At 34.5% G+C, this 54,083-nt stretch overlaps 9 protein-coding genes, 2 long non-coding RNA genes, 1 other non-coding gene and 3 pseudogenes across 39 annotated transcripts; 4 read left to right on the top strand and 11 right to left on the bottom strand.

Moving 5' to 3' along the window:
* Positions 1–1,736: 1,736 nt before the first annotated feature.
* On the bottom strand, positions 1,737–8,791 carry LOC104772868 (regulator of nonsense transcripts 1 homolog; annotated as a pseudogene). Its single transcript, XR_015592696.1, has 18 exons — positions 7,994–8,791; positions 7,743–7,792; positions 5,066–5,267; positions 4,817–4,987; positions 4,628–4,678; positions 4,439–4,531; positions 4,274–4,369; positions 4,113–4,163; positions 3,919–4,029; positions 3,708–3,816; positions 3,422–3,544; positions 3,271–3,342; positions 3,118–3,189; positions 2,954–3,020; positions 2,682–2,824; positions 2,539–2,610; positions 2,212–2,465; positions 1,737–2,157 (listed from the first exon to the last, which is right to left on the bottom strand). The product of XR_015592696.1 is annotated as a regulator of nonsense transcripts 1 homolog (transcript).
* Positions 8,792–13,235: 4,444 nt separating this feature from the next.
* Positions 13,236–15,001, bottom strand: LOC104771811 (receptor-like protein 55). The gene has a single exon (XM_010496400.3). The coding sequence runs from the start codon at positions 14,676–14,678 to the stop codon at positions 13,440–13,442; it is 1,239 nt and encodes a 412-aa protein (XP_010494702.1). The 5' UTR covers positions 14,679–15,001; the 3' UTR covers positions 13,236–13,439.
* Positions 15,002–16,141: 1,140 nt separating this feature from the next.
* On the bottom strand, positions 16,142–18,116 carry LOC104772867 (COP9 signalosome complex subunit 6b-like; annotated as a pseudogene).
* A 558-nt stretch (positions 18,117–18,674) lies between these two features.
* LOC104771810 (uncharacterized) lies at positions 18,675–22,652 on the bottom strand. Of its 2 annotated transcripts, none has more exons than XM_087505397.1 (11): positions 21,768–22,652; positions 20,650–21,533; positions 20,468–20,564; positions 20,312–20,373; positions 20,159–20,221; positions 20,002–20,061; positions 19,873–19,929; positions 19,733–19,775; positions 19,576–19,653; positions 19,057–19,484; positions 18,675–18,965 (listed from the first exon to the last, which is right to left on the bottom strand). In XM_087505397.1, exons 2-11 carry the CDS (start codon positions 20,749–20,751, stop codon positions 18,876–18,878), a joined length of 1,080 nt encoding a protein of 359 aa, XP_087361523.1. In that variant the 5' UTR covers positions 20,752–21,533; positions 21,768–22,652; the 3' UTR covers positions 18,675–18,875. The 2 variants fall into 2 exon arrangements, with proteins under 2 accessions (XP_087361523.1, XP_087361522.1); XM_087505396.1 differs by having other exon boundaries at positions 20,650–21,636; positions 21,768–22,521.
* Positions 22,523–24,236, bottom strand: LOC104771809 (ras-related protein RABA1c). The gene is made up of 2 exons (XM_010496398.3): positions 23,783–24,236; positions 22,523–23,114 (listed from the first exon to the last, which is right to left on the bottom strand). Exons 1-2 carry the CDS (start codon positions 24,001–24,003, stop codon positions 22,685–22,687), a joined length of 651 nt encoding a protein of 216 aa, XP_010494700.1. The 5' UTR covers positions 24,004–24,236; the 3' UTR covers positions 22,523–22,684.
* Positions 24,237–24,400: 164 nt separating this feature from the next.
* Positions 24,401–25,959, top strand: LOC104771808 (uncharacterized). The gene is made up of 4 exons (XM_010496397.3): positions 24,401–24,574; positions 25,193–25,315; positions 25,400–25,519; positions 25,612–25,959. The coding sequence occupies exons 1-4, from the start codon at positions 24,532–24,534 to the stop codon at positions 25,680–25,682; spliced, it is 357 nt and encodes a 118-aa protein (XP_010494699.1). The 5' UTR covers positions 24,401–24,531; the 3' UTR covers positions 25,683–25,959.
* Positions 25,960–26,822: 863 nt separating this feature from the next.
* LOC147919780 (uncharacterized) lies at positions 26,823–39,953 on the top strand. 24 transcript variants are annotated; one of them, XR_015593156.1, is made up of 11 exons: positions 26,823–27,094; positions 27,477–27,537; positions 27,927–28,137; positions 33,862–33,909; positions 34,538–34,617; positions 34,708–34,772; positions 34,855–34,906; positions 35,405–35,455; positions 36,492–36,570; positions 39,500–39,762; positions 39,886–39,953. It is a non-coding gene; the product is annotated as an uncharacterized LOC147919780 (long non-coding RNA). The 24 variants fall into 24 exon arrangements; XR_015593151.1 differs by having other exon boundaries at positions 26,850–27,094; positions 27,473–27,537; positions 36,475–36,570; XR_015593158.1 differs by having other exon boundaries at positions 26,857–27,094; positions 27,473–27,537; positions 34,855–34,915.
* LOC147919783 (uncharacterized) lies at positions 28,454–30,115 on the bottom strand. Its single transcript, XM_087505473.1, has 2 exons — positions 29,122–30,115; positions 28,454–29,034 (listed from the first exon to the last, which is right to left on the bottom strand). Exons 1-2 carry the CDS (start codon positions 30,098–30,100, stop codon positions 28,454–28,456), a joined length of 1,560 nt encoding a protein of 519 aa, XP_087361599.1. The 5' UTR covers positions 30,101–30,115.
* Positions 30,237–31,635, bottom strand: LOC147919782 (uncharacterized; annotated as a pseudogene).
* On the bottom strand, positions 31,703–33,615 carry LOC147919781 (uncharacterized). Its single transcript, XM_087505701.1, has 3 exons — positions 33,327–33,615; positions 32,795–33,245; positions 31,703–32,669 (listed from the first exon to the last, which is right to left on the bottom strand). The coding sequence occupies exons 1-3, from the start codon at positions 33,613–33,615 to the stop codon at positions 31,703–31,705; spliced, it is 1,707 nt and encodes a 568-aa protein (XP_087361827.1).
* Positions 37,542–39,366, bottom strand: LOC109131264 (replication protein A 70 kDa DNA-binding subunit B-like). The gene is made up of 8 exons (XM_087505700.1): positions 39,302–39,366; positions 39,088–39,212; positions 38,883–38,967; positions 38,647–38,779; positions 38,347–38,540; positions 38,138–38,261; positions 37,836–38,048; positions 37,542–37,748 (listed from the first exon to the last, which is right to left on the bottom strand). The coding sequence occupies exons 1-8, from the start codon at positions 39,364–39,366 to the stop codon at positions 37,542–37,544; spliced, it is 1,146 nt and encodes a 381-aa protein (XP_087361826.1).
* Positions 39,954–43,136: 3,183 nt separating the features above from the next.
* On the top strand, positions 43,137–47,620 carry LOC104771807 (protein STICHEL-like 4). 2 transcript variants are annotated; one of them, XM_010496396.3, is made up of 7 exons: positions 43,925–44,084; positions 44,222–45,787; positions 45,878–46,097; positions 46,179–46,562; positions 46,639–47,038; positions 47,122–47,185; positions 47,276–47,620. In XM_010496396.3, the coding sequence occupies exons 1-7, from the start codon at positions 44,073–44,075 to the stop codon at positions 47,375–47,377; spliced, it is 2,748 nt and encodes a 915-aa protein (XP_010494698.2). In that variant the 5' UTR covers positions 43,925–44,072; the 3' UTR covers positions 47,378–47,620. The 2 variants fall into 2 exon arrangements, with proteins under 2 accessions (XP_010494697.2, XP_010494698.2); XM_010496395.3 differs by having other exon boundaries at positions 43,137–45,787.
* A 2,150-nt stretch (positions 47,621–49,770) lies between these two features.
* TRNAE-UUC (transfer RNA glutamic acid (anticodon UUC)) lies at positions 49,771–49,842 on the top strand. Its single transcript has one exon. It is a non-coding gene; the product is annotated as a tRNA-Glu (tRNA).
* Positions 49,843–49,969: 127 nt separating this feature from the next.
* On the bottom strand, positions 49,970–51,974 carry LOC104771806 (heat stress transcription factor A-4c). Of its 2 annotated transcripts, none has more exons than XM_010496389.2 (3): positions 51,699–51,974; positions 51,011–51,276; positions 49,970–50,934 (listed from the first exon to the last, which is right to left on the bottom strand). In XM_010496389.2, the coding sequence occupies exons 2-3, from the start codon at positions 51,227–51,229 to the stop codon at positions 50,122–50,124; spliced, it is 1,032 nt and encodes a 343-aa protein (XP_010494691.1). In that variant the 5' UTR covers positions 51,230–51,276; positions 51,699–51,974; the 3' UTR covers positions 49,970–50,121. The 2 variants fall into 2 exon arrangements, with proteins under 2 accessions (XP_010494691.1, XP_010494690.1); XM_010496388.2 differs by having other exon boundaries at positions 51,011–51,273; positions 51,699–51,969.
* Positions 51,975–52,125: 151 nt separating this feature from the next.
* Positions 52,126–53,000, bottom strand: LOC147919779 (uncharacterized). The gene is made up of 2 exons (XR_015593700.1): positions 52,820–53,000; positions 52,126–52,465 (listed from the first exon to the last, which is right to left on the bottom strand). It is a non-coding gene; the product is annotated as an uncharacterized LOC147919779 (long non-coding RNA).
* Positions 53,001–54,083: the final 1,083 nt, after the last annotated feature.

The raw sequence follows: 54,083 nt of genomic DNA, 5'->3' as shown, positions 1-54,083 counted from the left end.
CATTGAATATATCTCCATCAATAAGCAGATCATTGAGAGTTTTTAAACTCAAAATTTTTCATAGCAGATCATTGAATATATCTCCATCAATAAGCAGATCATTGAATATAATCTCCATCATTAAGCTGATCATTGAAAGTATTATACTCAAAATTTTTCATAGCAGATCATTAAATATATCTCCATTAATAAGCAGATCATTGAATATATCTCCATCATTAAGCAGATTATTGAGAGTATTTAAACTCAAAAAATTTCAGAGCAGATCATTGAATATATCTCCATCAATAAGCAGATCACTGAGAGTTTTTAAACTCAAAAATTTTTATAGCAGATCAGTGAATATAATCTCCATCAATAAGCAGATCATTGAATATATCTCCATCAATAAGCAGATCATTGAGAGTTTTTAAACGCAAAATTTTTCATAGCAGATCATTGAATATATCTCCATCAATAAGCAAATCATTGAATATATCTCCATCAATAAGCAGATCATTGAGTATATCTCCATTAATAAGCAGATCATTAAATATATATCCATCAATAAGCAGATCATTAAAAGTTTTTAAACTTAAAATTTTTCATAGCAGATCATTGAATATATCTCCATCAATAAGCAGATCATTGAGAGTTTAAAACTCAAAATTTTTCATAGCAGATCATTGAATATATATCCATTAATATGCATATCATTAAATAGATCTCCATCAATAAGCAGATCATTGAGAGTTTTTAAACTCAAAATTTTTCATAGCAGATCATTGAATATATCTCCATTAATAAGCAGATCATTGAATGTATCTCCATCAATAAGCAGATCATTGAGAGTACTATACTCAAAAAATTTCATAGCAGATCATTGAATATATCTCAATTAATAAGCAAATCATTGAATATATCTCTATCAATAAGCAGATCATTGAGAGTTTTTAAACTCAAAATTTTTCATAGCAGATCATTGAATATATCTCCATCAATAAGCAGATCATTGAGAGTTTTTAAACTCAAATTTTTTCATAGCAGATCATTGAATATAATCTCCATCAATAAGCAGATCATTGAATATATCTCCATTAATAAGCAGATCATTGAGAGTTTTTAAACTCAAAATTTTTCATAGCACATCATTGAATATGTCTCCATTAATAAGCAGATCATTGAATATATCTCCATTAATAAGCAGATCATTGAGAGTTTTTAAACTCAAAATTTTTCATAGCAGATCACTGAATCCTTACTATCATGCTACCCAGCCAGCAATGAATAAAAGATAATCGCATAGAATGTGACAAGTCTTACTGTGTTAAACACATGCTGAAGGACATATATCTTTGTTTCATTCACATTCTTAGGCTGTTATATGACAAGTCTTACTGTATACTAGCCCTGGGCATTCGGGTACTCGGGTCGGGTTTGGATAGGAACCGTTCGGGTTCGGGTTTTTAGGTAGAGGAGTTTAAGACCCATTCAGGTAAATGTAAATTTTGGTTTGGTTTCGGTTCGGATCTTTTCAGGTTCGGGTCAGATCGGGTATGGATTTTCAGAACTGCAAAAAAACCGATTATTTTACCCGAATACCCGAAAATTTTTGGATAAATTCTTGGTTTTTTGGATAAATACCCGAATTTTCGGGTAAATACCTGGAATTTCGGGTAACAATTTAAAATTCCGGGTATAATTTCAGGTATTCTATTAAAAAATCAGGTATTTAGGTCCTAAATTATTAATATCTATTTTTATTTTGGGTATTTTCGGATTCGGTTTGGGTTTAGGTTCAGGTTTTCGAGTAGAGGAGTTTAAAACCCAATAGGGTAAATCCTAGATTCCGAATTCGGATTCGGGTCCATTTTTTTGGTTTGGTTTTTCAGTTCCGGTTTTTTGGCCCAGGGCTACTGTGTACACATGCTTGTATTACTTGGGGACAATTATATGACAAGTCTTACTGTGTTAAACACATGCTTGCCTTATTTGAGGACAATTATATGACAAGTCTTACTGTGTTAAACACATGCTTGCCTTATTTGGGGACAATTATATGACAAGCCTTACGGTGTTAAACACATGCTTGCCTTATTTGGGGACAATTATATGACAAGCCTTACGGTGTTAAACACATGCTTGCCTTATTTGGGGACAATTATATGACAAGTCTTACTGTGTTAAACACATGCTTGCCTTATTTGGGGACAATTATATGACAAGTCTTACAGTGATAAACACATGCTTGCCTTACTTGCATAGTTTTTTTTTAATAAAATGAGAACATTCTCAAATAAATTTCCATTTTAAGTGGTGAAATTTGCTATGTTAGAGCAGAGTGATTGATATAGTACCTGCAATCTGATTGGTTTGGTAGCAAGAAGCACAAGTCGTTCAAAGAGAGACAGTGCCAAGCCAGCACGAGCTGCTTTCTTGCACATAATGACGGGGCCAAGCTGACAATGATCAGCAACAAGAACAACCTAGAGCAGAAACTCTATGTTAGCAATCAATAGCAAATAATGATAACAAGTCAGTTCACTAGAACCCCAATACCTGTTTTACTCCAAGGACCAAAGGAATAAGGCACTCAGGTTTTGTTGCTTGAGTAGACTCATCAATAAGTACCTATCAGAGAGGAACGGCATATCAGTTTCCATACAATTAAAGATGCTCAACATTAAGTAAATATTGCTAACCTGTTTAAATCGAAAGTTTGACAACCGAAGATCAGCAGCACCAACACACGTGCAGTATATGACATCAGCACTCTGGGTTATCTCACGTTCTGTTGCTCTTTTCAAGTTTTTGTATTTCTTTTCATCACTGCTCGACAGCTCACCTAGTGATAATAAAATACAAAAATAAAAAATAGTTTAAAAGCTATGATCACTTCAATTGTCACAGGGTGCAAGCACAACAAGAAAGTTCATCAGATCAATTACAAGAAAACAAGTTGAAAATGCGGGACCTTGTTCATCTTTCAACTGCTGTAGCTTATGCAGCTCGCTCTTCTCAGATGTGTCCAAATGTCGTACCTGAAAGCAACCACTTATATGAATTATCTTCAAAAAAATGAAGATAAAAGGGACAGAATGAATCAGAGAGTTACAGTGTGACACCAGGTTTACTAACCTGGTAGTGAAGGGTTAAATGCTCTACAGGAGAACTTACAGCTTCCCTTGATTTTGCACAAAGGCGAACAACCTGACATCATAGTAGGAAGATTCAAAAGAAGCAGTATAACCTTTTATAGATAAACTGGACCGCGGAGGTTCAAGAGTTTACCTTTAAACCAGTAGCACTAATTTTTCCAGCTAGTTGGTCTACAGCAACATTACTTGGGGCACAAACGAGAACCTGTCATGCAGTAATAATAAATATCTGGTAGTCAACTTACAAAAAGCATCTTAAGGGGGTCGATAAAAAACAGCTTTACCTGTCCCTGGCCCTGTTTTTCCATGTGATACACAATTGCTGCAGAAGTCACAGTTTTACCCGTGCCAGGTGGACCTTGGATCAAGCTGATGGGCTTCTGAAGGACACTTTTTGCCGCATTAACCTGCTCAATGATACGATAGAACCTGTTATAAATCCGTTTTATAGATAACAGATATTAATTACTCATTTTGTTACCAAAGTAAATGGGCTCCAAAACGATTCTGAAAGTTCCAAGAAGACAGTTACGAGAAACATTCTTTGTGAACTTGAAAGCAATTGATTACCTGAGATGCATTCAGTTCTGGAAGACCAGGTACCCCAAAACGTCTAGGTAGTGTGTTACGAACCATCTGCGCCTCAACTTCATGTCCGAGCAACTGATGGTAAATATAAATTCAAAGAAAACAAACAGAGTGATTTAGTGGTTAAATTAGCACGAAGTGACAAAAGGGACACGCACCAAGAAGGAGATAGGCTTTCCGTTGACTAACTTACCCACTCACACTTGTTTCGTCTACCGCAAAGTTCTTCCTGCATTCGATCAAAGCTTGTACTTTTCCAGACAAAATCAACACTGAATCTATGGTTCACGTCAGTAGGAACTCCCTGCAGACGAGTAAGTAAGGTTGAACATATCGCTACATGTTGATGTCAAGAGCAAAGCTAACAAACAATGGAATTAAACTAACCTGATTAGCTCGGAGTTCAAGAGCAATCTCCTCTTGTGCCGTTAGCTTGATCTGGAGAATTTTTTCAAATCGTTAAGGACCTAAACACTATATCAATTACAGGATCCACCCTACTAACAGAACAATATTATGTAAACCTAACAAAACCGAGAAGAGGTTACCACATGTCCAACTGATTGCCAGGCTGGATGAGCAGCATCTCCCGAGTAGCGCAGACGTAGTTCATCACCCGGCACCAATCGTAATTCATTTTCCTCCTGCATCAAAAGTTCAAATCGGGAAATGTTCTAATCAAATCTTAATAGCGACCACTAGATTTTAACCACCTTCGGGAAGACGAAGTATGCAACACGCTTCTTGTTAAGACCAATATCCCACCGAACTGTGAGGTTTTCCTTGCTTTGAGACTCTTTCATCATCTACAGCAGAATCAAGATGATAAGCCCCAACATAACAAGTATAAATGGGACATGAAAAATAATCCCCAAAAAAACTATGAATTACTAAATACACACCTTGTCATAGTCTGCTTCAAGCTTGATTACTGGCGCAAACACATTTTGATACTGCAAACCACCAGAAATGATAAGTGTAAAGAATAATACTAAGACTGACCACATACAGTAATTTGGCATGATGAATTTGCGGTTTCTCTAACAAAGAGTTACTTTTTTTTTTCCATATAAGGCTGAGAAAATCTATACCTGATATGCATCTTCATACTTAGGTTGAACAGGCTGAGGTTCATCGTCTACACCAGGTTTCTCAAGGTCTTCAAGAGTAGCATCCGGATTTGTCTTCCATTATTCCTCTATCTTGTTTATTTGCTGTGCGCTAATTTGGCGTGCGCGCAGCTGTTCCTGCTCTGATGGGACCTGTAAAAACAAGACTTAATAATAGCTCTCACATGAGCATGTCTTGAAAAGAAGAAAAATGCAAGGACAGAAACTAACCTTAACAAGCCAGGGGAGGAAACATCTATCGTCAATCAAGGGACACCACTGACTTACGTCCCAGTTCATATCCTTGAGGGCATTAACATTTTAACAAGGATCTCTACAGAGAAGGACGACGACACTGTCTGTCTTTGCTGAGATGAAACCGAGGAGAAATACATTTCGACACCCACAGTTGTAGCATTCAATAATTGTTAATGCCCAAAACATCTGAGGACCAAAACTCGATATTAAATGATCCGTTACAAGATTTAAGAATGAAATACCTTGAATCTCCTACAAAATCGTTACAGACGACATCTTCTTCTTTGTACCCAAGAATGCCCCTAAGTGGTCCTTCTGATGCAAACCTGTTAAGAGATTTTATATCAAAAACGTGAGAGGTTCTTACAAGTTCCATGGTTTATTCATGTAAAGAGAATGATACGGGAATTAGTTGAACAAAGTTTTGGGAGGAATACTTTATCGCTGCCTTAACGTCTTCATACGATGCATCCTTCTCAAGTCGATAAGTTAAATCCACAACAGAAACATTTGCTGTTGGAACACGGAACGCCATTCCCGTTAGTTTTCCATTGAGTTCTGGAAGGACCTTACCTACAGCCTATTGAGACAAGTTAAGCAAGCCATTACTTAAATATGATTCCAGGTGTGATGTTCATATAGTAGAACCATATGATTTTGTGTACCTTTGCAGCACCGGTTGAGCTAGGAATGATGTTTTGACTGGCGCCTCGGCCTCCTCTCCAGTCCTTCATTGATGGGCCGTCCACAGTTTCCTGAGTAGCTCAAAAGCAAACATGAACAAAACACATAATTTAGCTAGTCTCTTCAGGTCAATGATATACAATGATATATACAAGAATAATATACCTGTCGTGGCGTGGACTGTTGTCATCAAGCCTTCAAGAATACCAAATTCCTCATGCACCACCTGCCATATACAAGTTCTTTAGGCCCGACAATTTTATTTGACCTTAATGAGGTTCTTCAAAACCAAGTTATATAGAGGACAAAAAAATTATGTACAAACCTTGGCAAGAGGTGCCAGACAATTGGTGGTACAGCTTGCATTGGAGACTATATCCATGTTTGGTTGATATGTCTTCTCGTTTACTCCAACAACAAACATGGGCGCGTCCGCTGAAGGGGCAGAAATTATGACTTTCTTGGCACCACCCTGCACAGGCAATGAAAGTCAAGCAAACCAATGGCAATTTCAGAAGATGATTGTTTGATGTAATATAAAGCCTGTATACAATGTAAGATCCAGTGAAATTAGTAGATCAACAAGTGCGTTAAGATGAAAGTGCAAACCTTCAAATGTGCTGATGCTTTTCCAACAGTAGTGAATACTCCTGAAGACTCAACAACATACTCGGCTCCAAGATCAGCCCACGGGATTTCAGCCGGGTCTCTGAGAAAGAACCAAAAAGATGTCAGGCACTAAAATGATAAGCTTTTTACCCTATCAATAGGAAACACATGAAAACTGATTCAGAATTTAGTCCATGTCCACACAAATATGTATGAGTCAACAGTTTGAGGCAATACCTATTGCTGACAACTTTGACCTGTTTTCCATTGATCTCCAAAGTAGAATCATCAATTACATTGATGGTTCCTTTGTAATTTCCATGAGTAGAATCATACTTGAACATGTAAGCCTGCATAAGACGGGAGAGAAGATTTGCAGTTAGTTGATATACAAGTGTTCCATGCCTCTTAATACGATTTCCTTAAACTAAAAAAGTTACTAAGAATAAGATACACTGAATGGGTAAAAAGACTATAAGCAGCAGTAATACAAAAAATCTGGCTAAAAATACATTAATGGATCATTGACAGCTACAACCTCAATATCATCCCTAAAGGTTGCAATACGGAGGACCAGCCTTCCAATTCGACCAAAACCTGTCCAATACATAACAAGTACAAGCATCAGAAGAAATGAAGGCATACACTATCTGATGATCTCAAAATGAATCCAACAACAGATAAAAGAATAACATACCATTGATCCCGACCTTTGTCTTTCCGCTGCTCCTTGACCCTATACAAATCAATCAAATCGACGTTAACTGCAAGAATGCAGCACCAAACACATCACGTAAGAATATAAAATAAACTATTTTCTTACTTTCAACAGCAGGAGGTGCAGCTGTAGCAGTGGCCTTGATAGGTTGTACGCTTCTAGCATTGCATTTTCTGTAAATTTGAACACATATAAAAAAAAAAACTTCAGAGAAGCAAAGAAAGCATCGTGTAATTTACATGTAGTTCAGAGTTGGTCACTGAACTGTAAAGATGAAGATGACCCAGTTGAAACTGCAGCACCAGAAAATCTGGACGAGGTCAGGTTGTGACTGAATCCAAGACTTGAAGTAACCTGACAATACCTCTAACAAAATCCATGAAAAACTCCAGGCGACACGGAAATACAAAATTGAAGCAGATCAAAGCTAAACGTAAGCTGAAAGTGAAACAAATCAAATAAAACCAAATTCTCGACAGAGGAAAAAACGAAACACGTATAATACCTGAGAATGATCGTATGAAGACGATGGATAAAGCTCGACACGAGGAGCGGTGGCAGAAATGGCGGCAGATCTGAGTAGAGAAGAGAAGGCCATTGCTAACCAGAGATGTCTAGCCGCCAAAAAAAAACCTAAAACCTTCCGCAATATCTCTATGGAGACAAACTTCCTTGTGTTTAGCTCGAACCTTAAAAATATAACCAACAGAAGGAAATATTGTTTAAAAGGGTAAATTCCTCGCAATTACAGAAGTAATCCTATCTCATAACAATGGTGCAGTAAACAAACCAAACTAGATACAATAATACCACCAGCCTTAACCACAACACGTCCATAAAAATGAATTCCACAAAGGAAGGACGAGAAAGAAAAAAAACAGATAACTAACCAGATGATTCACAATATGCGAGCCCGAGGTGTTCCCCCTTGAATTGCAGAACCACTTTCTACAGGAAGCGACATTACACCTAACCACACAAGCAGGGTTCGAGATACCACAATACTTGCAAGCGTGCTCCGTGAAATCATTCTGACCATAATCGAAACCATCATCATCTCCACTCTCCTCGAAGTTCAAATTTCCGATACCAGCGGCCAATGCATCAACCTGACTACTACTACTAACACCACCACGTCCCGATTTCGCACCATTCCCGGCACCGGCAGAGAGGGAAGAAGGAGACGAAGCCTCGGAATGATGATCCGCAGCAGCTCCTCCTCCACCACGATCGGAAGCGTCAGCGATGGAAATAGAATCAGATGGGGTAGGCCATGCCGTCGGTGATCCAAACTCCGGGTAATCAAACTCCGAATCACCTTGAGTATCGAATTCCAAAAAGTTATACGCGTCGGCCACCGTGTCAGGCTGCGATACGGTTTCAAAGAGATCGCTCTGTTGAGAATCCATTCGAAAAGAATCTGGGGAGAATTCAAGCTCCCTGGTTACGATCGTCTCGCTCTTTGACTCGTCTCTTCTTCAATTGCTTTTTTTTCTTTCTCCAGTACGAACGAGAGAGTTAGGGTTAGAAAGAAGAAGAAAGAGGGGCGCGTGGGAAAGAAGGAAGAAAAAAACATAATAGGGTGTGCGTTGTTTACACGCGCCGTGGTGGTCTATGTGTTATGGGCTTTACGTTTCGGGCCTTTTTCCGTGAGGTTAACAATTAACTTTTAGACAAATAAATTGATTTTAATATTGGCCTCTTTTCCTTCAACACCAAGATGGTGATAATTTCGCTTTTTCTTATTTTCTTATTCTACCATATTAATTAAGAAGTACAAATATGAAATTAACGTTAAAATGTGTAAAAAATTACATTCAAATATCATTAGAAAAAACTAATTAAACTTAATTAACTAATTTAAATAAATAGAATTAATTAAAAATAAAAAAAACTCACAAATCAAATATTAAAAAATCAAAAAAAATATTTTCTCTCTCTAATAAATTATGGATAAAATTACTATTTTAAAATAAATATATATATAAACCAATCAGAATTTTAAAAAGTAAGATTTGATATCCAAGTATACAATACAATTATTTTTAATAATTAAATTCAAAATTTTTGTTAAGATTTCAAATTATAATTCTCCTATCATGTTTATTTTATTTTATTTATAAATTGTTTGGAATTTTCATATAATACTTATAATTAATAAAATGCATATTTTTTTTCTGCATATGTTGTGATTTGAATTTTTTTTAAAGAAGATATTATTCAATGTATGAAAATGTGTGTTTTAATTTCCACATTGGCAGTTTAGTAAAACTAAATTTATATAGATGATAAATTAATAATTTTTATTTGTACACAAGTATAATATTAAAATTACTATTTTATATTTCACAAAATAATGATGCAAATATAACAAATAAACAATATAAACTGTAATAATACGTCAAAAATAAAATATTATAATCTTTTAAAATAATTAGTATTCAAATAGACTAATAGATTTATATAATAATTAAAAATAAATATTATTTCAAACAAAATATTTTTTTTAAAAAGAAAACAATAATTTTTATTATTATTTTATATTTTCTTAAAAAATATTGACATGTGCTTTAAGCACGGGATATATCCTAGTTAGACTTTAAATGTGCATATAGCCCACATTTAAAGCCACTAACATCTGATTCCTCACTATGTGTATCTAATTCATCTATATTTCCACAAAACAATTCATCAGTCACATCAAAAACTTCAAACACTTTGCTAGATTCAGCTCATTGTAATGAGTACAATTCCAATATCTATATCTCTACAATATCAAAACTTGAATTCCCAACTCAGGAAAGCTAGGTTAAAAGTCTCCTAATCAAACCAAAAACAAAACAAAATTCAAATGCAGAAGAAGGCAAAAAACGAAACTAACCGTCAGAAACATTATTGTTCTTAGACAGAGAAGCAGAACGCAAATCTCTACTATGGCTATCATTCGACTGCTACAGCTGCTGCTTCTTCCTCATCAAAATGGAGCTCGCCGTCACCGCCGCAATGGTGCTTTTGCCTTTGCCGTTAACTTGACGAGACATTGACGGAGAAGGCTGTTCGAGAGCGTCGTTGAAGCAGAATGCGAATCTCTACTATGGCTATCATTTGATTGCTACAGCTCCTGCTTCTTCCCCATCAATAAGCATATCATTGAATGTAATCTCCATCAATAAGCAGATCATTGAATGTAAAATACTCCATCAATAAGCATATCACTGAATGTATAATCTCCATCAATAAGCAGATCACTGAGATTTTTAGAACTCAAAAGTTTTTATAGCAGAGCATTGAATATGATCACCATCAATAAGTTGATCATTGAATATAATCTTTATCAATAAGCAGATCATTAAATGTATAATCCTTCATTAATAAGCAGATCACTGAATGTATAATCTCCATCAATAAGCAGATCATTGAGAGTTTTTAACTCAAAAGTTTTCATAGCAGAGCATTGAATATAATTACCATCAATAAGCTAATCATTGAATATAATCTTCATCAATAAGCAGATCATTAAATGTATAATCCTCCATCAATAAGCAGATCACTAAATGTATAATCTCCATCAATAAGCAGATCATTGAGAGTTTTTAAACTCAAAAGTTTTCATAGCAGAGCATTGAATATATAATTGGTATATGGAGGGCGGTGATCCCTAGATTATTATTAAAAGGACTATTGCTTACCCTTCAGAATATATTGTTACAGTTTTTTTAAAAATACATTTTTAAAAAGACTATTATTAAAAGAGTTTAATTATACAGTTTTAAAAGAACTATTATTAAAAGAGTCCTAGCTCTTAGATCTTAGATCTTAGAATCCTAGGTCTAAGATCTAAAAACAATTCAATATCGAACTAAGATCTAAAAACAATTCAATATTGATGCATAAGATCTAAAAACAATTCAATATCCTAAGATCTACATCCATATGACTAATAAAAGATCTAGCATTAAAAACAACATATGGTGAAGAACAAGAAAGATAATGAATCCAAAATAAACATATGTAATAATCCATGAAATCTCTAATGAGAAACCCTAAACCTAACAAGCAGATCTACTCAAACATAATTGTAAGAACACAAATCATGAATAAAATAGATATCTTTAAGAAATTAGAAGAAGAAGAAAATAAGTTATGAATCTTCTCTGAAAGAGTCTTGATTCTTTTCTCCAAAAGTTCTCTAAAAATCTCTCAGGGTTCTCTCTAAAAAGTTGTAGGGAAAAATAAAGCTTGCTGGAGAAAACTTACGTCTAAACAATGACCAAAAAAATCCTATATATACTCTAAAACACGTCTTGGGCCTTAATTGCAAATAAGAGAACTTGGGCAAATTTTGTAAATCTTCTAAAGCTTGTAGAGGAAACTTCCGATTGGCTTGTGGCAGCTGCATCGACCATTGGTCGATGCATATTCTTGAACTTGTCTCCCTCCTTCGTTGATCAGTCTAAATGCTTTGATTATGCTCCAAATCATCCTTTTCAACTCCTTTGTGTTCCATCCGTGCCAATGAGTACCTATACCTATACAAAACTCAAAAACAACCTAGAAAACAAATCAAAAAACTCAAAAAGCACACTTGTATCATGGTTAAAAACCACAAAAACCATGATATTTCATGTATGTCTCGCTCATTATTACTATAAATTATGATTCTTGTGTATTACCTTAAAGTTTCAAACTTCCAATACAAAATCTTTCAAATAAGTTGGTTAATAGTATTTGTGTGGGAAGTAATTTGTTTTGGAGAACTAAGTTTTGTACAAACGTATCACAAACTGAATTTTGCATTAGAAGGGGTGAAACAAAACAAAATGTAAAAAAAAGAAAAAGTTAGACTCGTGGAGAATCATATTCAAATTGGAAGAAAAAAGTATGCATCTTTAGAACTTGACTTAACGAGAGTTCGAATCATAATTAAAGAGTTGAATACATATTCGAATTTTGATATTTGTCTCTATCTTTTTTTTCCAAAACAAATTATTTTTTATTCATATTAAAACATCATTATTAAGTTTTTGTTCATTGCTTTCTCTTGGCTAAGGGGGTGGTATTGGTTTGAGATTTATGAAGATTTTTGAATAGTTCAACAAAATCATTAAAAATGAATAAGTGAAAGATTGTTAAAGATTGCTAGAGAGTTTTGTTGATTAGTTTTCTAAAATCTTGTAAAGTCCTCCAAACAATCCTTGTATTTTTATGATACTTTCCATGACTTTATTTTGTAAAGAAAGTGTCTAAAATCATGAACCAATAACATAATAATTGAACTCATTAACAATCCTAGATTCTTTTGTTTTAATTGAATAACACAAAACTTTTAATGACTTTATAAAAGTCTGAATCCAATAACCCAGATTTGTTAAGATTTTAAATGATTTTTTACAAATCACAAACTAATAACACTAAACTTTAACAGAGTTTAACAAAATCTTGATCTAATAACAACAGATTCTACATAAAATTTAAAATCTTTAAAACTCTATTCAAATCTTAAACCAATAACCCCCACTAAAATTTTGATATTCGTTGAAAAGAGTTTAGAAGATGAAATAATCAGTTTTCGACTATCTAATACATCTCAGAATAAATTTTGGTGTCTTTTTACTTTTTTTTTTTTTTTTGGAAGTATAGAAGGGATAGTGTATTGCATTTTTAAATGTTTTGATAATGATCATCATCATCATGAACATTACAACAACGACGATCATGTCATCACCATTATGAATGTGATAATAGCAACTAGCGATCTTTTCATTTTGCGATCAGTCCTCATCGTAGAGTTCTATTCTAAAGATTTCAAAGATACAGTTGAATGATTTCGTTGTCTTTCTAAGCTAGTGGATGTTCAATTCTAAATCCATGTTATTCCATTCAGTCATTTTACACTCATGCTTTTTTGTATTCTCCAATCATTTCTTTGCTAGACCATATGATAATTATTGTTAACTAAAAAAAATCTCATAATTTTCAAGATAATTATTGTCATACATCCCCAAATTCTATGAGGATATAATATTAATTTTATAGTGTAGCAAAATTGGGATAAGGTTACAAATTTACAACTCGAGATTAAAAATCACAATTAACCGCAACAAAACTTGGAGAAATAGCCAATAAACGCAATAAGTAAATCATCATCTATCCTGTGATTTATTTTCACAAACCAAACACATTAACCGGAATTATACCGGTTTAGACCCAGTAATTTCTTCAGACCCGGTCTGGTTACTCTCAAAACTCAAAAAGAACCCTAAATAAGTCCAAAACCGATACACTTTGGGGATTTCTGAAAACTCTGTAAAGATCAAAGCTTTTTGCTAAAAAATTTCAAATCCAACGACACCTTTTAGCGACATAAAAGAGGAAGAGGATTAAGAACACAAGCGAGAAAAGACCAATGCCGAGACCAAACAGTGTCTTGTTGGAACCGTTGTGTTCTTCTTTCTTCTCCGTCATCTTCTCGTTTCCTCCTCCTCCGCCGTAATCGCCGTAATCGTTTTCCCCTGACAAAGATTCCTCCTTTTCCGACGGAGACCATAAAGGAAAGCCGTATTTATCACACGGAGCGACACCCTCCAATTTCAAGCTCGTGGGTATAACAGTTTTGTTGTAACAGAGCTCACTGTTGCCTCCGATTTCGAAAAAGTTGAGATTTTTTATGAAGCTTTCGTTGAATGGCAAAACTCCATGGAAGGAGTTATCAGCGAGATTCAAGTGTTTGAGATTCTTCATCTCGGAGATGAAACTTGGAACGGTTCCGTTTAGTTGGTTCTTGCTTAGATCCAAATGTGTAAGTTCAGGAATCGATGAGAGTGTGTTTGGTATTGTTCCTGATAGTTTGTTTGAAGCTAAAGACAAGTTTTGTAGAAAGGTTAAGTTTTTGATTGAGTTTGGTATTTGGCCGGAGAGAGAGTTATGAGATAAATTTAGTGACTTGAGGTTTGTGAGACGAGTAAGGGAGGTTCGTATTGAGCCTTTGAGTGAGCTGTTTGATAAATCGATGTAAGTGAGGTTAGAGTGGAAAGATTTAGGGATAAGGCCGGAGAGATTTGAGTTTGAGATTGTGAGGGAAGTGAGTTTATGCATGTTACCGAGGATTACGTAAAGACGACGAGAGGTTGAGATTGGTGTTGAGGAGATTTTGAGGGTTTGAAGGTTTATGAGACGAGCGAGGAAGAGGCCTGAGAGTCGGCTTCTACGGTTGTGGAGGAAGGAGGATACGGCGGAGAAAGAGCGGAGTGTGATTGGGAGGTGATGTGGAGGGGAAAGGGAAGGGCAGTTTGTGAAGGAGAGATTGAGGAGGGATTTGGAGAGTGGTTTGAGGGTTTTGTAGGTGAGAGAGAGTTTGGGTGAGCAGTTTATGAAGGAGATAGAGGTAATGTGGCGGTAAGGAGAAGCGTCGTCGCAAGTTATGGAAGATGAGGAGGAGGAGTTGTTGTTGCAGGGATCATTGGTTGGTGTAGGAATGTTGAGAGATTGGAGAGCTTTGAGCTGTTTTGGGTATAGTGGAGAGGCAGAGACGGCGGCTAGTAGGAGGAGGAGGAGCAACGGTTGCAGTGGTTTCATAGTGGAAAGCAGAGAGACTTTAGGAATTGTCGGAATTTAAAAGAAGGGTGTTGTGAAGTTGTGATAGTTAAAGGCTGCTCAATTTTACCTTAGAGCTAGTTTTAGAGAATCAGATATTCTTACGACGTGTATAATGGCCAAGAAATAACAATAACAATCGTATACGGTAGAAGAACTCGAATTACTAACATGTGTGTGGCGCGTCCGTGTGTATGTGTAACTTCAAAACGTTCTAACTGTATGACTAACACTATTTTGTGGATTTATACATTTTTGTTACGATTGTAACATAATTTATTGGAAAGTAAATTGGATTTCAACTTCGTACCAAAATTCTTAATTGTGTAAATGTGGACAAGAAAAGTGTAATTAGGGATAACCTTTTTTTGTACATTCCCATTGATAAAAAAATTTGGTTGAAAACTTTTGATCTAGGCAAAAATTGAATGAACACAAACAAATGGTACGTAACAAAGTTGATTGATAGTAAAAGAATTTAACAATTCAAAAGTTAGTTGAAATGTAATCATGAGGTTTTTTGTCAACCAAATAATTACAAATTTATTTTCTTTTTGTTCAAGCCAACATCCTAAAAAGGAACAACCCACCATGAAAACGTAAATAGATTAAAACAATAATGAGTAATAATTTTTGAAAAATACAACTATATAAACTACTAGCATTTGGTCCGCGCTACGCGCGGGAGTTAGATTAGGGTGTTTTTTGGTTATTTTGGTATAATCTTTATTGGTTATGTAAATTTCTCCTTGCATCTAGTTTTGTTGTTCATTTGTTTTCTTTTGTTGTTTTGTTGATTAAATTTTTTTCCTCTAGGTTTTTGCAGCAAGTATAATGTAGTAAACTGTTTATTTTTTTAGAAATTTGAATATTCTTAGGTTTTTTTTGTAATTAATAATGAGAAGTTAAGATTGTATAGTAAAAGTTGTTGTCTAGCTGTAGTAGTTAGTTGTGCTTTATTCAAATTATTTGTCATGTTCTGGTTGGATTGTTATTTACCTTTTTATATGTGGTTGTAGTATGTGAAAAAACCTGAAACATAAAAAAAACTGCAGCTTTTAACTGACTCGCTTTATATAAATTATAACAACTCGCTTCTTATATTATTTTATATACATCCCAATGTTTTTAAAATAATTTTCTAATGAAATCTTGTGCTGCATGATCATTAGGGTGTATCTCATTCTTCCCTTAATGAAGCATTGCTTTGTTTGCTCAAACCGTCTGTGTTCTTCAGCAAGGTAAAGAACCATATTCTCATTCCTATTGTTTCAAGACAGAAGAGTTAACTTCTTTGGTTTACAAATGTACTTTTGTTGTCAATATGTCATTTGTTTTTTTTTTATAGATTTTGGATGCGATGGTTTCTCTAACTCGATCATAGACGTTGCAGCTACTAACGCCACCGCTTCGAGTGGTTTCGAATTCACCGATTCCACCACCTCTCATCTCACGTGCTTTGGGTCCACCGTAACCACAACCAACACTGGATCCGGTGTTGATGTCACCGTCTCCGTCACCACCGCTTGTTCTTTTATCTTCTTCTCTTGCTCGGCTTTCGCTTGCATGTTCTTCACCGTCTCAAACATCTCATCAACTATTTTCTTCATCTCATCAATAGTGTTCTTTTGTATCTTCATCTCACAATCTGATACCAAATTGTTATAAACCTCTTTTATTGCTTGTGAATGAAGAATAGAAAGCTTAGCTCCCTCTTAATAATAAACAACGTTTATGATGAACATATCTCACCCTCAAAGCGTAGAGGATACATTCTACTAACAACTTTTATAGAAAAAAACAAAAAAAGACAACATTTGGTATCACCCCCTAATCCAACACAAACAAAGAGAATACTGTGCAATATTGTTTGAGAAAGATTTTACAAGATTTTATGAGAGATTTTACAAGATTAAGAAAAACAAATCAGCAAGATTTTAAAAAACTTTCTAAACAATCACCTAGAATCCTTCATTTTATACTTTCCATAATTTTAGTTTAAGTCATTAAAATTCTCTTAAAATCCCAAACCAATACCCCCTACTTGTCCTCAATATCAACGTCTAACCCCCTTTTATTCTTTCTTCGCCGTAGGGAAAACACATATCGATATGTTCCAGGCAAGATCAAGGTCAGGTTACAAAAATTTGATGAATAAATAATAGGATGACCGAGAGTTGGGACTTGAGCAAGAATATCAAATTCCTTTCCTGCATAGCGACAAGATGAGCAGCACTCTGATTCTGCTGTTAAGCATCTTGATAGCACTATGGATTCCAGTAAGATGAGCAGCCATTGCAATACATCGAGGAATCAACCTAAAACTCCATGCAATAAAAAGTCAAGATAACACTAAATATGCAGGGTTACAATGATTGCTTACATTGAGTTGCTGCTGAGCAGCCATCAGATGGCTTAAGATGAGCAACATGATCAACCGATATCCTTCAGCTTCAACTGTCTGCACGAATTTACAACCACCGCTATATTATCAAAAGTCCACTCTCGTATCACATCGATGAAATAAAAATCAAGTGGCTTAAACTCATACATCAATCGTATAGCTTGTATGCAGGAAAATCGACTGAGGAATCCCATCAATGACATGGAACTCTAGTTTTGGAGACAATCAATGATTATCATAGTCAATAAGATGATAATCTCTAAAACAAATAAGACAATCAATGATGGAAAAAAAAACCAATTTACCGCTTTCGTAAATAGTCACTGGAAGATCCTTCTGTGAGTGATTGATAGCCGGATTTAGAAGAACATAAACAGGGGATTCATTAATGTCCATCAGCTGTAGATGACAAAAACCTCACACAATCAGTACTACAACAATAGAGAACCATATCAGAATAAAACAATGAAACTGCAACTCACAGCTCTGTGGATAAGCATATCAGATTCCGTAGCATCGCTTCCCGTAGAGTACCGTCCCAATATGTAGAACTTAGGGACCACCTTCTTATCTAAAATCCCCATAGACGTACAAATTATAACCAAAGCGAGAACGATATAAAGAGAGAGAGAGAGAGAGAGTGTATGTGAGAAAAACTTACAGAGTTCTTGCTTCTTCTCAAGGAAGGGTCTATTGAGAGTATCAGTAGTAGGATCAAACAAAAGCTCGAAAATGTTGAAGATCTCAACCATACGGCCGATCTGGAGACCGATCACGCATCCATAAACCCTAGGGTTTTGCAGTAACATCGCGTCGGCGTTGCTGGAGCCATTACCGGTTGCGCAAGAAGCGGCGGAAGGGTTAAGCTGATCGGATATGTTGAGCATCACCAGAGGATGCAGCTTGAACGTGAGAGCACTCAACGAAGAAGGGCAGGCCAGTGACGAAGCATTCTTCCGACGATGTGTTGGCGAAGAAGGCCAGCTTTGAGATTTGCGAATGACAGTGGAATCCATGTTAGTCAAGAGAAATTTCAGAGACAAAGAAAATTATAAGAAGGATGAAATTGGAGAAGATGACATTATATAGGACTTAAACTTACGCCAATTGAAGAAAGAATAGTGGGTCTTGAATTGAAAGAGGGAGCATTGAACGCTTGAATTACCGTTAAACAGGAAGACGTTACTATGGAGATGGAAGACAGAGAAGACAGTGAAAGGTTGTGGAAGAGTGTCCAACATTAATTTCAAATCTATCCATTAGGTGAACCGGGATGAAAGAGTGAAGACGCTTCAGGTCGCACAAGGGAGAACGGCAGAGTAGAGTCTCGTGGAGAGGGGTTTTATTTCGCCGGCAGTTGTTGGAATGGAGTTTCATGGGCTTTTAAAGAGATATGGGCCAAACAAATAGGAACTGTTAATGTCGAAAATTTGGTCCGATTAAACAGAGTGAGTGCTGACATGGCAGCACCAGGAATGAGAAAAAGTTAACTTTATATATATAGATTTTACAAAACAAAATTAAATAAGGTTTCAAAGCTGAAGAAACATCAATATACAAGTAGAGTTTTAAAATTGTTAACTTAACTCTTAAGTATATTCATTCATCCAAGTAATTTTAGTCTTTATAATTTGGTAGTGACAAACAAATGACTAACTTGTGGATCAAGTAAACACTTTGAGAAAGTCCCAATAATAACAATGTGAAACAGAGATAAGTCATTTTAATAACAATGCGAAACAAGGATAAGTCATTTTATGATCCATCAGGCCTAATTAAGTGACTGAGTAAACCTTAACTACTCTAGTGGTGTCACAAACAACAAGATTCTCAGAACCAGATTGATTCGTGCAAAGCCAATTCACCTGTTTAAGAAATCCCCAATAGATGTCAGAATCAGGGAAAAGAGAAAGAAGTGAAAATAGCAAAAGAACTTGAAGGGCTTTAGTTAACTACCTTCTTGCTTAAGTTAATATTCAAATGGAGGATATCTCTGTTACTGTTGTTGTTGTCTGGATCAAGACATTTGAAGCAATCCCATATTTTGACTGTCTTATCATTACCACCTGAGATCAAGAATCTACCTTTCTCCTGAAACAGAGAAAAAGCGACACAAGACACAGCAGCATTGTGTCCACCAACAGAGTAATCTAAACAAACCCTTTTGATCACATTGTTGCTACTACTGCTGCTGCTGCTTCCTTTCGATGATGTTACTTTCCGGGAAAGTTCTGATTCGATGTTGATCAAATCGACAATTCCATCACCTCTAGCAACTGCGCATATCTTGCCTAACTTATCAACCATGTCCATTTCCGGGATTGCAATCGAGTGAACAAATGCAGGGTTTAGGCATTGTCCTGAGTTATTCTGTGTATCGGAGCCTGAAATGATTTACAGCAGTGACCTTTGAAATCAAATTTATTGCATATATAAATGAGGCAAAAGAACCCGTATAAGTGGTAAAGGGTTTACCAAAGTCTATAATCTTTTGTGAGCGACCTTTTGAGAAATCCCATAAAACAAGCTTTGAATCAAGTCCACCAGTTATAACTGTAAGAAATCACACATTTCAGAAACCTTAAAAGGAATACACATATAATATAACAAATCACATTAAGATGTTAGTTACCTTCCCAAGGTCTCCATGGAATAAATTGCACAGAACTGCATATCTTAAATGTCACATTAAGGGATTGACTTAAGAGAGATTTTTCAAGGTTAGAAGAACTTCACAGATGCGAGGGAGAAAAACAACAAAAGTAAGGATACACTTGTGTGACCAGCTCTAAGGGTTTTATAAAGGCATTTCTGACCAATGTCGATGATCTGTGTTGGAGAGCAAACTCATCAAAACCGAGAAAATTCATGTTTACGTAACTAAACAAACATTGAGTGTACCTTAACATCACCAGAATCATCTGCAGAAGCAAGAAAAGATGATCTTCCATTGCATACAACCTTAACAAATCAAGAACATTAAAAGATTATCAACACGGATTTTGTAGGTAAATTCGATAACTTCTCAGATAGTCAGGGTTTTTAGATAGATCACTACCTGGTTCACTTCATCTTTGTTGTAATTAAAACTCTCTAGTGGCTTCCAAGAAGTAGCACTTAGCTATAAAATTTCCAGAAAGCAAGAAGATTTATAACTGAGAGTGAAGAGTATATGTTCATGGTTTATCAAAAGTTTCAATCTTCTAATTACCGTTTGAACATCGAAAGACTTGATTTCGTTTCCATAAGAAGCATAGAGAATGTTCTCATTACCTGAAAACCAAAAAAAAAAACAAAATCAACCACCAAACTGAAAAACAAAGAGATGAAGTTGAAAGAGAGTGAGAGAAAAAATCAAAAAAAAAACCTGTCTTGAAACAGAGAGATGAAACAGGTTCTGTTCCAACGTCGATGATGAATTGAACATCTTTACATCTCAAATCAAACCAGCAAACGCAACCATCCTAAGAAACCATCTTTCAAATTGTTAAAATCATCTTCGTAAAACCCTTATCGAATTTAAAAGAAATTAAAGAGTGTTTTAGAAACCTCGCCGGAAGTGAGAACAAGTCCAGGCCTGTCACGAGAAGCTATACAACAAGTGGCAGTTGATTTGTGGCCTCTCAGCTTCCTTGGCTCCTCCATTGCCATCACTCTTGAGTTTCGCCGGCGATTGCAAAAGCTCTAACCAAATTGTAATCAAAATAAAAACAGGGGTAGTCAAAAAAAGCTAACCGAACCATACCAATACAATTATATCAAAACTGAACCGGATATTTTATAATTATCATTCGGTTTTGTTACATTAAAATTCGGTATAACAAAAATTCGAACCGAACTAAACCAAATTGAACCGATATAACGTTTTTATCATCAAAATCAATCCTACCCTTTATCATCAAATTGTAGTGTTTTTAGAGAATATATATAACTTAGGGTTCTGAGAATTTTTTTTTTCAAGTATTTTCATATTATATAGAACAGAGGGTTACTTATTACAGGGCAGTGGAAAAAACTCCACTAAAACACAACCAAACTGCTGAGAATTAAAACAGTAAACTGTAAGTTACATCAGTAGAAACAGCATAATCAACTACTAATTCAAACCGATGCAAAATATGAAAAACCAAGGAGATCTCATAACTCTCTCAATAAGGCCATATTTCCAATCTGAGACTGTAGTTGATCTTATAGCTTCCATCATATGCTTGGGTTATGAGAGGTTCTTACACATCAAGCTGCATCCTTCAGAGACTTAGTAACCGAGAAGCTCGATCTTTTGCTGACTACTTCAAGACTAAGAATTTACGACCCAACTAACAAACTATTGGCCCAAAGTAAAGAAACAACTGACCTTATTAAACATAGGTGTCCTAGAGGACAAATAAGATCAACCGATGATAGCATGAGTAATTAAACACGTGCACCCTACACTGCATTCAAGCCACGTGTAAGCATATCCTTCACTCAATGATGACTCTTTGGATTATTCGCTAAGGAAGAAGATTCCGACCGCCGGTGATTGACGTCGGAGAACTATCCGACCATCAGTAAACCAAAGTGAATTCACCCGAGAAAAACATTTATCCAATTCGTAGACATCTCGACTTTTTCATGAATCAGTGAAGAAATCTTAATCTGAAATAAGATCTAGAGGAAACTTTTACCAGTAAACCGCCAAGCAAGACCCAACGCCTTCAATTCCACCATATTTATGTCTCTTCTTTAACTCGGCATCAAAGACCACCGCATCACATCTGATTTCTAAACAGATGAAGAGCTCCATCACTAAAATTGAAAACCCGAAGTCAGGCAGACATGACCTACATAGATGCATAATCACTGCTTGCTCTTTTTCTCTAGACTTTTCTATTTTATCTTCATGCCAAATATCACCATAACTACCTTGCCCACATCAGAAACCCAAAGTGGGACACACCGAAATAACAAAAACTAAAACACGGCAACGGTATAGCCATAACGTAAGCCGGCCAACTTCTGTTAAATGAACCAAAAGCTGCCAAACGGAGAACCGGCCAATTTCTGTTGAAAGAACCAGAAACTGCCGGACGGAGAGCCAGCCAAACTCTGTTAAATGAACCAGAAGTTGCTGGAAGGATAGCCGACAATCTCCGCTACTGGAGCCGGAGATGCCATACCCGACTAAATCGGGAAGTATAACAATCAACGGCAACAAAGTTACCGTGATAGAAACCGGACAGCGCCGGAGAGAAACTAAAGCTAGCCATCGTCGCGATAGCTAACAGACAGACGCCGGAAATATAAACCGGATGGCTAAAAAAGAAGAACAACCTACTCTCTCTCTAAAGGATTTGAGAGAGAGAAGAGAGAGAGAAAGGCTTTCTGAACGAATGTTTATCGGAAGGTTCAGATCTGGGTTCTGAGAATTTGACAAAGCATATTCAAACAATAACATTGGTAACATTATATAAGTAAAAACAGAAATACACGAAAACAGCATCATTAGTCAACCTAAACGCAATCTTGATATTCGAAAAAGAACCGTTAACAAAAACCAATCCTCTCAGGTCGTTAACAATAACAACTCTCTACTCTCTCTTTATTAGTTTGAGCAGCATCCAGCTTTCTTCACAGCGGAAACATCTTTACCGATATCGATCTTGTCACCTTTAGATGGAACATTAGCGGATTCGCTAGCAGCTTCCATCGCCTTCTTGCTCACAATGTGGTGAATCTGAGTGAGGACTTCCGCGAAAGCGTTCTCGACATTAGTGGCTTCTAGAGCCGATGTTTCCATGAAGTAGAGAGATTCTTTCTCGGCGAATGATTTCGCATCTTCTGTCTGAACAGCCACGAGATGGCGAAGATCAGATTTGTTTCCCACGAGCATGACAACAATGTTTGGATCAGTGTGGTTGCTTAGTTCTTTCAGCCACGTCTCGACGTTTTCAAATGTTGAGTGTCGGGTTACATCGTAGACAAGAAGCGCTCCAACAGCTCCTCGATAATACGCGCTAGTGATGGCTCGATACCTTATTCAAACATTGTCAAAAAAAAAAAAACCCGAAAATTAAGTTCACAAAGACATCAGAACATAGATATAGCGAAGAAGAAACCGAGAATAAGACAAAGATATGCAAAGCAAGAACCTAAGCAGTTTCGAAATCAGGCTAAGTAGCTAATATAGGCTTTACAAAACTGACAAAGAGAATTGGAGAATAGCACATCATACAAAGCAAGAAGCTTTTCAGTTTCGAAATTAGACTAAGTAAAGCTTCAAATGAAGGAGTTAAGAATCCTACTGAAACCAATTTAAGCTCTCTTACATAAACAAATCAAAATCTGACTAAGTAAAGCTTCAAGAAACTGATCAAAGAACCCCGAAAATAGCAAATTATACAAAGCAAGAATCTTTAAGCGAAATCTGAGGAAAAGAGCTAGAGAATCGTAGAAATAAACCAATCAAACACTCTTACATAAAGCAACAGGAGAAAATAGATAAAGCTACAAACTTTCTAGTCATACACAAAATCACATTCAAACCCAGATCTCTTCTTGTAAAAAGCCAATGAATCTAAAGCAATTTAAGATCTAAACCCTACACCATAAAAAACAAAAGCTTCCACGAAAATTATCTAAATCTAAGGAGAACCAGATCGAGAAATGAACAATGTGAAGTTGAAAAAAAAAAAGATGAGACCTTTCTTGACCAGCAGTATCCCAAATCTGGGCTTTGATGACTTTATCATCAACATTCAAACTACGAGTAGCGAACTCAACGCCGATCGTGGATTTGGACTCGAGGCTAAACTCGTTCTTGGTGAACCGCGAGAGCAAATTGGATTTGCCCACACCTGAATCACCAATCAGAACTACCTTGAATAGGTAATCGTATTCATCATCTGCTCTGTAACCCGCCATTTGAGATCCTCCCTCTCCTTTTCAAAAAAAAAGCTTCTTACTTCAACAAAACCCAAAACCCAAAATAAGATTTTGTTTTTTCAAAAGATCTTTTCGATTTCTACAGAGAAAGACGCGGAATTGAAAAAAAAAAAAAAGAGAAATATCAAACGAGAGAGAAAAAAAGACCTCTGTTGTGTGGTGTCTTTGTCACACAGAAAGGGAAAAAAATCTAGCATTTGTGTATTGCAATTACTGAAACACCCTTCTCACGCGTTCTGATCTATTAGCTTGCTTGCTTGCTTCGATAAAAGCGAGGACATATTCGTCATTTTGAATGATGTAATTAAATTTGAAAAATTGATTGGAAAGTATATGACGTGGCAAGTATAAATAGGAAACTTCTCTCTAACAAACTAATTTGGGAGTCTTGACCTTTTGAAAGACGACGACGACTCTTGAAGACCTCTCCGGCGATTCTCCCGCTGTAACCACCGTGTATCTCTTATCGACGGTTTCCTTTCTCCGTTTCGGCTCCGGCGTTCGAGAATGGGTTGCATTGGATCGTCTCAGGCCAATAATGAAGGAGGAGGTTAGAAAAATTGATTCTTCGCTCAAATTGTTCTTTTGATTTTGTACAATTAATCGTCTCGCTGCGTTCTCAGAACTATTTGGCTACGATTTGTTGCAATGTTTGTGATTCTTGGAGAGTTTTTGAGCGAAATCTGAAGTTTCGAGAACACTTATTTTAGGGATTTCACTAATCTTGCTTTTGCAATTCGTTAAGAAATTGTAAATGTTCTTGAACATGTACTGTTCTGGATTTAGAATGCTCTTTGATTGTTTAGTATCTTCTCATGTTGATTGGCTTTTAGCATTGGTGGTGTGATCAATGGTGTGATTGAATACACAAGATCACCAGATTCTTCAGTTCTGCATTCTATTGCATTTGTCTTGTTGGAATTGATAGTGTATAGTATAGAGGAGATGATTATGTGTATATATACGATCATAGAAAATTGTTTGTGAGTGGTGTGATCTTAAAGATCATTAGATTCTTTTGTTCTGCTTTGTATTGCATTTGTCGAAACTTGTGATGATCTTCTGATTTAGATGGCTATAGTATTGATGTTACTTAAAGAACTGCTTTACGGATTAGTAGTAGTTTTACATTGTAGCATTCTCTTATGAGTTTTGTATGGTGGCACAGTTAAAAGGAAGAAACTCCGGAAACCTAAACCGTGGGCACATACTGAGCCAATCACAAGGGCACAACTTACGAATATGCGTGAGGAATTTTGGGACACTTCTCCACACTATGGTGGTCAAAGAGGTTTGTATATACATCTCTCTTTCTTGTGATCTGCATTGCATTATGGACATTTTGGGAACTGAGTTGAAATAATTTTGCAACCAGAGATATGGGATGCACTTCGAGCTGCTGCTGAAGCTGATTTGAAACTAGCGCAAACTATTGTTGACAGTGCAGGCGTGATTGTCCAGAACAGTGATCTAACATTGTGCTGGGATGAAAGAGGTTCCTACCTAATACACAGTCTGATTCTTATTCTCTGTTTCTTTTTTTTTTGGTAGTACCTTACTGAATCTGCTTGTTCTTGCTCAATGCAGGTGCTAGATATGAGCTTCCTAGGTATGTACTAAGTGAGCCCACAAATCTGATCCGAGAGGAGGGACAGTGAGCAAAGCTTAGTGTACAGTTACCACAAAAGTAGGTAGAAGAAGAAGAAGTAAGAAGACTAGAATCGGTCTGACGCAAGTCTCTCATATTCAATACTTTTAGCAATTGATACTACACACTCTCTGTATAGTTACTGGAATCTAAAGTGGGAGATGGTGACACGTGGTATTAGAGGAACAGATGTACAGTCAGGATTTGTGACGTTTTTTTGGGGGCAAAATGATCTAATGAACCTTTGATTGACAGTTGACAAATTCTTAAGTACTTATTCTTGACCAGCTTTGAGTTTATAGAACAAAGATAAGTCAGAAGATTAAAAATAAATTGTGACAAGAAAAATAGAAATTTATCTATTTTTTAGTTTGATTCAAAATGATTCCCTCCCTACACATATTTCCATAAAATTATCGAGAATGGCAAAACTTTCAAAAACATTTGTGTCAGAAATGGTCTTTCACTCTTCGTCTCTCAAGTTATCATGTCTTTTTGTTCCTTGAATTTTGGAGCTACGTATTTAACTGTACCCAATTACAAAGATTTGTTTAACATTGATGAGTTATGTGATCAAAATTCAAAAAATATTTATTTTTTCTTGGAGGCATGTCAGTGAGTTAGTGTATAAATAGATCTAAATTGGGTATTGAGAGACTAAAAGGTGTAGAGAGTGTATAAAATTGGATGTGTTCTATTAGGTATTAATCCAAATCTTCTTTACAAGTTTGAACAACATTAGACAAAGTAGAAATTCATGAGACTTTTGGACTATTTTGATATAATATCAACTAGGTTCGAACCCGCGGTACATCGCGGGTCAAATGTTTTAAAATTTTGAACTTTTGAACTTTTGAACTTTTATATTTATTACAAAGAAAATTTGTTTTGTAATTATTTAATAACTATTTAACAAAATTATAATAAATTTTAGTTATAATTTGAGTACAATTTTTAAAGTTTATTATTTTATTTTATTTGTGGTGATACATTAAATTGTTTGGTGTGTATAATTAATAATTAATATATAGTGCAAAGTTGTGTTTCTGTATTTCATTTTGGAAGTATATTTTGGGATATTGTAGAAATCATTAGTAAAACATTTGTAATAATCTTATAAATAATATAGACATTAGGACAAAAAAAAAATAAAAAGGCCCAACTAAAATAATAAAAAGATACTTGACTTTTGTTGTGCTTCTTCGGGAGTCTATCTGATTATTTTTAACCTTCTTCCTTTTTTCTTTTTAATCAACCTTCACTCTTTCTTCTTCGGCTTAGATCCCGATTGGAACCCTATAATTCTCACCTCCGTGATTTCTATATTTAATTACTTATTGATCTACTTTGAAGATTTCAATCGGATGTTTTGCAAACCCAGTAAATGAGTTTGTTGATTTCAGTCTCGGATCTTGTTGGTTGGTAAGTTCTTGATTTTAAACTCTCTCAATTCGGTCTTCTTAATAATTAGATTTTAAACTCTCTCCATTCGGTCTTCTTTATAAATGTATTTTAAACTCACTGTATTATTCTCTTGAAGCGAATAACGAATATACATATATATTATCGTCTGTTGTTAAATTCTGAATTTAGCGACTGTGATTTGGGCTTTTTTGTTATAAGATTATCTAACATCTTAATCATTCAATTCGAGGTATTTCCTTATGTTATAAAAGTATATTCATTCAAAAGAAAAGCCAGATAAGTTCGATGTTGATTTCAGCTTCAGATATCACGGTGTTCTGTAGACATCGTCATACACTAACATATGTTCTTTCCATGTTTACAACTCTTGTGTAGACAGATACTTATAACATCAACAATTACAGTCAACTAAAAGCAAACACAGATGACGTCCTAAACTGGTTAGTAACATGACTCTCTTTTTTTGCCTTTCTTTTCTAAATTAGACTTTCGAGGAATTGTCATGTGTTTACAAAGAACGAAAACAAAACCAAAACCAGTTTTAAATAAATCAAAACAGCATTAAGATGTTTTTAACCGACTATGATCTGTTCAGAACTCAGTATAATACTAAATATAAAGCAAATTTCTTTAGTTCCTTTCAACTGTTGTTCTCATCGTAAGTGTATCTAAGTTCGAATTTAGAGTCTAAATTTTAGTAAAAAGGGTTATATCGATATATTCAATTCACTCTATTACAATCTGTCCTTAAATTCGATTTTTAGGGTCTGTGTTTTGAAAATTTTTATAATAAGATGAATTCAGATCTTAACCAATTTATCTCTTACAGGTGACAACTGGGGTTGGTAAAGTATAATCATTCAACACCAAAGCAAGATAAGTTTGAGTTTGATTTCGTTTACATAAATTACAATATTCTGTAAACTTCCTCATTCAATAATATATGGTCTATCCATGTATACAACGTTTCTGCAGAAAGCTGGACTTATAAATCAACAATTACAGTCAAATAAAAGGAAACACTGATGACATCTTACTCGGTTAGTTACATGGCTCTCTGTTTTTGGCTTTGTTTGGTAAATTATTCTATGAATGAATGGTCATTTGTTTACAAATAACGAACACAAAACAAAATCTAAATCTAAACCTAGAAATTAAAACAGCATTCTTTTGTTTTATGTGGTCTATGCTTAGTTTAGATAACAGTATAATACGAAATATTAAGTATATTAAGTAAATTTCTTCAAATACGAAACAAACCAAACATCCCCAAAATGTTTTACTAATAGAAGACTGCAAAAACAAAATTCACCCTTGAAATTAAAAAATTTAAAACAACAAACACCAAACCAGACCTTACTGCCACAGATTTTGAAAAATTTCCTTGAACACAACAATCATCGTTTGCTTTGTTGTCCCTCCATCTTTATCTAAGATAAGCACTTTCAAACCCTTCTTCGATGTGACCCTAGAAAGGGCCACATATAACTGGCCATGAGAAAACACTGGTCGAGGTAGAAAAAGACCAACTTCTTCGAGTGATTGTCCTTGACTCTTGTTTATAGTCATCGCAAAAGCTACAGACAATGGAAATTGTCTTCGTCTCATCCGGAAAGGAAGTTTAGTATCAGTCGGTTTAATTAAAACCTTTGGAATTAACACTTTCTCTCCAACTCTTTCACCGGTAATAACACAAGCTTCAAGGACATTAATCCCCATCTGAGTAATCTGCAATCGTGTACCGTTGCATAAACCACCTTTAGGATCTATATTTCTCAGTAACATTACAGGAGCACCAATCTTAAGATGAAGACTGTGATTTGGCAATCCTGAGAGCTTTATACTATTTAAGAAGTCTGAACTAAAAACAGGGTTGTCTAATGATTCGCTGTCCTGAGGATCGATACTATCAGCACTTAAGTACACCATTTCTTCACCTGTATAGATATATGATCACTTTATTATTGTATTTAACTAAGATCGGAAAAACTAAAAATTTGCCTGATTTAAAAGTAGAAACTAACCTTGGAGCTTCTCAAGCAGTCTTTCATTGATGGTGTTAACATCACTATTTGTTGGACATAAAATAGCTCTTGTTTGGAAAAACTTCGGATCTGTTTTTGTATGCAACATTTCCAAATCACCATATACGGCCCTACTTATAGAATCAATAGGATCAACTACATCTGTTATTAGCAATTCTTCTGGAATATCAATAAGAGCTTCCCCATCATTTGATTCGGGAATTTTCCCATCTCCAACAGCTAGAATCCAATCAGAAAACTCCTTTATATTCCTTGCTTCAACCTTTGTCATATTCTTTGACATAAGCCGCATATTCTTCGTCAAAGACAGAACCTTACAATGTTCCCATAGATACGAAGAGTTCAATGAAGCTAGAACAATCTGAGCCCTACCAGCACCATTTATTACAAGTAATACCTGCCTGAAGTCACCTCCAAATACAACTACCTTTCCACCAAACGGCTTGTTGTCTGCATTTCTCATTATATCAGATAAACTTCTATCCAGATTCTCAAAACAATATCTGCTCATCATTGGTGCTTCGTCCCATATGATGAGAGAGGCTTCTTTCAACATCTTAGCCAAATCTGAAGTAGGATTGATATTACAGGTTGTAAAATCATCAGGATTTATAGGGATACAAAACCTTGAGTGTGCAGTCCTTCCACCCTCTAACAGCAAAGAAGCTATACCACTTGAGGCAACATTTATAGCTATCAATCCCCTGTATCTAACAGCTGCAGAAAGAGTTTTCCACATAAAAGTCTTTCCTGTTCCACCAAAACCGTAAACAAAAAAGACTCCTCCACAGTCATTTAAAACAACTACCATTATCTCATCATATATTGCCCTTTGCTCAGACGTCATCAACTCTATCCAATCATCATGTTTTTCTTTCAATTCGTCACGATTGTAGTTCTTCTCCTCTATTATATAACGGTTGGAATGATCTAAACCTATGCTGTTTGGCTTTGGCATTTCTTCAATTTCTTTCAGAGTTCCACCATTGCATAACAATATCTCTTCAATATCTTGAAGCGTATAATTCTTCTTCTCCTCATCTGTTAAATTTAAATCTGCAATATCATAAATAAATGGAAATATAATTAGTTTCTTAGTTTTCGCGAACCATAAATACGGATGAGATTATCAAACAAAAGTACAATACAAATAATTCGAAACCTGGATTATTGTATTTTTCTCTTTTCTTAGCTTCAATGTCTTCTGATAAAACATGCCATGTTTCTTCCCACACATGTAGTGGCCTTGATAAACAACAATCTAGAAGCATCATAGCAAAAAGATTCCGAAGTTGATCTCCAAAAAACCAGAAGCTTGCTTCAATAATACTGTTGATATAAGCTTGGTCGTCTTCTAAAATATCTCGAGCCCAACATGCTTTTTTGTATGTATCATACACAACACCTCTGTATGTCCTGATATCTTCATCAGTTTTGGGACCTCTAACAATTCCAAGAAGGATTCTCATATAATATTCCGCTTCCATTCTATGTGGAACATAATTGATCCTTCCAATAGCAAATCCTCTCTGCCTTACTTTCCATTGTTTATTTTTACCATCCCAAGTAAAGTATTTAGGAATTTCTGCATAAGTAAGCGTTCTAGCAAATGCATTAACCTTATTCAGATTTAGGTAGGCCATGAACATAGAATCGACATTAGCTCTTCTGTCAAGTACATCTTTAATCTTCTCCTTCTCTTTATAAAAAAACTGGTTGCTTCCCTGGTGGATGAAATGGAAGTTTCATGACTGCTATACTTCTATACTGTATTGGAAACTTGAAAAGCCTCCACGCTGCTTCAGAAGCTGAAACATATCTACAAAATAAAAAAATAGAAATTTTAGTAAAGGAAAAAAATACTAAAGAAAGGCAATTAGGAGTCTATGATTCGAACCTGCAATCAAAGTATTCCTTTATTTCATCTTTTTTTGTTTTCTCACCATCTGCAACATTGTTACTCCCACCTTCAGTCTCATTCGTATCCGTAGTTTTCTTTTTAGGTTCTAGAACAACTGCAACACGGTCTTGCCCTTTGTTAATATACTTAAATAATTACTTTATTGAACCGGATTGGTTGCACCACTCAACATTGATGTGAGCACGATATCGCAATGATAAGATACGATTGTAAGGAACAACATATCTGTTATCACACTTCAGTGAACCTTTCTCAACAAAATTAGAAGATGCTCGCCTTCTATAGATTGGATATCCGTCTTTACAAACTGAAGTTTCTTCAACATTCTCTTTTGGGTAAAACTTAGAACACTTTCCATACACGGAGAAATTTATATTCGCCGCACCACAAGGTCCATGAATCATACAATCCTTAACAACGCTGTATAGTTCAGGATCTTCATCCTTATCTGGTATCTCAGCTGAGATTATTTTGTTAATGTCATCAGCTGTTGGCAATTTACAGCTTGGATCCATGAATAACAAAGTATGAGCATGAGTAAGACCCCGCTTCTGGAATTCAACCGTGTACATAGCTGCATTTTATTAAAAAAATCATGAATTAGAAAATGTATGTGAAAGATTGCGGTGAATAACGGGTTCAATCAATATTCTTACCAGCTATAGTCTTCCCTAGGAGATGGTCTTCCGTTAAATCTTTCATCAAAGAATCAAGTTTAATTTTGAAGATACGACACATAATGTCTGGTCTATCATCAGAATTAAGCTTCCGCTTTTTCAAATACCTTGTTACTTCTGGCCACTTAGGGTTACATGTAAATGTAATGAATAAGTCAGGAAAGTCGTACTGTTTACATGTAGCCATTGCATCATAATAACTATGCAACATATATCGAGGTCCACCAGTGAAAGAGGCTGGTATTCGAACTTCCTTTCCTTGCTCTTCCATGCTATTTGTTCCAGCCTCTGCTGCAGCTTGAATTGATGCATAGTTATCACAACAGATAGTAGACTGATTATATTTGATATACGACAACCTGTTTGATTCTAAAGTCGTGTATGCATCAACCAAAAATTGTTGGAAAAGGCGCTTAGACCGAAGTAGAGTATGAGCCTCGTCTTCTCTTTCTTGGATTCTGAAAGCAAACCACTGCCGTATTGAAATAAACTTTTTTCCTTCATCTTTCTGATTACCTTTTAAACACTTTTCAATTCCAACTCTGAAACCATCTTCACCATATGGAAAAATAAGAGGATACTGTAGTGCCAAGTAAGCAACATGAACTTCACTTATTCTTTGTAATCTGCCAGAGCTTTTTTCTTGTACAATAATATCACGTCCGGGCATCTCAGGGTGAAAATCACCTGGGATCAATGCAGCTACTTCTGATGATGTTGGCATAGAATAGGCTCTTCCATCTTTACCTACACGATCACTTACAATCCGCATGTGAAACTTCGCATTCTCATCAGCAGCAAACTTATCTTTAGCTTGCCTAAATGACTCAACATAGGGATTAACTTCATCCAGCAGTCGAATAAGTTTTGCAATTAGTTCTTTTCGTATACTCTGTCTACCTTTAAGACTTCCGGACTGCTTTCCCTTGCTGTGCATAATAATAAAATAACGCACAATTAGTACAATTAAAAAATAGACAATTTAAATCAAGGTTGATCATGTAGAATACGATAATTCGTTAGAGAGTATATTTATTAACAATAAGAACAATACCTCATTACAGATGATCTGTTCTCAATCTCATTATCTGTGTCAACGATATAGAGCTGGGAAAATTTAGCATAGTCACCATCTTCGGGCTTCAAACTACCAATTTTGTGAAAATTCTGGCCATGTAATTGAAATTGCTTAGGACCTTTACCCTTTTCAACTGAACGATCTACTTGACCACCAAGAGAAGTAAATGCAAAAAGCATATTATAAGCCCTGATATTCTCACGAAAATGCCTGCTAAGCGCATCATCCTTACTAAGCAATTCCCTTAGAAGTTCAGGTGCTTTTTTGAGAAGTGGTAGTTTAACGGTTCCTTGTAAGCAACATAATGAAAATTTCGGCTTTCTTGACCTTCTGCGTTTGTTTATTCGCTCATCATACCACATCATTGCACCACAGTAAGAACACTTGAATGTTGGGTCACCATGGTCTACATACTTTTCATCTAACACTGTATTTCCATTAAGAAGATACAACTATTAGAAGACTGCTACAGGAAATTATAAACATTTGATTTGTGTAAATGACTAACCTTTGTCCACTTTTGGTCTTGAACATCGACCCCTTGCATTTAATTCCGTGATTCTACTCATTCCGGGAGATCGAACTTTAAAACCTTTATGACGCCTATTATATGTACCACAAATCTTCTGAACAGTAATCCTATTCCTTGTGCCAATTGAATGATCACTATCAGTTTCTGAAAGATCTGAATCATTATCTTCTAGACTACTCACATCAAAGTGTTGTTCATTATCTGAGTGGTCATCTCCTGTAATATAATTGTAATTGATTTCACACAAAAAAAGGACAATTGTCATTAAAAAAAAACATAAAATTTATTCAACGATACCTCCTATACACGAAAGATCATCATTTTGATGAGAATAGACTTCCAGATTAGGAACCAATGTTATTTTTTCCTTTCTGGCCGCGTGGACATATTGTTGTAATGGTGAATCTGAAAGGAATTCAATATATTTAGAATGTACTATTTTATTATTCAGTTAATTATTCTCAATCAAAATAATAAGCTAAACCTGTAAAATTTGTGTCTCTTAATGCAGAATGACTTGTCGCTGGAAGGTGTGGCTTCTATCTTCTTCTACTATCTGGTATGTTTGTAATATCTTGTAAAATCTTACGTGCGCATTTCTTTAGCTTTCGCTCAAGAATCTTCCTTGTAGTTTTTTTGGTAGGAACAGTTTCTGTGAGTATAAATGCAGCTTCTTAAAATTTAAACTATATATCTTATAAATAAACATAGGAACTGTAATTAAGTACAAACACATACCTTGTGAAATAGCACTTTCAGGAGACACAGTTTGTTGAGTTATAGTTGCTTTTGTTGGTCTTGGGTTAATATGAGCTGTGCACAATAGAAATACCAAACGTTATAGGAAAGGTTCTTTGTAGTGGGTTTTTTTAAGAAGCTGTCAATACTCCTCCTTGATTACCTTTTAAAGATTCATTCCTCAAGTTCTCGACAAAATTGCTAGTTCCTAGTCTAGAATATGATTGTCTTATATTCACTGCAGACAGGGGGGAGTTTTCTTGTTCGTCGATCCTTCTAACTGCACATATTGGAACAATAGATTTACTCAGTAATGGACAAGTAATGATATTTGAAATGGATAGATATGGGAGTAAAGGGAGTTTTCTACAAATAGGGTTTACATTTTTTTTGGATTTTACATTTCTGAGATTGCTTTCGTATGGATGATATGAATTCATGACTTCCAGGAGATGAGTAAGATTGGTTAACTTTCACGGGTGTGAGATTTTCACAATGTTCGATTACAGCTGGTACCGACCCTGCAAATGTATGTTGTAAATATTTATTTCTTGTAAAAATGTAAACATATGTATTTTTTTCAAAATAGAATACGACTAACCTGCCGAATACATTTTAGGTAGTCCTCTTTTAAGCTGTGTAGTGGCAGGAATATGTTGGAAGCAAATGTCTTCATCTACAATGGTAACTCCTTGAATCAAACTTTCTAGTATTGAAACATGTGTAAAACCATTGTTTTCATCTAATCCCGGAAAAGCTTCTGCAGGCATAATATTACACGACAAAGTAAATTGTGTGAAAGAATAATGGCTTTACAGGTAAGTTTGGTAAGATACTACCTGCATATCTGGAAATAATACTACTTCTGGTTGGATCAATGGATTCATCTATAATAATAGGCGTCAAGTTTGTTATGTCACTGAAAATCCGCCCAAAAACGCCTTTTACATTCACCAGATTTTGTTGATTTGATTTCTCGGTTTGAGCTGAATCCAAACATATTCTTTTAGTCGGTTGTTTTTCTTGATCAACTAATTGTTCAAACAACCCTCTCTTGCTCTTCATTAATAAGTTTGTATAGCAAAATGTGTTTATAATAATTTGTCGGTTTTTATCCTAGAAAAACTCAAATGAAGAGTTGGTACCATTGCTTGTAAAAAGTTACTTGTAAATGAATTTGAGATTTTGTAAGGTTGTGGTACCGGTATTTTATCGGGTAATTTTGCTAATGTTTAAATATTGCAAATCTTTTAGATTTTAAGTTGACTTTACATTTATATGTGTGAGATAACAATTTCGGTCGTCCTTGGGTGCAGGTACTATAAATTCTACATGATTTCTGACCGTAATCTTCGCCAACATAAAAGGTATGTAAACAAACTCTTAATTTAAAGGACTAACTATTAAATTTCCATAATAATAGTTGAAATCTGTCAGTCCAAATGGAAAATATACTAATTTTTAATTTGGAATGTTAAACATCAATTACATAAATAAAGATTCTAAAAGGGAAACTTCAAATTAATTTAAAAGTTTTGCTCAACAACCTCCATAAAGACTTCATCTTCTTCTGAGTGTTCAAGTCCACTGTCATCAGGAAAAAAGGATGGTTTGCAGTCCAAATTTATATGTTGATGATATATGATGTTTAAATGACTACACAATCAAACCTGTAATTATTTCTGTCGATTTCTGCGAATTCTTTATCAAAGAAGCATCTTGAAGAGGCAGAATCAGACATTAAGGAATTTTGAGCTACGATTGAAATATTTTAGAAAAGATTAATTGTAAATACTTGGAGAAATCTATAAGTAACATACACTTTAATTTTGGTAAGATACATAAAAGTTACACTCACCTTGGAATGAAGCGTATCGCCAGAAACGTAGAACGCAAAGGATTGACCCATTAACATAATTGATATCAGATACCCTTCTAGACCAGTTCTTAACAAAGTCATCACACGTTTTTCCCATTGCAACACATTTCATAATCCTCCCACTAACAGAGTTTTAAGAACAGATGTATACTTTGTCTGGTTAGGATATCACGGATTATACAAAACATAGAAGAATCTTTAAAAGGTTTAGTAACTTACGTGTCATCTTTTAGTTTGAAAATGACCATATTTGCTTCAGATTCACATCCACTATTCTTGTCCATATAATGTATCTTTGCAATCGGAGTTACATCCATGAGAACTCCACATGCATCTACATAAAAACATGAATAAAACTTTTCAGTAATAAGTAAATATATCGAAGGGATTAAACCTAATAATCAGAAACATACCAACAACCCGTTTCTTATCAGCTTCTGTTGCATTCGCAATTTGTGTTGCTGAAGTAAACTCAAAGAACTGACTTGTCGATTTTGGACCAACAAGATCCATTTTTGTTTTAGGAATAAAAATGAGATGAAAAGGGTGAACTGAGTATGGATTCGACTTTGGAATCACATCAACCTTGAAGAAGTTCAAAAGGTACCATTCACCTTCTTTGAGCCATCTCTTAAATTTCTCTTTATACTTGATCGGAGGTATAGAAGCATCAATTCTAGATCCCTGGGATAAAATAAAATAGAAAGAAACTTTAATCAATTTATAAACCAATGGAATTACAAAAACTGTGAGATAAGGTATATAGAAGATCACGGAAAATGAAAAAACAAAACAAAATTTAGCATACCTTCTCATCTGCGAGAATCATTTCAACAAAATTCTCTTTTGCTTTCCAAATACTCAAAATTTTGACAAAAATAGTCCACTTTGTCTTCCTTGATGAATCTAAAGTAATATCTTCAAAAAAGGACCGATGAGACATGGTGAGTTTTTGTCTGAAACTTTTGATATTGGAAACTTTTCGCTTTCCTGTGGTTTTAAGTTTTTTCTCAAAACTTAACACTGACTGTCTATTTATATATACATTGAGAGAATAATTTCTCAAAGTCATTTACTACCTGTAATAAATAACGAATGCCTCTTCTGTTTTATAAATATATATAAAACCTAGCAATTTTAATTTTATCTCCACTTTCAATTTTGGTTTAAACTGGTTTTGATTGACAGATTGATAGATGTAACTTTTTAAGTTACCAAGATGGTTGCTATTGGTTTACTTATTTCGAATATCAACAAACCTACTTTTTACTATTTGGTCTTCAGCTTTTTGTGTAATTTCAAATATCCAATATATATATATATATATATAAAATTAGATTTCTGAGTTCTCAAAGTTGTTTAGCAATTGTAAATCACGAAAATAAGGAATTCATCCTTTATTATTATTGAGAAAATAGAAACAAATTATTCTGACCAGATTCATCACACTGGATCAATTCTTCGAAACTGGAAACTTAAAAAACTTGCAAACAACTTTTAAATCTTTAACATTAAAAAAAACGCAACCCTTATTCTTTTTTCTTGAACGAAGTAGTCTTCAAATCTTCCATTCCTCACGGCTTCTTCTTCTTTTCCTCATTCACCATCTCTGCCTTCGTCAGCTTCTCCTGCTTAATCTGGACCACCTTGATGTTGTCCAGACACAGCTTCTTTGTAGTAGAGGAACTATCATTAGGGGAGTCTTTATCAGGACTTGAACGCTTTGACGATGAAGTCGTGAAGTCAGAGACTTCATGACTGCTGGTCAAGCACAAGCTAGCCTAAAACAAAAAATATTAAAAAATATTAGGGTTTGTGAATATCAGCTATACACGTTTTGTTAATTTCATTGAGTTGTAAAATGGAACCTGATATCCGGTGCTATCATCTGGAGGATTATCCCCACCTTGTGAATTATCATTAAGATCATCATCCGGTACACCATCATTAACCAGCACCCTTGAAACCTTGTAGATATCCAACTCATTCCACAAGTTTTCACTTTCAACACTCACAAGAAACTGGAATGTTTTTCCGACCAAATTCTTGATATCATCTGGCAAGTTGTCAGGATCTTCCATCTGTTATTATTAAAAAGTAGTATTTTAGATAGTTTACTTTGTAAAACTCCCTTATTAAGTTGTTGTTGTATGTTAATCATATCAAATACCTCATAAAATGGACCATCAATGAGTGAGTTTGCTGAGCAGCCTACAATCTCTGTGGCCATGCTATCAAAGAGCATCAACTTCAACTCACCAGAATTATCCATAACGTTGACATGTAGTTTGTACCTAGGACCATAACGTTCAAAGATGAGTATGGAGATTATACACCTATAATTGTGTATAAATTGATAAAATATTTCAATGTGTATACCTTGCGAGAACATTAGTAACATGTACTCGACACCCATCACACCAGAACTGGGGTTTCTTTGCAGTTGAGACAGAACTATTGGTGATTGCGTTGATAGGTGTAACCTTCTTGTTACACCTTTTGCACGAGATATAGTACCAAGCCCAATCACAATCTATGGCATAAATAGTACATATCAATTTGACCTTTCCTTCCTACACATATGTATATATTCGGATTAGGAAAACACTGATATAATTTGAATGGAACAAAATTATAAGGTTAATAATTTTAACACACTGATACATTTCCCTTAGTTACCTCAGTCATATCCAAAATAGCTTGTATGTTCCTCCTTGGGAAGTTCTGGTAGAACTCGCCTACATTTGCTAACTGCAAATTATTCCTTGGTCTCCTCTCAATTAAGGTAATAGAAAGCCCATCATTTGGCAACCTAACATTTATACAAATATATATATATATATGTTGAGTAGGGCTGATAAAACCCAATATACACTAAGCATAACGTGGTTTTAAATATATGTAGTTAAACTTACTTATTCTGCCACTCTAGGATGTCTGCATAGTCGGGATTAATTACCACCACAGATGCATTGAAAGCATTGGAGATACTCCTCTTCTCTATAAGAGTAAAACACATTGAAGATTTTATAGGTCCGAACTGGTTAAAACTTACAACATTGCGGTTTTTTAAGTAAAAAAAATACTACTCTATGATAAGGTTAAATGATTAAAACTTACCATTGTAAGTCTTGATTTTTGCAAATCTCACCAGACAAATAACACGTGCTTGAGCATCAGGATCACAAGCACTATGCACTTGCTCAGCAAATGTACCCCACAAAGTGCATGGTAGTCTATCATCACTTATAAAAGCAAAGCGCAATTAAAATATGTTGTGAATGTTAGGATGACATATGTTTTCAGACATTTCGTATTTAGAATAAAATGTTACCTCTCATCCCGAAGCTCAAAACTGATCTTCTTAGTGGGTCTGTTGTTGACATCGATGGTTTCCATCTCCCCAACATTCACAATTTGACCAACAATATCTGATGAATGATGTCATTGAATTAGCAAATTTATTAGTTTTCTTTAAACATTCGATATGGTAAAATTAAAATAACTCACCAATCAGATGGTTTTCATTCAGGTTGCCGGACAGGACAGAAACAAATGGGGACAGAGTTAAATACGGATCATCAGACACAGAGTCCATCCTACTGACAATGGTTTGAGTGATGAAAGACATCTTGTAACGATGGGCAGTAGGCTTGAATTGACCAATGGCGATACTCAAACCAAAGTTCTCGACAGTTCTCCATTGACCGGTCACGACCTTGTTTTCAAAACGACTGATCAAGTCCTTCTTGACAGAAGCGTGAATCTTCGTCCCCTGGTAAAAGAAGTTATAAGGTACATTGTAGTTGCATTACAAAAAATAAAATTAGAGGTGAATGATGGAAGACAACAGTATTTAAACTTACTTGGACATCTGAGAGCACCATATCGAAAGTTTCACCAAACCTTGTTGAGTAGGTCTTCCATGAATGAAGAACCCTTACTTGGACCTTCCAAGAAGTCTTGTAAGGCTTAACGTCGCGAAGGTAAGCGTAAGCTGCAGCCATTGATAGTTTCTTGCTGAATTTTGCTTGAGAATTGATTTTTGCTTGATGAGTTTTGAATGTGTTTGATGTTGGATTATTTATAGTGGTCGAGTGTTCTAGGGTATCGTATAGGATTTGCTTTGATAATTGCGGGATTTTTGGTTATGATTACGATTATATTATGTATCTGATAGAATTTGCTTTTAATGTTGATTGATTTTCAAGATTATGTAGAGAGATTTGAGGGCGGGATTGATTGAGAAGATTTTGTTTGAATAGTTACCAAAAAAAATACCTTCGCATATTTTTAAGTGTGTATTAGGCTTGTGGACAATTTTTAAAACCTATAGATATTGATAATATGGCCGATATGTATTAATCTGGGCCTTCGGGTAATTGAAACCGAGTTTCTTAAAAACACGCGGATCCTTGCTGTGTGGGTGATTTTTTTTTTTTTTAATAATTTCTGACACATTTACCCTGCTCAGTTAATCGATTGATTGTCCTTCTATATGTATTCAGTGGCAATTGCTGTAAATACAGTGAAGATTTTGGACATTAAAAAAAACGTACTCCTCTTTTAATTATAAGAAGATTAAGGGACAACATTAGAACAACATTAGACAAAGTAGAAATTCATGAGACTTTTTGGATTATTAACCCAAATCTTCTTTACAATTTTGAACAACATTAGACAAAGTATTAACCCAAATCTTATTTACAAGTTTTAATAACATTAGACAAAGTAGAAATTCATGAGACTTTTGGATTGTTTTGATATAATATCAATTAAGGAACCTAAATTGGTATGTCGTCAAAATAAAAGTAAGCTAACTTTCCTAATTGAAGTTGACTAAAATAGATAGGGATGTGTTAAACATCGAAGCTCAACCCTCCGCAAATCTAACTTCTAATACATTGGAAGTTAATAATCCTAAAACCTTTACTTTTCATAATCTTTTTTATCGGTTCAAGCAATTTATAAGCTATATCATCATATGTTTCTTTTGGTAAGCAAAATGATACAACCTTTACTCCTCGAACAAAATGAGGATCATTCCAAATAATATCGTTACAAATTTTGTCAAGATATTGAAAACAACCTTTTGGTAGCATAAAATAGCAGTCCAAAAGTTAACAATGGTGTATAGAACTAATCGAATTAGTTGTATTGTTCTTTGTAAAAATAAATAGTTGGGATTGATTTATGGTTGATCATTTTGTGGATGGAGCTTGTGAGACATAAGAAAAACTCCAAGAATTGCGTTGATAAGGGTGTATGAATAAAACCATATTTAGTAGCTAGTTTGAAAGAAAAATTCAAGTTATTAGTTATTACCATCTAGAATAGACAAAATTTCCTCTAGTTTAATACCAAACTGAAAACCCCTTAAACCCTTAGAATACGAGATAAAAACCGTTCTATTTCATCAAAGATAATAGAGACAAAAAAAAAAAAAAAAAGATAATAGAGACAACAACATTCACAAAGCTAGAATGAGTAATGAGTGCATCAAGATATGACCGGTGCATTGTAAATATCCTTATCCTCTTTCAAAGCCTGGTCAAAATTCCATAAACTGAATAACTTTTTACTGTTGGTCAAAACTCAAAAGCTAACATGATTCTCATCGATTTTATTTCTTAAGTAATGTCGGATACAAAAGTTCAGCTAGATTGACACTTAATATTGACAAAAAAAAAACCAATCAACCATATTGTAAAAGAAACAAAACTAAAAGCGACATAAGCATTCCATTGATGATATAAGAACAACTAGAAATGACTTTTCAATTGAATTATAACTAGATACGGACCCGCACATACGTGCGGGATTGTTTTCATAAGTGATATTTAATGTTTTTAAACCCGGATCGGACCGGTCCAACCGTGACCTAGTAGATATTCCGGTCCAGGTTACCTCTAAAAACAGAACAATTAAAAAATCCACAAAAACCGTAAAACTCCGTTAAAAACCTGTGAACTGGTGGTTGAACCGGCATGTCGGACCAATGGGTCAGCATCAAATTAAAATATTTTATTTTATCACACTTTAAACTCAAACAAAATTAAAATTAAATGTTGTTATTTATAGAAAAATCACTTAGTTATTTCATCTAATCATTTAAAAATTTAATTTTAGTTGTTTAGTACATCATTATATATGTTTTGTTCATATATTTATAGAAAGTAGATGTTATATTTATAAAATATATTTATAAAATATAAACAAACCAATAAACTAATTAATATGTGGTTCAACCGGTCCGACTAGTTGACCCAGTGACCCAAAAAACTTCCGGTTCACCTTCCGGTCCGGTTTTAACAAAATTGGTGATATTTGATTTATTGTAACATATAGTTATACTGTTATTAGTAGAAATGGTTTTTTTTTTTGGTTTGTTGAAAGAATGTTTTTGAAAGTACTTTTATAGGATAGTAGTAAAACATATTGTTAATTACATTTTGGACGGGTAATGTTTGTAGACTACAAATTGTAGTTTGGATTGTTCAGCTTATTTTTTTTTTTGAAATTAACTCAGCCTTTACACTTACGGCCTAACATATATGTTTAACCAAGTAAAGTCCAATTACCAAATTCCCTGGCCAAGGCCAATAATTTTAACTCGAGAGGGCAACAAAACTTCACCTTTTCTAATACAATCCGACTCTTCGACGAAAACAGTAACTAAAAGTAATAATATTTGTTGGTAATATCTTGTTATCATATTTTATGTTTCCGATTTTTATTTTGGCTATATGATGTGCTAATTACGTGGGTAAATGATATTTGCTTTTAAGTGTAGTACCTAATTATTTGGGTAGATTTGTTTAGATTTATTTAGATTTAATGGTATATACAAACAAATATCTTGTTACCATATTTTTGGTTTCTTATTTTTATTTGTTAATAATCACTTGAATATCAATTTATTTGGCTCCAAAAATTATATTTATCCATATTTCCATTTGAGTGACATTTCATTGTAATAATTTCAAAGTTTATGTTTTTTTTTATTAAAAATGTTTCCCTTTTAATAGTATAGATTAGTATTGAACTTAAAATTATAATATAACTTTTTAGAGAGAGTAAAATTTTTCGTTTCTTTTTAGCATCTGAATATAATGCATAATGGACGGTAGAAATTGTACAAGTGCAATTTTTTCTGTTTTTGTATTGTTGGCGACGATCGTACAAACATCATCCATCACATCATAACTTAACTACTAATAATACAAACAAAAGAAACAGCTAAATTCAAAGGTGCGAACTCTTTGGTCTCTGTTTTTTTTAAAACCCAACCATTTTACTTGTTGATATTTTTATATATTTTTTCACTTCTCGGAAACGGACAAACCGCTTTATTGGCGATGTGGTCTGCTTGCTTCATCTCTCTCTCTCCATTGCCTCTGTGTTCGTGTCCGTAAAACAGATCTCAAAAAACCTCTCTCTTTCTCTCTCTCAAGATTCCCACTCTTTTCTCTCTCTATACACTTTGAAAACAGCGTCTTTTCCTGCCAAAAAACCATCGCTTTCTCCAGAGAAACCTCACTCCTGCCTCATGTGAATGTTTGGTTAAGAAAGAGAGAAAAAGAGGAGAGACATCTGTGACTGCTTTTCACAAACGGTGTCGTTCTCATTTCTCCTTTTATTCCTCCACTTGTATGTATAAATCTTTGAAACGGACCATTCAGTTTTGTTTGTTTGTTGGTCTCTCAATAGTAAAAGTTTGAATATTTTCTTAAAAGAAACAGAGCTTTTTGCGTTTGTAGCATTCTTGGTTTGTTTTTTTTTATTACTCATTTTCTTACCTTCAAGTACTAGAAGAAGCACATAGCTCAAAAAAGTTTACGTTTTTGCACAAATGGGTCCTTAAATTTTGGGTAATTTTGGGCAAGTTCAGTGAATCTTGGGAGGGGCAATTAGGGCTGTTACCAAAGTCAGTGATATCGTTTTCAAATTTGGAAACTTTTGATTTTCCGCAGAAGAAAATGAGATACAGCTCGATTTGGTTCTTCTATAGAGACTTAGACAAGAAGATTCTCTCGAAGAAAACAGAACACTTGTGACCATATTCATGAGTAGGGCTGCTTCTTCTCGGATTCTGAAAGATTCAAATGGAGACTTGGGTGAGCATCTTCGTAACCATATTCACTTAACCAACTGTATTCATTTGAAGAACCATATGCACAACAACAACAACAACAAACAGAGTCCGGTTTTGTCTGACCGGTCTCTTCTTATGAGAGATCTTGTCGTTCTCCAGAGATCAAGATCACTTAGAGACCCATCAGCGAGCCCGAATTTGAAAGAAGATCATAAGGATTCACGTGAAGGAAGGAGAAGATCTGCTGATCAGAATGTGGTTAAGAAGTCTGGTCTTCGGTTGTCTGGTTCGTCTCCAATTGTGAATTTTGGGACTTCTAAGGTGACTCCTTCTGATGAAAAGTTTGATAGGTCGAGTAGGAAGAGTAATAGGTTCGAAGATGTGAACGAGGTTTGTAGTGTTGATTCTGTGAAATCGAAAGATAGTGTCAGTAAGGTCAATGAGGATATTGTCAAGACTCTGTCTGATCAGTTAAACGAGGATAGTGATGATTTGGTTTCTTTTAATATTATACCGCGCGGTAATGGGCATAGAAGACGTAAGTTTAGAGGGACGAGGAGAGCGGGACGAGGGGTTAATGTTAGAGACAATGTTGGTAACGAGAGTGAGATGTCTATTGCTTCTAACTCAGTGCCTCGTGGTGAGAAGTATAAAGGAGAAGGAGGAGGAAGGGATAGAGAACAGAACATGAGTGGAGCTGTTCCAAGAAACGGTTGTGTTCCGTTTAACTGGTCGAGCATTCATCATAGAGGTAAAAGTTTCCTAGATATAGCTGGTCGGAGTTTATCTTGTGGAATGTCTGAATCAAAAGGAAAGAAAGGTGAAAACGATATGCTAATGTTGTCTGATTCAAGCTTCTCTAATCACGAGACGTTACCTCTTTTAGTCGATAGCGCAGATAATGAAGAATGGGTGCATGATTACTCAGGAGAATTAGGTATCTGTGCTGACAACTTGCTCAAGAATGATCAAAAAGATTCAGAGTTTTGTAAGAAGAGCAGCCGCAAAAATACTCGGTGGCATCAAAGCTTTACGCAGAAGCACGCTCCAAGAACATTCCATGATCTATTGGGACAAAATCTAGTGGTACAAGCACTATCCAATGCTGTTGCTAAACGAAGAGTTGGACTTCTTTATGTCTTCCACGGTCCAAACGGAACCGGTAAAACATCTTGTGCTAGGATTTTTGCTAGAGCATTGAACTGCCATTCTACAGAACATTCAAAGCCTTGCGGCGTATGCAGTTCTTGTGTTTCTTACGATGATGGTAAGAACAAGTACATTCAAGAAATGGGTCCTGTTAAAAAATTTGACTTTGAGAATCTGGTTGATAAGATGATCATCCGTCGTCAGCAGCAAAGACAGCACCTTACATTCATATTCGACGACTGCGACACCATGTCAACAGATTGTTGGAACGCGCTTTCGAAACTCGTGGATCGAGCACCTCGTCGTGTGGTTTTCGTTCTTGTATGTTCGAGTCTTGATGTCTTGCCTCACATTATCGTTTCGAGGTGTCAGAAGTTCTTTTTCCCTAAGCTTAAAGACGTTGATATCATCGATTCCTTGCAACGGATTGCGTTAAAGGAAGAGATTGATATCGATAATGATGCATTGAAGCTTGTTGCTTCGAGATCAGATGGTTCCTTGAGAGATGCGGAAATGACTTTAGAACAGCTGAGTTTGCTTGGAACAAGAATCTCTCTTCCTTTAGTTCAAGAAATGGTAAAAGATCAAAAACTTTTCGTATAATCTTTTCTACATTTTGATATTGTTTTTGTAATCTCTCTCATTATGTTCTTGTTTTTTTTTCAGGTTGGGTTAATCTCTGATGATAAATTGGTTGATCTTCTTGATCTAGCCTTATCTGCAGATACTGTCAACACCGTAAAGAACCTAAGAATAATAATGGAAACAGGTCTAGAACCATTAGCTATGATGTCACAGCTTGCAACCGTCATAACTGACATACTAGCCGGAAGCTACGATTTCACTAAAGATAAACGTAAAAGAAAGTTTTTCCGGCGACATCCACGTGAGTTTTTAAACATCACCACATCCTAAAATGAGAAGTATTTTTGTAACGATGTAATTAACATATTTTTCGTTGTTGTAGTGTCTAAAGAAGATATGGAGAAGCTGAAACAAGCTTTGAAAACGTTATCTGAATCAGAAAAACAGTTACGAGTATCGAATGATAAACTAACTTGGCTCACTGCTGCATTGCTTCAGCTAGCTCCTGATAAACAGTACTTGCTTCCTCATAGTTCTTCCGCTGATACTAGCTTTAACCATACTCCACCATTGACGGATTCGGATCCTTCAAACGGCGCTGTAGCCAGAACAAGAAGAGATGGTAGTAGTAAGCAAGATTTCAGTTGCATAAAACGACCTTCGGTTGAAGATATTTGGTTAACCGTTATCGAAAACGTTCGAGTTAATGGTTTAAAAGAGTTTCTTTATAAAGAAGGAAAGATCTTTTCGATTAGTATCGGCTCAGGTACAAATGTATACACATGAGCATTGATTCTAAAACCGTTTAATATCGATGATTCTAACTTCTTTATATCTCGCAGCTCCTACGGTGCAGTTAATATTTATGTCGCCAATAGCGAAATCAACGGCTGAGAATTTCAAAGATCACATTTTGAGAGCGTTTGAGGCGGTTCTTGGATCTCCAGTCACGTTAGAGTTCAGAACCGAGTCGAAGAAGGACCTGAAAAACGTCGGTTTAAGCAATGGTGAGAGATACCATGAAAGTGGAAGAAGAAGCGAGATCATAGAAGTAGCTGAATCTGAATCTCCAATGACTAGAGTTAGAAGGAAACACTTGGAAGCTAGTCAGAACCAGAATCAGAACCAGAGCATTGTGAAAGGAAAAGTTTCGTTGGCTCAAGTGATCAAACAAGCTGAAGGAAGCAGTTGGTCTAAACACAAAGCCGTGTTGATTGCAAATAAGCTTGAACAAGAGAATTTGTAAGATTATTTTACCAAAAAAGTTTGTTCCTTAAGTTATATTGTTTTAAAAAATATGTTTGATAATTCGTTGGTTTTTACAGGAGACTTGAACCAAGATCAAGAAGCTTGATTTGTTGGAAAGTGTCAAGAAACACTCGTCGCAAGGTAAAAAGATTCAATTTTAGTGTTCAAGTTTGATTAATATTATTAAACTCTTTAACAAAAAAAACAAAAATGTTTGATTATTATTTCTAGCTATCGAGATTGAAGATGAGAACAAGAAGGATACGATTACATTCGTTGTTGAAGCTTGTCTCTTGTGGGAAACGTCTATCAACGAGATCTCCTCCTAGATAGGTTTTAATTTAAATTTTGTTACTTCTTCTTCTTTAGTTTTCTTTGATCATAATGTAATTTTTTGTAGCTGTATAATTTTCTTGAATCTTTATTCGGATTTTGCATTATTTAAAAAAAAAAAAATCAAATGATGGTCAGAGATAGATCTACTCCAAACTCCAGTGGTTTCATTGATCTCTTCATTGTAGATGGAATGAGATGCAAAACTAAATTATTTCAAACAATAAAGTTGCAGTTCTCATATGTCCTGTAATACTATGAGATATCCTATAAATCACGGATGGTCTAACATTTTTTTTCCAAAAATTATATTATAATAATAAAAATTATTGTTATATTTATCTTTTACTTTCTCCGTTTCAAAATATATGATGTTTTGGTGAAAACACGCATATTAAAAAATAATTACTTTTAAAAAATTTAACCAATCATAAACAAGTCTGCATAATATAAAATATAAATTTAATCTAAAAGTTGCATAGAAAGTTGAAAACATCCTATATTATGAAACAAAAATATTTCTCTAAACATCCTATATTATGAAACGGAGGGAGTACTATTTTCTGTTCCAAATAGTCAAATAGACATACCACCATTCTCTTACTATATTTTTTAATATAATTGTCTTTATATATAAAAAATAACAAAATTGATCATTTTTTCCACAAAACAAATTTGATCATTCTTTTCTCTAAACTGAATTAAAAACAAATCAAATACTAAATTGGTATAAGTTTGGATTATGAATGTTAACATTCCTAAAAGATAAACATAACTCCACATATACATAATATATAATAAATATGATAATAAACTTAGTTTTTGAAATTAACCCCGCACGTACGTGCGAATCCGAACATAGTTTCTTTTAAAAAGTTATTTTGTCTGAGATAATATTTATTTTTAATATTGCAATTATTTGGTAAATCTACATATATCATTTTGAATACAAATTATGTTATAATTTATAGTATTTTAATTAGTTTGATGCATAATACAGTTTTATATTGTTTGTTTGTTGCATTTGCATCATTATTTTGTGAAATATTATAAAGTAGTAATTATAATATCGTAATTGTGAGCAAATACATTTATTAATTTATCAACCGCATAAATTTAGTTTTACCAACCCATCGATGTGGAATATTAAACCACATATATTTTTTTCATAGATTGAATAATATATCTTTGTATTTAAAAATTCAAATCACAATAAATGCAGAAAAAGTCTACATATTTATTTATCATAAGTATTATATGTTAATTAAAAGTAATTGTAAATAACATAAAATAAAGATGATAGGAGGATCATAATTGAAAATCTTAACAAAATCTTCTAAATATAGTCATTAAAAAATACTTATATATAAAATTTTAGTTTTTAAAATTCTAAATTGGTTTATATTTTTTTAGAATTTATTAGGAATTTTTGTCCATAATTAATTAGAGAAAGAAAATATATTTTTTAAACTAATAACTATTTAAAAGATTTTATTAGTTTAATATTTGTATTAAATTTTTAACTTTATTAAAAAATGAAACAGTTACTTTAAGACCAATGACATGACAATCTAACTTTTGACACTTTATAAGGTTAGTTTCATATTTGTAATTTTCAATTAATATAGTAAGAATATCATTTTGAATTTAATTTAGAATAGCTATGTAACTTATTGCTACCTATTCAGTACAAAAAATACACAATTAAAATATCTCAAAAGAACAAGATTAATATTTTATAATTAGCTTAAGCCTTGGGTTCGATGAAATACGGTAAGTGTTGTGCCGAGAGACCCCATTTAGTCCATAAGTTAGACAGGGGTATGTCAGCAATATGTCCACCTTGACATTTTCAATCTGCAGAACCTTGACATTACCCTAGCCGATAGAGAAGATCCAAAGAAGGTGAAGTTTTCTTGTATATAAAGCACAAGAACCCAATGATATGAGGAGACACATAAAATTGAAAAATTGGAAGAGTTAAACCTGATTGTAAATCGAATGAGATGCAAAACTAAATTATTTCAAACAATAAAGTCGCAGTTCTCCTCCTAGATAGGTTAATTTAATTTTGATACTTCTTCTTTACTTTTCTTTGATCATAATATAATCTTTGTAGCTATATTTAAAAAAAAAAAAAAAAAACAAATGGTGGTCAGATTAGATCTAGTCCAAACTAGTGGTTTCATTGATCTCTTCATTGTTTGTTTGGTCCATAACTTTAAGGGTTGGTGATTAGCTAATTCAGTCTAGGAAAATGATAAAGTGGCCTTTTTAATTAAGTAGTGGTCACATAATGATTAGCTACTTTCATGGTCCGGTTTGGTGCAAATCACTTTGATCGTCTACTAAAATCGATATAAATACTTTATATGAGTATTATGAACATCAAATCCGATGTCGTCCAGCGGTTAGGATATCTGGCTTTCACCCAGGAGACCCGGGTTCGATTCCCGGCATCGGAGCTTTTTAAATTTCTTTTTAAAACTTGTTTTGGAGATTTTTATTTTGTGTTCATTCATTCATATGCTACAAACAAAACCGACCGGCTCTGTACATTATAACTGAAACAATATGAATGCAAAAACCAGATAAGAATACGCATCTATGTTTACTCCTGTCTCTCAAGACAATAAGAGAGATTTGGGTTTCACAGAGAGTAATAATAATGAACAGAAGAAATACATTAGGAAACAACAACTATCTTACAAATTTTACAAAAAACCTCAGTTCATATATATATATCAAGTTTTCTCTGTAATGTTGTTATTTACATTCCCTGAATTCCACCAAAACGTCCTTTGATTCCCATTATCGTTATCGACATCTTTTCTCTCTGACTGAACTTCCTGTTGCTCCGTTGACCCCGGGTTCTCTGTCAAGCATTGTTCCCAAAAGTCATCATTAACACCTGCTTTTGGAGCAACAGCCACGCTAACGGTAACAGGCGGCTCTAAGTTCATATCAATCTTTGATGATTTAGGTCGTGTATCACCAATACTTAGACTCGACTCAGCCGCATCAAGATCCATGCTTGATGATGACTGTACACCGCTCTTCTCATATGATTCTGATACAAGATTCTCCCAAAACGTTAGAGAAGACTCCAAGTTCTCGACCTGCTCTACGTGTGACCTGCTCGAAGGAAGAGAACTCTCCGGTACTCTTCGTTTTCTTCTCTCGTGGTTTTCGAGGTTTAGAGAAAGTCCTGGTTTCCCCAAAACCTGTGATACATATGCCACTATTGATTTCTGATGTTGCTCCATTTGTTGTAACCGATCTTTCAAAGTCGTTACTTGCATTTCAAAGTCTTTTCGTTCTTGCTCTTGGCTTTGTAACTCCACTAGAAGGTCTTCTTTCTCCCTTTTTAGTCTTTCGATCTGATCCTCCATGCTTCGTCTTTCTGCTTCCGTTAACGGATTTTGCGTTTGTAGATTCACTAACGAGTGGCTATGAACTGGTTTTCGTCTATGAATGTTCTTCATTAGGTAAGGTCGTCCTCTAACGAAATCCTCATTCGAGAACTCCCATTTCTCAGGATCAACTTTTCTAAAACCCTACGAAAAACACAAAAGGGTTAAAAAAATCAAAGCAATATCCCCACAGAGATGATTACAAAGAGAAGAACATTACATATGTATTAAGCTGACGGATGAAACTAGAGAAATTCTTGTGCTTGAAGAATCTAGGAAGAAGGTCTCTTGAAAACTCGGCTGGGTTCTTGACGATGAAGCTTTTGTTGTTTTCGCTCCAAGAAACGACCGAATCAGAAGAATCATCGTCTACCATTTCGTATGTTTTAGTAAGGAAAGGTGGAAGTGAACTTGAACTTCCATGACTACTTTCATCCATCCCTTAACCACTTCAAAACCGCAAATCGCAATTCCCTTTTTTATCTGCTGGATAGAACAAAAGGTTGCAAATCAAGCTCCACTACAGAGGACTCATCATTGATCAGATTAAATCATTGAAAGCAAACATTTTTAACTCAACAACTCCATTTTAGGATTCAATGAATCATTAATATCAAGATATGAATCGATCTCTGAATAATTAGCAATCAAAACCAAAACTTTCCCTCACATGTCACAAGATTCGAAGCTAGAAAAATCCCATCTTTGTATCAAAGTAAACACAGAAACCAGAGATCTTCAGATGAATCTACAAAGAAACTTTAAGCCAAAACCCCAAATCCAATATAGAAGGTTAACACGAGAGGATAAACGAAATCCTTTTGCTTTCTCCGACCAAAATGATTTGAAATCAATCAGAACATTTATTTTCATCTCATGCTTCTGATTCGGAATTGGTCAAAACGTACCAGATGATGATGATGATGATGATGACTGGAGAAGATTTGTTTGACTCGATCCCGATTGGGAGAAACAAATCTTCGAAGCCTCTTGAAATGATTTGATTAAAGGAACAAACATTCAGATAAAATATGAATTGAGAGAACGTAAAGCAAAAGAGAAATTTTCAAAAGAGGATTGGTAAGGTTTGATTTGGCTTCCTACAAAGGTTTGATGAAGCGCGTATGAGAATGGCAACAACAACAACAACAACTGTTGTGTCAAAAAGATGGGTTTGGTGGTTTACTATTATCAACTCTTCTTTTTCTTATTTTTATTTCTTTTTCAAATTACCAAAATTATAATATGATAACATTAAAATTTTGACCCAAAAATAGTTTATTCTTGGCATCAATTAAATACAGTATATGAAAACATATTTTTTTCCAACCAAAATAATAGTAATGTTGTTGGTCTTATTATTTACTTATGGATTGTTTGATCAAATTAATACATTAATAAATAGTATATGATTATTAAGGGTGGATAGCTCAACGGGTGAAGACTCTAGCAAAATCTATACAATAAGAATTTGCATTGTAACTTCAATTTAACCATATTCCACTAACCAACTCCACAAAGTATTATCAACCAAAACAAGATATACACCCTCCTCCTTTAGCTTTATCACGTATAACCTTATCTAATGTTTTCCTAATCTTTTGCTCATCAAAATTTTCTCCCTCCACAATTATTGTGTCGTCTTCTTCCTCATCAAAATCAACAAAAGCAACTCCTAAGAAAAGAAAAAAAAATATTTAAAATTTGTAGAGTGCGTACTTGCAGATTTTGGCAAAAAAAAATTGGTGAAATTTTGTAAAATTACAATGAGTTTCCTATGACTCTACATACTATAAAATATTATTGTATCCATATTTACAAAATAAATTATGAGTTTATCCAGTACCTTTTTTGATAATTTACTAACAAAAAATCGTTTATCAATTAAGTTAAGAAATTTCTAATTTTTTTTGTTTACCAAAATAATTAAATAACTAGTTTATTAAGCCTAAATTTATGATTTGTATTATAACCCTTATATCTCTAACTAATTATTTGTTTTAACCATATGAGTTGTGCTTGAGATTACCTTTAATCCGAGCGATACGTCGTATTGCGTCATGACCAGTCTTTTCGTCACTAGATTCAAGTTTAAACCGAAGTACAACCATTTTCTTCAAAACAAATTTAAAACTATGACAAAAATTTGTTTCCAAAGCTTGTGAAGTTGGCAAGAGAGACAGCAACCTCTATTTATATAGGATTACTATAAAAACAAAATTTGGATATGTCTTAAATAGTCTCATAATAGTTTGACACACAATAAAATTATACAATTTTAGCTTTCAAGATATGTTGATTTTTTCATAAAGTCCAGATCTTAAAGTTCTCTAAGAATACGCCCTAAAAGGCCAAAAATAAATAAATAAACTTAAATATATATTTTCTCAAAATAATAATTAGTTACCAAAAAACTAATTTAAATATATGAGCCCAATAAATGCCCATATCTAACTTTTATCCATACTTGAAATGCCAAAATCTTCATTATTGTTTAATGCAACCACAGACAAACACTAATCAAACAAATCAACAAATTGAGATAGAACAAACAAAGCTATTGTTCATTGTCTTCTATATCAAATCCTCTCTTAATAATACAAAACAAAACTAAAATCAAAATCATTCATTGTAACTCCACTAGAAGACCTTCTTTCTCCTTTTTTAATCTTTCGATTTGATCCTCCATGCTCCGTCTATCTGATTCCGTTAATGGATTTTGCGTTTGTAGATTCACTAACGAGTGGCTATGAACTGGTCTTCGTCTATGAATGTTCTTCATAAGGTAAGGTCGACGTATAACAAAATCCTCATTCGAGAACTTCCATTTCTCAGGACCGACTTTCTAAAACCCTACAAAAAACACAAACACAAAAGCGTTATAAAATCAAAGCAACGCAACAATAAGCTATATCCCCAAAGAGAAGAACTTTACATATGTATTGTGTTAAGAAAGAAGAAAAGAACTCTCACTTTATTAACAGAATGATATGATACACTGTTTGTACGTACAGCTATAGAACATACTCTAGATCATCACTCTCCTCTCAACAACCATATGTTGTTGTTACATTCACAATACAATGCATAATTCCTCAAATGACAACTCAAGGTTTATATACATGAGATAATAGTCACATGCTCCTATTCTTCAGCTCCTGTCGCACGTGTCTTTTTCCTTGTGTATACTCTATACGACTTATCTTCCCCCCCTCCCCCCATCAATATGAAGCTTATCCTCAAGCGCTAAGGTAGGATATTGCATCTGTAATTCTCTTGCATTTTCCTAAGTA

This window comes from Camelina sativa, chromosome 20 (assembly GCF_030686135.1).
Source record: "Camelina sativa cultivar CO46 ecotype springtype chromosome 20, ASM3068613v1".
Lineage (NCBI taxonomy): Eukaryota > Viridiplantae > Streptophyta > Magnoliopsida > Brassicales > Brassicaceae > Camelina > Camelina sativa.
The sequence above is the reverse complement of the archived record's forward strand: the minus strand, read 5'-3'. Positions and strand labels throughout refer to the sequence as shown.

Coding starts and splice junctions, on each gene's coding strand:
- LOC104771811 (XM_010496400.3), bottom strand. CDS start 14,678: ATGAAACCACTGCAACCGTTGCTCCTCCTCCTCCTACTAGCCGCCGTC.
- LOC104771810 (XM_087505397.1), bottom strand. CDS start 20,751: ATGGCAATGGAGGAGCCAAGGAAGCTGAGAGGCCACAAATCAACTGCC. Junction 19,930..20,001: donor ATGATTCTGGTGATGTTAAG/GTACACTCAATG, acceptor TCTCCAACACAG/ATCATCGACATTGGTCAGAA. Junction 18,966..19,056: donor ATATTAACTTAAGCAAGAAG/GTAGTTAACTAA, acceptor TTTCTTAAACAG/GTGAATTGGCTTTGCACGAA.
- LOC104771809 (XM_010496398.3), bottom strand. CDS start 24,003: ATGGCGGGTTACAGAGCAGATGATGAATACGATTACCTATTCAAGGTA. Junction 23,115..23,782: donor GATACTGCTGGTCAAGAAAG/GTCTCATCTTTT, acceptor TGTTTGAATAAG/GTATCGAGCCATCACTAGCG.
- LOC104771808 (XM_010496397.3), top strand. CDS start 24,532: ATGGGTTGCATTGGATCGTCTCAGGCCAATAATGAAGGAGGAG. Junction 24,575..25,192: donor GGCCAATAATGAAGGAGGAG/GTTAGAAAAATT, acceptor ATGGTGGCACAG/TTAAAAGGAAGAAACTCCGG. Junction 25,520..25,611: donor ATTGTGCTGGGATGAAAGAG/GTTCCTACCTAA, acceptor TGCTCAATGCAG/GTGCTAGATATGAGCTTCCT.
- LOC147919783 (XM_087505473.1), bottom strand. CDS start 30,100: ATGCCAAAGCCAAACAGCATAGGTTTAGATCATTCCAACCGTTATATA. Junction 29,035..29,121: donor ACTGCTTGAGAAGCTCCAAG/GTTAGTTTCTAC, acceptor ATATCTATACAG/GTGAAGAAATGGTGTACTTA.
- LOC147919781 (XM_087505701.1), bottom strand. CDS start 33,615: ATGACAATTGTCCTTTTTTTGTGTGAAATCAATTACAATTATATTACA. Junction 33,246..33,326: donor AAGACCAAAAGTGGACAAAG/GTTAGTCATTTA, acceptor ATGGAAATACAG/TGTTAGATGAAAAGTATGTA. Junction 32,670..32,794: donor AACAGATCATCTGTAATGAG/GTATTGTTCTTA, acceptor TATTATGCACAG/CAAGGGAAAGCAGTCCGGAA.
- LOC109131264 (XM_087505700.1), bottom strand. CDS start 39,366: ATGGAAACCATCGATGTCAACAACAGACCCACTAAGAAGATCAGTTTT. Junction 38,968..39,087: donor AAAAATCAAGACTTACAATG/GTAAGTTTTAAT, acceptor TTACTCTTATAG/AGAAGAGGAGTATCTCCAAT. Junction 38,049..38,137: donor TTGATGGTCCATTTTATGAG/GTATTTGATATG, acceptor TAATAATAACAG/ATGGAAGATCCTGACAACTT.
- LOC104771807 (XM_010496395.3), top strand. CDS start 44,033: ATGAGTAGGGCTGCTTCTTCTCGGATTCTGAAAGATTCAAATGGAGAC. Junction 46,098..46,178: donor GTTTTTCCGGCGACATCCAC/GTGAGTTTTTAA, acceptor TCGTTGTTGTAG/TGTCTAAAGAAGATATGGAG. Junction 46,563..46,638: donor TTCGATTAGTATCGGCTCAG/GTACAAATGTAT, acceptor TATATCTCGCAG/CTCCTACGGTGCAGTTAATA.
- LOC104771806 (XM_010496389.2), bottom strand. CDS start 51,229: ATGGATGAAAGTAGTCATGGAAGTTCAAGTTCACTTCCACCTTTCCTT. Junction 50,935..51,010: donor TCCGTCAGCTTAATACATAT/GTAATGTTCTTC, acceptor TGTTTTTCGTAG/GGTTTTAGAAAAGTTGATCC.